The sequence below is a fragment of the Arachis hypogaea genome, chromosome 8, assembly GCF_003086295.3.
Source record: "Arachis hypogaea cultivar Tifrunner chromosome 8, arahy.Tifrunner.gnm2.J5K5, whole genome shotgun sequence".
Lineage (NCBI taxonomy): Eukaryota > Viridiplantae > Streptophyta > Magnoliopsida > Fabales > Fabaceae > Arachis > Arachis hypogaea.
The window spans coordinates 23,594,446-23,666,534 of record NC_092043.1 but is presented as its reverse complement, the minus strand read 5'-3'; the positions used below and the strand labels follow the sequence as shown (position 1 = coordinate 23,666,534).

Below are 72,089 nucleotides of genomic sequence, written 5' to 3'. Positions count from 1 at the left end.
ATAATAATCCGTATATAAAATTTCAAAATAATATAATTTGCAACGCAAGCACACAGAATGAAGGATAAGATGGTCTTTTGAGGTGAAAGAAGGTGGAATACAGTGGATCTGTGACGTAGAGCGGTGGTGGTAAGGAGGTGCGTTTTTAAGTTAACCGCCGTTGCGGAGGCTACTTTAGGGTCCCAACTCCCAACTACGAATCCTAAGTGAAGTCTACTGAACCCAACCACCGTTGGGTCAGCTCAGCTCAGCTCAGGTCTGCTTCTTCTTCTTCTTCTTCTTTTCTTCCAATATTCCATGCTTTCACACAAACACGCTCTCTTCATTCAACCAAGCTACATTGTCACTCCCCAAACCCTCGCCAATTCACCTAAGGTACGCTACGCAGCACATCACATTCACATTCACATTCAAGGCCTTGTTTGTTCCCCTTATAAATCGTAAACCGTTTTTCTTTTTTCCTTTTATTAGGGCTTTTAATTCTCGTCTTCTTCTACACCGCGACTCGAATTCCGTTAACACCCTAGCGGCACGATGCTCATGATTTAGTGCTTGAGTGGAGCTCAGGATTCCAGTCACCCATGGAGGATGGCCCCGAGCGGCTAGTTGAGAATTCTCATGAAAATTCAGAAATGGAGGTTGTTGACGATGACGATGCCGCTTTGCAGCGCCAGCACCATTCAGAAGAGGATCAGAATGTGGATTCCAACTCCCCTGCTCAGCTCCAACAGGATCATGTCATGTTCGATCGGCAAAGTGATGACAACAAGAATGCCAATTCTGCTCTTCTTTCTGTGCTAGAGACCAAGACGGATAGTAGTAACACGCGCCATGAGAATCGCTTTCAAGATCTTAAAGTCCATTCGCACCATGAATTGCTCACTCCGAAGCCTAAAGAGAGGAATGTTAGGGAAATGAAAAACGTGCTCCATGATACTGAGGTAATTTTAGCTAGAATACTTGGGTTGCTCATTCATTATAAGTTTCAAAGATTGTATTTGTCTTTGTTTTTACCTGCAGATGACTGATTATGATGAGTCTGGTTCGTACTCCGAACGAGAAGCATTTATGAGAGAGCTGGAGAGTTTCTATAGAGAGAGATCCTTGGAGTTCAAGCCTCCTAAGTTTTATGGAGAGCCACTAAATTGCCTCAAGTGCGTAACATATCTTTTCCAACTCATTGGAATAATCCATATCTTAATGGCATTGTAAAATCATGCTTGGCCTGCTCCTCCTATGTACATACTAGCTTTTGTTGTTTTTCTCACCATTCTGTTGGTTGATTTCTTACGTTATCATGGTTTGTAGGTTATGGAGAGCTGTCATCAAACTTGGTGGCTACGATGTGGTATGGATCCATCTCCTACATTAGTAGTCATACTTCGTCATTTTTTTGCTTGTTGTTGGTCATCCCCATCGTTCTCACATTCTAATGCTCTTTAATATTGCTGTCTATATAGTAAACTTCAAACCAAGGCTGCCTTTTACTACTATTCTTCCAGTGTCACAATCTTATCCATGCCTTTTCTACAACATATGATTATTGATGACATGTTTTGTGCCTTTCTTTTTTTAATTAATCATTCTAATGGGTGACAGAACTAATCTAACCTACTCTTTTTATGCAGGTAACTGGATCCAAGTTGTGGCGGCAAGTAGGAGAGTCTTTCCATCCACCCAAGTAAGTCTGTTGTTTTATAGTTTTGTGGCAGGATAGGGAATAGGGCATTGTGTTCCTTAAATTGACTAATTTCTTTTTGTCACTTGTGCATCATCTTCTATCAGCCAGAGCATCATATACTGAGTTTAGTTTTCACGGATTGTGTATGAAATACTTCAATCTTACATCATGGGTTGATTGATATGTATTTGGAAGGAAAGAAATGAAAATTTGCCTGATTATATATATGATTGTAATAAAAGAGTGTCGGAGCATGCTCACCTCTTGTGTCTTCAGTGTTCCCTGTATCTTACTATGCCTGCATAGCCCCACAGCTGGCTTTTGTGCTGTTTACTACAGTTATAAATACCATATGAGCAATATGTCGTTTGTTGCAGCTGCTTGTTAGCATTAGCATATTAGCATAAATAGTTTTAAGAGATAAATAGCCTTCAAGAATTCATCTCAACGCCATATCCTTTGCTCATTGGGACATTGAATACATTTCTCTCGCAGGACTTGCACTACAGTCTCATGGACGTTTAGAATCTTTTATGAGAAGGTAATGTTCATTTTTTCAAGGAATTTTGCATAATAAATAGCTGTCATCTCTAATTATTGGTAAGACTGCATGTTTAATATTTCAAGCATTCATGAATTTGATAGAATTTCTAGCTATTGTTGATACCAAAATAGACTACATTTTAACAAGACATCTGATGACACATATATCATTTTTTGTTTGAATTGTTGTCTACTTCATTGTCTCCCACTCTTTAAATGTAAAAGAAACTAATCTGTATCCTGTCTCTTGTTCACCTTACCATCACATTAGCTGTCGTTGTCACAGGACTTCTCCAATACAAATGAAACTAAACAGAGTTACCATTATGTATCCTTTACTGCCTTGTGCCATTCCCATGTCACTTCTGAGTTCTGATACCTTTTCTATGCAACTTGCATGATCTGTTGATCTACTTTATTCCTGATGTTTTTTCAATTATGTCAGGCACTTTTAGAGTATGAAAAGTATAAGAGAGAAATTGGGGAGCTACAGCTCCCTGTTGGATCATTTCATCAATCTTCAAGTGTGGAAAAAGAGGTTTGTATTTTATTTTATTTTATTTTATTTTTTGCTAGTTCTTAATTGCAAACTACCTTTTGTTTTCCTTTTGCCAAGCCATGGGCCTAATAAGTTATGAAACTGACTAAGCTTGTTCTTTTTCCTTAATTATATTGTATCTTACAAGAGACTCAAGTTGGCATGTGAAGCAATTGTGCTTCATATAAATGGGTTTGAACAAAATAGCTGCTTACCTGATAAGACATTGTTCATATATATAGCTATAATAATTTAATTTTGCAGACTGCTGTTTACCAGGCTCCAGGCTCTGGCTCTGGCAGGGCACGAAGGGATGCGGCAGCACGTGCAATGCAAGGTTGGCATGCCCAGCGCCTTCTTGGATATGGTGAGGTTGCTGAGCCAGTTATTAAGGTCTGTTGAGACCTATAAACTTTGCATTCTTATTTGTTGTGTATTTGTGTATATAGTTATATATATATGAATGTTTTATGGCAATTGTTTTATCATTAGAACTTGTGTAATTCTCTTGCATAGGATAAGAACTCCAATTCTACTCCGAAACGAGAAAAGAACCTCAAAAGTATTGGTATGCTCTCTATATGCATGATAAATCATTATTTGTTTATTTTCTTAACAACATACCCAATTGTTATTCAAATTGATTTTGAGCTCCTTCTACATGATTTGATGAATTAGGTATGCTAAATAAACACAGGACACCATCTGTTCTTGAGCATGCTGGGAAAGCTGCAAATATTGAAGGAGATAGACAGTTAAGTTTCTTGTCTTTTGAATTGATTGATATATAGTCTTTTCCATATATAGTCATTATTTTTGTGTCACTGTTCGGCCTTATCCATCCATGATCTTTGTTCATGTTAGTAGCAAGTGCCTAAAGTTCTCTCTTTAATAACTTCTAATATTGATATCTTTTTATAAAATATAAGATGTTGATTAAAAGTACTTTTGTTATTACAGAATAAACAGATACCATTTTTCTACTAGATTTCTTGGTTTACACCTTTACATAACAATAAAATAAAGAATTAACAATACAACACAATTCAGTGTGTCACAGTCAAACTACCCTGCCCATATCTTGAGACTTCTCCCTTCATGGTATTGTAAACCCCTCGTTCCCCAAGGTTTCTATATCTATGTCCTTCTTCATGGAAGGTTTTGTTAACTTGAAGCAACAGACTAGTAAAATTTTACCCTTTGGCATTTACTATTACTGCTGATTTCTTTATCAGTTTAACCATTTATAATTTGTAGTATCTACTTTGAAGCCAAAAAAGATATGTATGCATTTCATTCAAGTTTGTGACTAATGATTTTCATCTGGCAGATTGGTCACGGCAGTTGTAGATGTTGGACCCCCAGCAGACTGGGTGAAGGTCAATGTGCGAGAAACTGTAAGTCGGTTTCCTTTTTTATTCTTCGACTATCCCTGTCCTTTTGACAGTCACTTGCCTGATTTTCTCTCCCTTCTGAAGTAAATAGATAAATAAATGAACATGGAATGTTTGTTGTATCTATGTACAGAAGGATTGTTTTGAGGTTTATGCACTAGTTCCTGGACTCCTTCGCGAGGAGGTAATCGCTTTGGTTCTTTGTCTGTAAACGCTAAACAATAAATAGCAGTACCATGATATCATGTAAAATGAGTATTTCGTTTCCACTTATCGAAATTGTCTATTGCCTGTTTATTTGGTGTAAATTTTAACTGCTAACTAGATTTAAACCAATCCGCAGGTGCGAGTCCAATCTGATCCAGTTGGTCGTCTAGTTATAACTGGTCTCCCAGAACATGTTGACAATCCATGGGGAATCACCCCTTTCAAGAAGGTGAATCTTATGTATCCATAACAGAGTCTAGACATAATTCTATTTTCGGGCGAATACCTTAATGGTGACAGTAGTAGTAAAAGTTATAATGCTAGTACGGCAATATTTTAATTAACTTCTTCACTTTAAATATTTGTTTCTTGTTCCAGGTTGTGAACTTACCTGCAAGAATTGATCCGCTTCAGACATCTGCTGTAGTTAGTTTGCATGGCCGACTGTTTGTACGTGTTCCCTTTGAGCAGGGAGCTGTGTAACTTTTCTCCTTTCATTGGTTGGCTTCTTGAAGTTCATCACTCAGGACTTGAAATGTGCTCTACAACCAGGGCATCACTATGTATGGAATAGCGGAAACTGCCACCCAACTGTTATTATTGTTTTTTCATTTTTATTTTTATTTTTACTGTTAAATTACATTTTCACGGATGCAATATATATGCTTTGATTATCTTCATATCCTGTGCGCAAGTACAATTGCCTGTTCATACTTTATTTTGCGCTGCAGCATCATTAGTAGTGAGTGGTTAAAGAACTCCTGCAAAGACCAAAAGCGCGTTCTTAAGGAAGTTTTATAGGTTTTTAGGATTCGCAACTCTACATACTATAGAAGAGTTTAAAATTCCACAAAAAGAACAGATTATTTGTGTTTGATGTAAATATTTGTATGAAAACATTTTCATGCAAATATAATAGCTAAAAATTATTAAATGGTTTGTATATCTAACAAACTTATTTAACATATAATATATATTTATATTAGTTTTAATTTTTACATAAAGACATATTTCTATAAATATTTAGTTATGTTTAAAACATTAATAATCCTAAATAATTATACAATAGTGGGGCTTAACATATAATGAGCATTTTTTGGATTAAAATTGTAAATAAAAAATTTGGTCACTATAGAATATCTGGGTTTTTGTTTTGGTACTTAAAAATTTTCTTTAGTAAAATTTAGATTTTTTTTTTAATTTAATTGTTGGTGTTAGTTTGTGAAGATAATGGATGGCAAACTAAAATGTTGATATAGCAAGATGTGCTATATTAACATTTAACTTGTTATGTTAGCAATTAACAAAATGGGTATTTTATGGGGACCAAAATCTAGCGCTAGCAATTAAAACAAGAACGAATATTTTATAAGGACCAAAAACGTTTTAATTTTACTGGTATCAAACTCAAATGAAAAATTTTATAGGGATTAAAATATAAAACGGATATTTTATTATAGGAATACAAAACTTAATTAAACCTATTTATTTTCTAGTTTAAGATTCTAACATAATTTTAATAGTAGCGAGGGTTCAAACTTCAAAGTTCAAAATCTCACAAAATAAATATACTTTTTAGGGTTTCATTCAATTCTCTGAATTATTTATCTAGAGTTTAAAATTCTAAATAATTTTATGCTTTACAAAAGAAATTCTGTTTTAGGATTTAAAATCCCAAGTTATATATTTTTTAGTATGTGAAATATAAATAATTTTGTAGTAATGGGGTTTTCAAACCCCTACAAAAGGAGCAAAATCTTTTAGGATTTTAATATCATAAATTTATGTGTTTTTTCATGATTTGAAAGTCTAAATAATTTCATAACAACTAAATGTTCAAAATTTTAACAAAATTAATATAATCTTTTAAAGTTTAAAACATTAGTTTATATAATTTTTAAATTTGAAACTTCAAATTTCATAGTGGAGAGTCAAATTAAAACTCTCTAATATATAGAGAAATGATATTTACACTATTTTTTTTGTATATTCTGTTTTAGATTAAGCTCTTCTAAAGTAAAACAGTGAAAGCTTAAGCATACTTAAATAAAAATAGTAAACCTTTTTTTTTTTTTGTCTTCTTTCATTTCGTGTCAATCATTTAACATCAAAATTGAAAGGTGTGATATAGGAGAGGTGTACACAAACATAATGCTATAACATTCCTTTTATAATATATATAGACTTCAAAAATCTTGTTATGAACTTCAATATTAGTGCAGTAATTTAGTAGTAGGTATAATTAGTCATAATCAAAATTTCAACATGTATTACTATACAAATGAACTAATATCAGACCACGTAATAGCTTTGCTCCTTAACCAGGCAAAAGAAAAGACAAGCCCAAAATGATTTAGTATTTCCAAGAAAAGTAAAAAACAAATGCTAACCTACATAATACTGCCTATTCCCAAATTGTTGACAGTGAATATAGATGTCTATTGCATGCATCACTTTTTAGGTTCCTTTCTTTTTTCTTGCTACTCAATTAGTGGAAGTATATGAAGGCCAAAATTAAAGCATGCTATGCTGATTAAGGAGTACCTTGTGAATATAACATTTGTCTATGCCATGCGTATGTGTGTGTCTACACTCTGCACAACACATACATGGCAAATATAATTAACTAATATTCTTTGTAAAACTGAAATTCAGACAGCAATCTTGGGGACATGAATGAAATGAAAATCTAAAAAGCTCAACCTTTAACTAACCAGTTTCGATCAGGACATAATAAAATAAACCATTTAAAGAAATAAGATGAGATGCATATTCATTCCCAGTTCCAAGAATATATTTTTATACTCTACTCAAATTTCAATGTCACAGGCAGCTCCAATAATTCCTCGGTTTTCTTTTCCTCCAGAGGTTACAGTATGCAAATGAGTTAAGTGGTTGTTTCTCTCGGGAAAACAAACCCATCCACTATGCAAAATAGTTTTAATAAATGCGAAACGTTAAAATAAAATATAAAATAGACGTAAGGAAAACAATAGTATAATGAGATAATTCTGTGGTGTAGTATAAGTAGTAACTGACAGAAGAAAGTTCTTCAATGCAAATTAAGGGTGCAAGTCTTAGCCTTAAGACTTAATTTAGTCAAACTTTCAGTTGGAAGTTCTACTATACCTTGCTTCCCAAAGTAGAGAATATAACAGTATAGCAAGAACTAGGGTTACGTTTTTGGTGCAAAGAGGAACATGCTTTTCCGTTGGTGCTTTAGAGCATCAACGCAAAGCACATGGAATCAACAAATTAATAAATCTGCAATTTGAGGTTTCAGTGCTTCCTGATCTTATAACCTAACTGAACAAGTGCGATGATTAATTATTAGTTACACACTTACACTTAATTATACGACCTATCTAGTAGGGCATATAATAGAGTTATCAACAAATTAATATTATTATAGTATCATTAGAAATAAAATAATATTGTCCGTGCCTGTTTAGAGGCGTCTAAATTAAAATTAAACTGAAAACCATAATCAATTAAACAAAAACTAACAAAGATAGATGATGGAGAAGCCACTATATGATTGATTCTTCATCAGGAGACAAACCAGCGGCGCTGTGGGACTAAGTTCTCAATATTATAATAACAATCATAAGATGCACATAAAATAATACTCCTGTCTCAATACTTAAATATATATGATGATTATAAGATTCTTTTATTTAATTTTTAATAAATAAACTAGCAAGCTGAGATCAGAAATTAATTAAGGTCAAAGATATAAAATATTGGGAAGCATTTAAGTACCAGAAATTAAACTCAGAATTGAAAGGGGGAAACACAGTAACTCACACAGATTCATGATCAGGTTAAATTATTTAACCTACTTAATTTTACATGTGTTCCAAATCACATGTATATTGTTCCACCACAATACTATATATTAATAGAAATATATAGATATAGATATACATATACATATAAGTTATTAGCTAGAACGGTGGAGGCTTGATCGCCGCTGCTGCACTTGCACCTGCACCACCACCACCGCCCCATCCAAATAGATCGCCGCCGCTGGGAAGCGACAAGGGATAGCCGCTTCTGCCGTTCAAACCCCTTCCTCCACCACCAACACCTGCAGCCGAATTGAAGAAAGAAACAGCGCGACCACCACTGCTGGCGCCGTCGGCGATCTGGCCAGTTACGCCAGAGGATTGCGATGCTGCAGGTTGTCGTTGGTGATTGAAGTGGTCATCGTCCTCACGAGGATCATCATCGTCCAAATTCAAAGGCAATCTCTCAAACATTGCATTTGCAAACGAAGCAGCCATCAGAACCACAACAGCTGAAGCCACAAGAGGAGCCACCACGTTCCCCCCGACCACCTGCCCTTGCCCGCCGGACAGGTACACCGAAATCCCTCCGGATCCAGGTGGAGCAGGCGGCGGGAGAATTGTCCCGGTGATGGAGAGGATCTCGAAGGTTCCGTGAAGGGTTACGACTGTGCCTCCAGGCTGGCGAAGCGTAACGTTAGCGAGGGTGCCAGTGCCGCTGAGGACGCAAACGCCTCTCCCCCTCCGGCGAGCGTAGGTGGAGAGTGCGTCGAGGAGCTCCGCCCCGGCGGAGACCTCAAGCACGTGACAGCGGAGTGCATTGGGGCTGTCCCGCGTGACTACGATAGGCGGTTTGGGCTTGTTCTTGGATCCTGCTGGACGGCCCCTCGGACGGCGCCCAGTTGAGGGTTCAGCGGATACTCCTCCGCTTCTTGAACCACCAGCAGCATCACCGTCAGCTTCAGCAGGTGCAGGAGGAGGAGGAGAGTCGAATTGTTGTTGGTGGTGGTGGTGATGCGTTAAGGGGTTGTTGTTGTTGTTGTTGTTGTTAGGGGTTTGGAGGTGGAGATTGAAAAGATGTGGAACAAAGCGCCCTAAATTGAAGTGATCTCTTCCTTCGTTATTGTTATTGTTGGTGCTGAACCCTGCCATACCCTCATCACTGCTACTTCTCTCCCACCACTTGTTTGCCAGCTTGCAAGAAGACGATGCCCTAGCAATTTCCAGCCATCTCAACAATTCTCATTAATCGATGGAAGGATTTTCTATTTCTATATGTATTCTTATTCTTATTCTTATTTATTGGGTAACGAAAGCGTGTGCGTGTCCGAAGGGAAGTATGAAATGAAACTGCAGGGTTTTGAGGATGAAATGGTGGAAATGGGGAAAGAAGCAAACAAATTGGCATTACCAAAGGTTTTGTATTCCCTGGCCAGCACAATCACATTCACACTATGACCTCACCCTCACTACTCTTCACGCTCACTCCGCAGCGCGTTACATTTCTCATCACCACCATTACGATTAATCACGCTTAAGAATCCACTGTATTACTGTGATTAATTAATTGACTTCGATGGCAAATCATTTTTCATACATGTCCCCTCACGCCACTCCCGTTCTCTCTACATACTATGCTTTATTTTCCTCGCTCGCCCGCTTAGCTTTCCATCACATTATACTGGACTAACTTTTTTTTTTTATTTCGGGAATTTATTTATTTATTCAATAGCGTATGGTATTAGTTGATTAGAAAATTGTGTTAAGACCATTCAAGTTTATTGTTTTTGTCTATCGGTTAGTTATTAATATAATATGTGGGTAGATTACTAAACTAAAAAAGCTAATTTAAAAAAATTGAATTGATGACTAAATAATAACTAAAAATAATAAATTTTAATAATATTTTAATATTTTTTTATAAACACAAAAATATTATTAGTATATTAAATTAGTTGTATTTATGTATAAATATATTTATAATTTAATTTATTTTTATTATATATTTTATATTTTAATATATTTTATATTAATAATTAATTTTAATGCATATTTAATTAATATAGTTGAATAATTTATATAATTTTTATGGCTAGGAGGAAATAAAGTATGGACGATGATGACTTAGGGTTAAATTAAACTTGCCAATGAATCAAATGAGAGAAGGGAAGAGATAATTTATATAATTTAATATATTTTTAATATATATTTTATATCAACAATTATTTTGATAATTGATAGCATAGTTATTTCCTGTGATTATAATATAAAAAAGAATTATGATGTATATTAAATTTTTATAATATAAAAAATCAATTTTTATTTATTTTCTCCTTATTCATTATCTGTAATACAAAAATAGGAAAATTTATAAAAAAAATATACATAAAAGTAATATATATATATATATATATATATATATATATATATATATATATATATATATATATATATCCTAGTCATAAAGCAATCTGCCACAACACAACCATAATCCTATATGCCCTTTATGTGGCGTGGAGCTTCTTCCCTTTGTACTGACCCTCCATCTGCTTGCTCAAACTTTTTAGTTTTTAATACCATTTTTGCAAGGGTCTAATTCGAACCGAACAATATGCCAGAGTTCACACGTTTTCCCTTTAACTTAAACCCCAAAAGTTTAGATTTGGATCTTTTAAAGTTTGAATTTTACTTTAAAGAATAAAGTGTGATCTCTCACTATTGATTTTATAGGTAGGGCCAAAAATAAATATGAAAGAAAAATGATTCAAGAATAGAAGATTACACTTTACTCTCTAAAATAAAATTCAAACTTTAGAGAATTCAAATCCCAAAAATTTCTATTTTATGTTATTTGTCCATTTCGTCTCCATCTGTTATATGCAAGGAAATAATAAAGAAAAGTAGTAAGGTTGTAAAAACAAAGTGATTGAGGGATTGAATAATAAAAAAATGATTCAATAAAGTACCTTTTTATACATACATGATTTGCAATTTTAAAACATTGAGAATAAATTTTTCTTTGAATCCAAATCGTCCAACTTTTTTTGATATGCAAAGATGCATTTGTTTTTGTGAACACGACGGAATATAATAATGAGATGAGATATAGAATAAAGATATTAAAAATTATTTTTTGTGTATTATGTATATATATAATGTATAAAATATTAATGTAATATTTAATATTATGTTTGAATATATATAGATAAAATTAAAATATTATGTAAAATGACTAAAATTGATATATCTTTTTACTCTCTTCTCTATCTATTTTTCATTCTTTTGTTGTTGTCTAACCCTTTTCAAGTTGTTGAAAGACGGTAGAAGAATGCTACCTGCTAAATTCTGCTTCTGTCAATTCAGTCTTTCTCGTCCAACTCAACATTTAAAATTTTTGGGTACAATTCATTTTTGTATTTCTTTAAATTTTTTATTTTTTTGTTTCTAAATTTTTTATGGAGTAAATTAGGAGATTCAATATGTGCTGAATTTGGTCTTTTTACTCTAATTGAAAGAAGAAAAAGAACACAATGAGAGAAGAAGAACACAGAGATAGAAAAAGAGAAGATAGTACTTCTAAGTATACCTCTATGAGAACCTCTTTGAGAACGACGATGCAGAGAAAAAACTCAAATTAGGATTTCAAAAAAGGGGTAATAATTATCCATGGACAAAAAAGAAAAAATTTTTATTGAAAAATCTGTGTCTACCTTTCTAAATTTCGTGTTTATCATTGTCCTTCTGACGATCAAATTTTCTATCGGTAAAGAAATATAAAAATATAATCGCGTTGTAAGTATAGCTTCTAAACCAACAGAAAATTCTTTCGTACAAACGTTTGGTTGTCACAAGTAACAAAACCCAATAAATTTATAAACCGAAGTATTCAAACCTCGGGTCGTCTTCTCAAGGAATTGCAGGGAAGTGTGATTTATTATTGGTTATGGAAAACAGTATTTTTGGGTTTTGAAAAAGGTTTGAATGAGAAAAATAGATTGTAGGAATTAATAAATCAATAGAAAAGAAAAACTCATGGCAAGGTATGAAAACTGGAAGTCATATCCTACTTATCCTTATCAATGGTGATGAGAATTATATTTTTGCTACCACTAAGTCAACCTCTAACTCTGAAGGTAAGTTAAATGGACAAATCAATTTAACACCTAAAGTCCTAGTCAACTCCTGAGGAAAGACTAGAGTTATAGGAATCTAAATCAATCAGCAAATATATTAATTATCAATCACAATGAGTTTGACAACTCAAGTGTTACCAATTAATCAACTAGAGCCAAAAGGAAAAAATCTAAATTATTTATATAAATAGGAGAAAGCAATCATGAGTTTGAAATACCTCAAATTATATTAATTAAAAAAATGCTAACATGAAAAGTTCATAAACAAATAAAGGAGAAAATAAATAAAAAGAACATTAAACCTGTGATTTGAAGAAGATAAAAATATTTCTAAGTCCTTTAAGAGGAATCCTAATCCTAATTCCTAAGAGAGAGGAGAGAGCCTCTCTCACTAAAAACTACATCTAAATTATGAAAAGTGTGAGTTATGAATGAATGATGATGAATGGATGCATTCCTCCACTTTATAGCCTCTAATATGTGTTTTCTGGGCCGAAAACTAGGTCAAAAACAGCCCAGAATTCGCTGGTTACAAAATCTGCCACGTTGGTTTTTTGTCACTGCAACGCGTCCGCGTGGAGCACACGTTCGCGTTGCCTATCTATACGGTCACTATAACAAATTATATATCAAATCGAAGCCCTGAATGTTAGCTTTCTAACGCAACTAAAACCGCCTCATTTGGATCTCTATAGAGAAAGTTATGACCGTTTGAGTGCGAAGAGGTCAGGCTGACAGCTTTGGCATTTTCTTCAACTTCTTGTATTTCTTCCACTTTTACATGCTTCCTTTCCATCCTCTGAGCCATTCCTGCCCTGTAATATCTAAAAACACTTAAAACACATATCACGGCATCGAATGGTAATAAGAGAGGATTAAACATAGCAAATTTAAAGCCCAAAGAAGCATATTTTCAATCATAGCACAAAATCAGGAAGGAGAATGTAAAACCATGCAAATTATATGAATAAGTGGGCAAATGGCTGATAAAAACCACTCAATTGAGCACAAGATAAACCATAAAATAGTGGTTTATCAACCTCCTCACACTTAAACATTAGCATGTCCTCATGCTAAGCTCAAGAGAAGCTATAAAGAAGTGAAGAGGAATGATAGAGAGTATGCAATGCAATCTATCTATATGAATGCAATTACATGCAAAATGTTTCTACCTACTTGGTTAAAAGTAAATAAGTTCTCCAAGACAAATATGAACTAAATTCCACTATTTCAAATCGTACAATAAAAAGCAAGTAAACTTGTAAGAAGATAGCTCATGAAAGCAGGGAACATAGAATCAAGCATTGAACCCTCACTGGTAGTGTATATCACTCTAATTGCTCAAGTGTCTAGGGTCAATTACTCTACTCTTCCCTAGTCATGCTTTCTAAACCTTGTTCTTCATCTAACCAATCAACAAATATTTAGCATACTAATGCAAACATCACGAGGTCTTTTTAGGGTTGTAATGGGGCTGAGGTAAAAGTAAGGATACATATATAAGGCTAAGTGAGCTAACAAAATGAATCATTGATTAGTCTAAGATCTCACCTAACATATACATACTTTATATAATTTAAAATGCTTTACCTAACTACCCAAATTTTTTCCACTTTTGTATTACATGCTCATGTATCAAACTTATTTTTGAATTTTGTCCCATGTGCATTGATTCTTTTTATTTTGCATTTGGGGTAATATATTTTTTTTTGTATTCCCTTATTTAAATTTTTTTTATTTTTTTAATCAATGCACATGGTAATTTAATTATTTTGATTTCACATGAGCATGCTTTCCAGATTTTTAAATAACTTATTTAATTTAATTCCCTACTTTTTTTTTATCATCCCATGTTCCCATAAAATTTTTCATACTTAAATTATACACAATATCTATCTTAAGCTAACCTAGGATTCAACCTGGGATTTTTAATTTGTTTTTCTGCTTAAGGCTAGTAATGCGGTTATAAAATAGAAGGGGATTAAAAAGCTCAAAGTGGCTAACAAGGGTGACATAAAAGGGTAGGCTTATTTGGGATAAGTGAGCAAAAATACAAATAATGGCCTCAATCATATGCAAGCATGTAAATACACTAAATAATGGACATATAGAATGGAACAAAGCAAAGATTACAACTATAGAGAAGAAAACACACAAGAATAAAATATTTATGGTTAAATAATGTAACCATATAATTAGGCTCAAAATCTTACGGATTGTGTGTTCTTAGCTTTTTAAACTATGTTCCAAATACAACTTCAAACAAATTTAACAAAAATTTTTCAATTAAAATTAGTGAAATACTATAAAAATTTCTTGAAAAAGAAAATATTACTTTAACCAAGTAGTAACTAAATGCATAAAATTAAACAAACATGCAATGCAACATGCAAATGCAACAATGAACTAACAAAGAAAATAAAACAACGGTGTTTGAAAAGAAGAAAATAGCTAACCCATGGAGATTGGTATCAACCTCCCCACACTTAAAGATTGCACCGTCCTCGGTGCATGATGAGATGTGCAAGTGGACGGGTGGCTCCGCAGCTAGTTCTCTTTGTGTTCCTTTCCTTGCTGGTGGTTTGGGAGTAGCTTTCTCTTTACCTTTCTTGGTGGCCATCCTGAAAAGGGAAAAAGAAAGTAACATGTAAAGCTAGGGGTTCGAGCAAGGAAGAGGACGGGAAAGGTAGTAATCAATGCACAGTAAAGAAGAAAGATGTTAACACATGGTCATGACTACATGTGAAGAGTCATCAATGGAAATATAGCAAGTGCATGTGAAGACAGTTAAATGCAAGGTGTTTATTGGCATGTTGGCAAAGGCATGAGTATCATAGATCAAGCATTTAATGTCCAAGGTAGATTACCAAGTCTTCCAAACTAACAATATGCTTGTAATAACAATTATATAAAAATTAATAAAATAGAGAAAGGGTTTTATGAAAAGCAAGCATATAGAATAGTAGATTAAAAGAAATCCAAAAATAGTGCACAATGCCATATGGGCGTTTTCACAAACACATAGCATGCATGTTAAATAAGATATGGAAAATATTAACTTGAACATACAAGTAACCCTATAAAAATAATATTTAACTGTTAAACAAGTCCTAAACAATCCACAAGCAACATATAGAAAATAACGACCCAAATAAATTTCCAACACCAATGAAAATAATGCAATGAATGACAGTATGCAAATATATTAAATGAAATAGAATGGAAGTGAAGAGGGATGAGAAGTCAAAGAGATGAAGAAGAAGAAGAAAGTAAGAAAAGAAGGAAGAAAGAAGTAGAGAGGAGAGAAGAAAGGAGTAAGAATGTAGAAACGGGGCGCAATGCGCGCACGCAGGGCACGCGTGCACGTGAAAACCGCATTAACCATGTGACGCTTAAGCGTCGCCCACGCGTACGCGTAGGTGGTCAGAATTTAAAAATGGCGCGCACGCGTCAGTTACGCGTACGCGTGAGTAATTTTGTGCCTTGGGCACAGTGCCCGCACCCTGTATCTATATTTACTCTTTTTCTCTTTATCTCTTTACTTTACTCTTGTTACTCTGTTCTCTGTGTTTCTTTACTCTACTCTTATTTCTCTACTTAACGTATGTATTTAAAGCTTATGTAAATTTCGGTATGAATAGTTAGCCTGTCCCAAGTATAGGTTCATTAAGTCTATACTGAAACAGTTTTACTTTTCATATTATACCTAACCCTAGTCGCAACTCAAGGACTAACTATGTTGCCCTAGTTCGTTCACTAATCTCTGTTTGATTCTGTCATTAAAAATTTACAGACTTTTTCTTCGATTTTTATCTTTTCTTCAACTTTTTATCTTTCTTTTATCTTTGCCTCACTATCATGTTATTACCACTCCCTAGGGGTTTTATGAAGATAATTATGAGATTCTGCACTTAAAGTTGTCTTTCTAAAGCTTTTACAGAAAACTGCCTTTTCCGTATTATTTTATTATTTTTTATTAAAATATTATTTTTAATTAAATATTATTATTTAATATTTTATTATTATTTATTATTTTATTAATATATTTTCGAAAATTACCTTACCTTTACCTTTTTACCCTTAAAATTCACTTTTTACCCCGATAACTTTTAATATTTCTACTTTAACCACATTAACTTTCAGAAATTACAAAATAACCCCTCAAACACCAAAATATTTACTTCCTTGCCCTTTTTAAGATCTAAAAGGTGTTATTCAATGTTCTTCACCACACTCAAAGTGTTCTTCGTGTTTTTCGTAAATTCTTTAAATTCTTTCTCTATTTTTACCCATTTTTCAGTCTTTTCAGCAACCGATTTTTACCAAAATTCAAAATAAATTCCCAGCCACTAAAACCCCATCTTTTCTTCATGTTTTAAAAATAAATTAAACCTCAATTTAGGCCTAGCGTTTCGTTTTCCCAGCTGCTCCAAGAACATGAACTTAAAGCTTGAATTTCATCAAATTTCATCAAAATTTCACCAAGTTTTCACAAAGAATCAATCATATATGCAACCAATTTTTAGCACAGCCAAATTATACAACATTCACACAACTCAAACACAAATAATCAAGATTAATTTCGTGACACCCTACCTGGTTTTGCTGCCCCTAATTCAGTTAGACTTTCAGGTGGTCCTTTAGCACTTTTTCCTCCAAAATCACATCAAGAACAACTTTAAATCCAAAAACCCTCAACTAACCAAATCTCCCTCAGCACGTTAGGAGGTGATTTCTAACCTTAGACTTGCTGGAAAGTCACGTTTCTTGGCCCTCAAGTCAAGTTAAGCATGATTCCTAAGGAAGAACATCAAGAAAACACATATTTAAGCATGTTTCCTTGAAACTGAATCAAAAGAGAGATGGTGCAGCCAACTCACCTTGATTCCAGCCTTGATAAGTCATATGATCATGTAGAGAAATAATAGAGGATCATTTTGGTCGGATTAGAATTTTGATTTGAGTTTTAGTTAAGTAGAAATCAAGCTTTGAAGATTTGGAACTAAGAACTTTTCTCTCTTTTTCTCTCTACCTATTTTCGGCCACAAAGTGAAAATGAGCCAGCCTTGGGGGTTTTGGGGGTGTAGGGTGAGTTGTGATTGGTTGGCTTGGAGGTGGATTAAAATAATATTAAAATATCTCAGGTGTATAACTACTAAAACTAGATGTATCGGAACACTTGTAAAAACATCTCTAAAAATTATTTTTTGAGCTACTAGCATAAATGACACTAGTAACATATTTATTATGAGAGAAAAACATGTATAATGAGGCCTTAGCATTGCCAAAGTCATTAGAGAGTGCTGGTGCTAAGCTGCACCAGTAAACTGTGAACCCGGTGATAAACCACTATTTCATGGTTTATCTTGTGCTCAATTGAGTGGATTTTATCAACTCTTTACCCACTTATTCATACTATTTGCATGGTTTTACATTTGCCTTCCTAATTATGTGCTTTGATTGAAAACATGCTTCTTTGGCCTTAAGTTCCCTATATTTAATCCTCTCTTATTACCATTAGATGTCTTGATATGTGTGTTAAGTGATTTCAGAGACTACAGGGCAGGAATGGCTTAGAGGATAGAAAGGAAGCTTGCAAAAGTGGAAGGTATACAAGAAGTTAGAGAAATTGCTAAGCTGTCCAGCCTGACCTCTTCGCACTCAAACGGCTATAACTTTAGCTACAGAGGTCCAAACGACGCGGTTCCAGTTGCGTTGGAAAGCTAACGTCCGAGGCTCTGATTTGATTATAATTTGCCATAGCTGCCCCGACGCCAGGCGACGTGAACGCGTGACCTGGCAGGAACGTAACCCGCGTGGCCGCGTGAGCCATGCGGTCGCGTCACTTTTCCGCGACCTGTACGGACCAGAAAGCGCTGGAAGTGACTTCTAAGCTATTTTGGCCCAGTTTTTGACCCAGAGAACACAGATTAGAGGCTATAAAGTGGGGGAATGTATCCATTCATTATCATGCTATTCATAATTCACTTTTCATGTTTTAGATGTAGTTTTAGAGAGAGAGGTTTTCTCCTCTCTCTTAGGCTTAGGATTTAGGACTTCTTTTAGTTTTAGGAGTGACTCTAAATCCCAGGTTCAATGTTCCCTTAAAGTATTTTCTACTTTTATTTATTTTATTTTATTACTCCATTTCTTATTTACATCTCAATTGGCTTATGGCTTTCAGGTTATGATTTTCTTTGAATTAATATTATTTGAGGTATTTCAGTTATTATTGTATTCTTTTATTTACATGATTATTTCTTCCCATCTGAAGGCATTTTTATTCCAGTAGCTTCAATTTTCTTTCCTTTTGGTTTTGGTTAAGAAATCAGTAACTCAGGAAGTTATCCAACTCAACAGCATAATTGATAATTGTTATCTCCTCTAATTGAATTGAACTTCAATAATCCCAATCTTTTCTTAGGAATTAACTCAGATTTGAAGATCAAACTAATTAGTCACTTGACCTTCCTCTGCTTTAAGTAAGGGTTAACTAAGTGAAATTAAGATTCAATTTTTATTTTCATTAATAAGGATAATTCGGTCTGGACTTCCAATTTCTTATACCTTGCCAAGAGATTTTATTGATATTATTTTATTTTATTTTATTTGCCATTCAACATATTTCCTCCTTACCTCCTAAATCCCAATTTACAACTCATAACCAATAATAAGAACATACCTCCCTGCAATTCCTTGAGAAGACGACCCGAGGTTTAAATACTCGGTTAACAATTTTTAAGGGGTTTGTTACTTGTGACACCCAAAAAGTTTGTATGAAAGAACTTTTGAAGGTTTAGAAACTATACTTGCAACGAGGATTTATCCGCAAATTTCTAGACCACGCAAAAGTTCTCTCATCAAAATGGCGCCGTTGCCGGGGAATTGCAAACGTGTGCCTTATTATTGGTTACTATAAATATTTTATTTTTGCTTGTTTATTTGTTTTTATTTTTGTTTTTATTTTTGCTTTTTCGTAAATTAAGATGTTATTGGTTTTATTTTAAAATTTTTATCTTATTTCAAAAAATCAAATTTCAAAATTCAATATTTAAATTTTAATTTTCAAAATTTCAAAATTCAAAGTTTCAAAAAATTTTTAAAATTCAAAATTTCAAATTTCAGATTTCAAAATTTAATTTTCAAAATTTCAAAATTTAATTTTCAAATTTAAAAAAATTAAAATAACCTTTTAATTTCAATTTGTTTTTATTTTGTTTTTAATTTTTGTTTGCTACTATGAACTCTCACACCTTTGGCTATGAGTTTGGTTACAATTATGTTTCAGGAAGAAGAAATTACAATGAGAACAGGCATCAAAGTTGGAACAATCAAAGATGGGAGGAGCCACAAGGATTTGATCAACCCTCATGGCAACAACCACCTCCAATGAACTATCAACAACCACCACCATATGCCTATAAACCCTCTCCTCAACACAACTTTGAACCACCACACTCACAAGCCAACTACCACCATTCACCTCCATATGACCCTAACCCTCAACTACCATACCAACCACCTTATGAGCCATATGAACCATATATAGAACCACCCCAATTCCAACCCAATTACTTACAAAAACCACCACTTCAATATTCACCATCTCCATATCCATCAATCCAAGAGCACTATGATCCTATTTATGAAAGTCGAGTGCATCAAGAGACAAAGGATCGTTTCAAGGAAACAGTGGATCGATTTCAGGCAACCATTCATCAATTGAGGCAAGCAATAATGAGTCAATTAGCTTCCCGACATTTTGACATTCAAGGAACCCCCATGGCTTCATGTGGACAATCTAATGAAGAACATAGTATGAAGGAGATACTAGAAACTCCAGTGAATAGTACGAAGCATGACTTTGTACTGGAACAAGTAGAGGAAGCCAGAATTATTGAAGAAAAAGAATTGGTTGAAGACTTAGGAGATGCTGAACATCCATAGAAAAGTCAAAACATAGAGCCTCCTTCCAAGACGGTTGCAATTGATGTTGAGGAGGGTGTACAACCTCCAAGGCATATCACAGTTGAAGACTTGGAAGAGGTTGATCAATAGATGGAGATTCAAGAAGAAGAAGCACAACCTCCCATGCCCTTGGAAAGCAATGAAGAAAAGATTGAATTGGAAGAAAGCTACCAAGAGGAAGAGGTTGAAATTAATGAAGCTTGCTGGTATGCGAAATTGTGATCAATTCTTTTCACAACTCAAATAATCCCTAGTAATGGCCCCAAAAACTTGGTGCTCAATACCATGGCATAAACACAACTTCGCACAACTAACCAGCAAGTGTACTGGGTCGTCCAAGTAATAAACCTTACGCGAGTAAGGGTCGATCCCACAGAGATTGTTGGTATGAAGCAAGCTATGGTCACCTTGTAAATCTCAGTCAGGCAAACTCAAATGGGTATGGTGATATACGAATAAAACTATGAAGATAAAGATAGAGATACTTATGTAATTCATTGGTAGGAATTTCAGATAAGTGTATGAAGATTCCTTCCCTTCCGTCTCTCTGCTTTCCTACTGTCTTCATCCAATCCTTCTTACTCCTTTCCATGGCAAGCTTAAGCAAGGGTTTCACCGTTGTCAGTGGCTACCTCCCATCCTCTCAGTGGAAATGTTCAACGCACCCTGTCACGGCACGGCTATCCATCTGTCGGTTCTCGATCAGGCCAGAATAGAATCCAGTGATTCTTTTGCGTCTGTCACTAACGCCCCGCCCTCAGGAGTTTGAAGCACGTCACAGTCATTCAATCATTGAATCCTACTCAGAATACCACAGACAAGGTTAGACCTTCCGGATTCTCTTGAATGCCGCCATCAGTTCTAGCCTATACCACGAAGACTCTGATCTCACGGAATGGCTGGCTCGTTTGTCAGGCGAGCACTCGGTTGTCAGGCGATAACCATGCATCGTGTATCAGGAATCCAAGAGATATCCACCCAATCGAAGGTAGAACGGAGGTGGTTGTCAGTCACACGTTCATAGGTGAGAATGATGATGAGTGTCACGGATCATCACATTCATCAAGTTGAAGAACAAGTGGTATCTTAGACAAAGAACAAGCAGAATTGAATAGAAGAACAATAGTAATTGCATTAATACTCGAGGTACAGCAGAGCTCCACACCTTAATCTATGGTGTGTAGAAACTCCACCGTTGAAAATACATAAGAACAAGAGTGATCACTGGCTTCGGTCCCAGAGAGGGAACCAGAAGAACCAAGATTTTAAAATACAATAGTATAATGTCCTACTTATAGAAAACTAGTAGCCTAGGGTGTACAAAGATGAGTAAATGACATAAAAATCCACTTCCGGGCCCACTTGGTGTGTGCTTGGGCTGCGCATTGAAGCATTTTCGTGTAGAGACTCTTCTTGGAGTTAAACGCCAGCTTTTATGCCAGTTTGGGCGTTTAACTCCCATTTTGGTGCCAGTTCCGGCGTTTAACGCTGGAATTCCTGAGGGTGACTTTGAACGCCAGTTTGGGCCATCAAATCTTGGGCAAAGTATGGACTATCATATATTGTTGGAAAGCCCAGGATGTATACTTTCCAACGCCGTTGAGAGCGCGCCAATTGGGCTTCTGTAGCTCCAGAAAATCCACTTCGAATACAGGGAGGTCAGAATCCAACAGCATCTGCAGTCCTTTTTAGTCTCTGAATCAGATTTTTGCTCAGGTCCCTCAATTTCAGCCAGAAAATACCTGAAATCACAGAAAAACACACAAACTCATAGTAAAGTCCAGAAAGGTGAATTTTAACTAAAAACTAATAAAAATATACTAAAAACCAACTAGATCATACTAAAAACAATGCCAAAAAGCGTACAAATTATCCGCTCATCACAACACCAAACTTAAATTGTTGCTTGTCCTCAAGCAACTGAAAATCAAATAAGATAAAAAGAAGAGAATATGCAATGAATTCCAAAAATATCTATGAAGATCAGTATTAATTAGATGAGCGGGGCTTTTAGCTTTTTGCCTCTGAATAGTTTTGGCATCTCACTCTATCCTTTGAAATTCAGAATGATTGGCTTCCTTAGGAACTCAGAATCCAGATAGTGTTATTGATTCTCCTAGTTAAGTATGATGATTCTTGAACATAGCTACTTATTGAGTCTTGGCTGTGGCCCAAAGCACTCTGTCTTCCAGTATTACCACCGGATACATACATGCCACAGACACATAATTGGGTGAACCTTTTCAGATTGTGACTCAGCTTTGCTAGAGTCCCCAATTAGAGGTGTCCAGGGTTCTTAAGCACACTCTCTTTGCCTTGGATCACAACTTTATTTCTTTTCTTTTCTCTATTTTTTTTTGTTTTCTCTTTTTCTCTTTTTTTTCAATTTTTTTTCACTGCTTTTTCTTGCTTCAAGAATCATTTTTATGATTTTTCAGATCCTCAGTAACATGTCTCCTTTTTCATCATTCTTTCAAGAGCCAACATTCATGAACCACAAATTGAAAAGACATATGCACTGTTTAAGCATACATTCAGAAGACAAAAATATTGCCACCACATCAAAATAATTAAACTGTTATAAAATTCAAAATTCATGCAATTCTCTTTTTTTTTTCAATTAAGCACGTTTTTTTTTATTCAAGAAAGGTGATGGATTCATAGGACATTCATAACTTTTAGGCATAGACACTAAGACACTAATGATCACAAGACACAAACATAGATAAACATAAGCACTAATATTCGAAAAACAGAAAATAAAGAACAAGGAGATTAAAGAACGGGTCCACCTTAGTGATGGCGGCTCTTTCTTCCTCTTGAAGATCCTATGGAGTGCTTGAGCTCCTCGATGTCTCTTCCTTGTCTTTGTTGCTCCTCTCTCATGATTCTTTGATCTTCTCTAATTTCATGGAGGATGATGGAGTGTTCTTGGTGCTCCACCCTTAGTTGTCCCATGTTGGAACTCAATTCTCCTAGGGAGGTGTTTAGTTGCTCCCAATAGGTTTGTGGAGGAAAGTGCATCCCTTGAGGAATCTCAGGGATCTCATGATGAGTGGGGTCTCTTGTGTGCTCCATCCTCTTCTTAGTGATGGGCTTGTCCTCATCAATAGGGATGTCTCCCTCTATGTCAACTCCAACTGAATAACAGAGGTGACAAATGAGATGAGGAAAGGCTAACCTTGCCAAGGTGGAGGACTTGTCCGCCACCTTATAGAGTTCTTGAGCTATAACCTCATGAACTTCTATTTCTTCTCCAATCATGATGCTATGAATCATGATAGCCCGGTCTATAGTAACTTCGGACCGGGTGCTAGTGGGAATGATTGAGCGTTGGATGAACTCCAACCATCCTCTAGCCACGGGCTTGAGGTCATGCCTTCTCAATTGAACCGGCTTCCCTCCTGAATCTCTCTTCCATTGGGCGCCCTCTTCACATATGACTGTGAGGACTTGGTCTAACCTTTGATCAAAGTTGACCCTTCTAGTGTAAGGGTGTTCATCTCCTTGCATCATGGGCAAGTTGAATGCCAACCTTACACTTTCCGGACTAAAATCCAAGTATTTCCCCCGAACCATAGTAAGATAATTCTTTGGATCCGGGTTCACACTTTGATCATGATTCTTGGTGATCCATGCATTGGCATAGAACTCTTGAACCATTAAGATTCCGACTTGTTGAATGGGGTTGGTAAGAACTTCCCAACCTCTTCTTCGGATCTCAAGTCGGATCTCCGGATATTCACTCTTTTTGAGTGAAAAAGGGACCTCGGGGATCACCTTCTTCAAGGCCACAACTTCATAGAAGTGGTCTTGATGCACCCTTGAGATGAATCTTTCCATCTCCCATGACTCGGAGGTGGAAGCTTTTGCCTTCCCTTTCCTCTTTCTAGAGGTTTCTCCGGCCTTGGATGCCATAAATGGTTATGGAAAAACAAAAAGCAATGCTTTTACCACACCAAACTTAAAATAGTTGCTCGTCCTCGAGCAAAAGAAGAAAGAAGAGAGTAGAAGAAGAAGAAATGAAGGGAAAGGGAATGGCTTTGTGGTTCGGCCAAAAGGGGAAGAAGTGGTGTTTAGGTTGTGTGAAAATGAAGTAGTGAAGATGGGTTTATATAGGAGAGGGGAAGGGTGATGTTCGGCCAAGTGAGGGTGGGTTTGGGTGGGAAAGTGGTTTGAATTTGAATGGTGAGGTAGGTGGGGTTTTATGAAGGATGGATGTGAGTGGTGAAGAGAAAGATGGGATTTGATAGGTGAAGGGTTTTTGGGGAAGAGGTGGTGAGGTGATTGGTGAATGGGTGAAGAAGAGAGAGAGTGGTAGGGTAGGTGGAGATCCTGTGGGGTCCACAGATCCTGAGGTGTCAAGGAAAAGTCATCCCTGCACCAAATGGCAAGCAAAATTGCGTTTTTAGCCATTTCTGGCGTTAAACGCCGGGCTGGTGCCCATTTCTGGCGTTTAACGCTAGCTTCTTGCCCTTTTCTGGCGTTTAACGCCAGTCTGGTGCCCCTTTCTGGTGTTAAACGCCCAGAATGGTGCCAGACTGGGTGTTAAACGCCCATCTGCTAACCTTACTGGCGTTTAAATGCCAGTAGGTGTGTCCTCCAGGGTGTGCTGTTTTTCTTCCTGTTTTTTTTTCATTCTGTTTTTGCTCTTTTCATTGATTTTGTGACCTCTCATGATCATCAACCTACAAAAAACATAAAATAACAAAAGAAAATAGTTAATTATAAAACATTGGGTTGCCTCCCAACAAGCGCTTCTTTAATGTCATTAGCTTGACAGAGGACTCTCATGGAGCCTCAGAAATGCTCAGAGCTATGTTGGAACCTCCCAACACCAAACTTAGAGTTTGAATGTGGGGGTTCAACACCAAACTTAGAGTTTGGTTGTGGCCTCCCAACACCAAACTTAGAGTTTGACTGTGGGGGCTCTGTTTGGCTCTATTTTGAGGGAAGCTCTTTATGCTTCCTCTCCATGATGACAGAGGGATATCCTTGAGCCTTAAACACCAAGGATTCTTCATTCACTTGAATGATCAACTCTCCTCTATCAACATCAATCACAGCCTTTGCTGTGGCTAGGAAGGGTCTGCCAAGGATGATGGATTCATCCATGGACTTCCCAGTCTCTAGGATTATGAAATCAGTAGGGATGTAATGGTCTTCAACTCTTACCAAAACATCCTCTACAAGTCCATAGGCTTGTTTTCTTGAGTTGTCTGCCATCTCTAGTGAGATTTTTGCAGCTTGCACCTCAAAGATCCCTAGCTTCTCCATTACAGAGAGAGGCATGAGGTTTACACTTGACCCTAAGTCACACAAGGCCTTCTTGAAGGTCATGGTGCCTATGGTACAAGGTATTGAAAACTTCCCAGGATCCTGTCTCTTTTGAGGCAGTTTCTGCCTAGACAAGTCATCCAGTTCTTTGGTGAGCAAAGGGGGTTCATCCTCCCCAGTCTCATTTCCAAATAACTTGTCATTCAGCTTCATGATTGCTCCAAGGTATTTAGCAACTTGCTCTTCAGTGACATACTCATCCTCTTCAGAGGAAGAATACTCATCAGAGCTCATGAATGGCAGAAGTAAGTTCAATGGAATCTCTATGGTCTCATTTTGAGCCTCAGATTCCCATGGTTCCTCATTGGGGAACTCATTGGAGGCCAGTGGACGTCCATTGAGGTCTTCCTCAGTGGCGTTCACTGCCTCTCCTTCCTCCCAAAATTTGGCCATGTTGATGGCTTTGCACTCTCCTTTTGGATTTTCTTCTGTATTGCTTGGAAGAGTACTAGGAGGGAGTTCAGTAATTTTCTTGCTCAGCTGTCCCACTTGTGCCTCCAAATTTCTAATGGAGGACCTTGTTTCAGTCATGAAACTTTGAGTGGTTTTGATTAGATCAGAGACCATGGTTGCTAAGTCAGAGGTATTCTGCTTAGAACTCTCTGTCTGTTGCTGAGAAGATGATGGAAAAGGCTTGCTATTGCTAAACCTGTTTCTTCTACCATTATTATTATTGAAACCTTGTTGAGGTCTCTGTTGATCCTTCCATGAGAAATTTGGATGATTTCTCCATGAAGGATTATAGGTGTTTCCATAGGGTTCTCCCATGTAATTCACCTCTTCCATTGAAGGGTTCTCAAGATCATAAGCTTCTTCTTCAGATGAAGCTTCCTTAGTACTGCTTGGTGCATTTTGCATTCCAGACAGACTTTGAGAAATCATATTGACTTGTTGAGTCAATATTTTGTTCTGAGCCAATATGGCATTCAGAGTGTCAATCTCAAGAACTCCTTTCTTCTGACTAGTCCCATTGTTCACAGGATTTCTTTCAGAAGTGTACATGAATTGGTTATTTGCAACCATTTCAATCAGCTCTTGAGCTTCTGTAGGCGTCTTCTTCAGATGAAGAGAGCCTCCAGCAGAGCTATCCAAAGACATTTTGGATAGTTCAGAGAGACCATCATAGAAAATACCTATGATGCTCCATTCAGAAAGCATATCAGAGGGACACTTTCTGATTAATTGTTTGTATCTTTCCCAAGCTTCATAGAGGGATTCTCCTTCCTTCTGTCTGAAGGTTTGGACTTCCACTCTAAGCTTACTCAATTTTTGAGGTGGAAAGAACTTTGCCAAGAAGGCATTGACTAGCTTTTCCCAAGAGTCCAGGCTTTCTTTAGGTTGTGAGTCCAACCATGTCCTAGCTCTGTCTCTTACAGCAAAAGGGAATAGCATAAGTCTGTAGACCTCAGGGTCAACCCCATTAGTCTTGACAGTGTCACAGATTTGCAAGAACTCAGCTAAAAACTGATGAGGATCTTCCAATGGAAGTCCATGGAACTTGCAATTTTGTTGCATTAGAGAAACTAATTGAGGCTTAAGCTCAAAGTTGTTTGCTCCAATGGCAGGGATAGAGATGCTTCTCCCATAGAAGTCGAGAGTAGGTGCAGTAAAGTCACCCAGCACCTTCCTTGCATTGTTGGCATTGTTGTTGTTTTCGGCTGCCATGAGTTCTTCTTCCTTGAAGAATTCGGTTAGGTCCTCTACAGAGAGTTGTGCCTTAGCTTCTCTTAGCTTTCGCTTCAAGGTCATTTCAGGTTCAGGATCAGCCTCAACAAGAATGCCTTTGTCTCTGCTCCTGCTCATATGAAAGAGAAGAGAACAAGAAAATATGGAATCCTCTATGTCACAGTATAGAGATTCCTTGAGGTGTCAGAGGTAAAGAAAAATGAAAGGCAAAAGTAGAAAATTCGAACTTATCAAAGAAGATGGAGTTCGAATTTTGCATTAAGGGATAGTGTTAGTCCATAAATAGAAGGATGTGAGAAGAATGGAAGTGATTTTCGAAAATTAAGTAAGAAATTTTGAAAACATTTTGAAAAACACTAATTAATTTTCGAAAACCAAGAGTGATTTTTGAAAAAGATTTTGAAATTAGAACTCAAAAAGATTTTATTGAAAACTATTTTGAAAAAGATGTGGTTAAGAAGATATGATTGATTTTAAAAAGATGTGATTGAGAAGATATGATTTGAAAAACATTTTAAAAGATTTGATTTTGAAAATTAATGACTTGGCTATCAAGAAAAGATATGATTCAAACATTAAACCTTTTTCAACAGAAAAGGCAATATACTTGAAATGTTGAATCAAATCATTAATTGAGAGCAAGTATCCTTAAAAATGGAAAGAAATCAATTTTGAAAACATATGATTGAAAAGATATGATTTGAAAAAGATTTGATTTTGAAAAACTTTGAAAACTTGAAAAAAATTTTCATTGAAAACAAAATCTTCCCTCTTGTGCCTTCCTGGCGTTAAACGCCCAGAATGGTGCACATTCTGGCGTTTAACGCCCAAAACTATACCCTTTTGGGCGTTAAACGCCCAACCAGGTACCCTGGCTGGCGTTTAAACGCCAGTCTGTCCTTCTTCACTGGGCGTTTTGAACGCCCAGCTTTTTCTGTGTAATTCCTCTGCAGTATGTTCTGAATCTTCAATTCTCTGTATTATTGACTTGAAAAGACACAAATTAAAAATATTTTTGGATTTTTAATAATGAGGAATAATCAAAATGCAACTAAAATCAAATAACAATGCATGCAAGACACCAAACTTAGCAGTTTGTATACTACTGACACTAATGAGAATGCATATGAGACACATAAACACTCAAGTCAAGAGAATTCAAAGATTAGAGTAAGAAACCATCAAGAATTATTTGAAGATCCTTAAGACACATGAATGAATGCATGCAATTGACACCAAACTTAAAATGAAACATTAGACTCAAACAAGAAATTTTTTTTTTGGGTTTTATGATTTTGTAATTTTTTTGTGCTTTTTCGAAAATCTAGTGGAAAAAGGTATCAAAATTCTTAATGAGAATTCCAGGAATCATGCAATGTTAGTCTAAAGCTTCAGTCTAAAGGAATTAGACATGGTCAGCCAAGCTTCAGCAGAACATTGCATTCAAGAGCTAAATTGATGAAGATCAATCAGCTTTGGTGATGATAAGAACATCACCTTGAAACACTAGAATTCATTCTTAAGAACTCTGAAAAAAAAATACCTAATCTAAGCAACAAGATGAACCGTTAGATGTCCAAACTCAACAATCCCCGGCAACGGCGCCAAAAACTTGGTATGCGAAATTGTGATCAATTCTTTTCACAACTCAAATAATCCCTAGTAATGGCCCCAAAAACTTGGTGCTCAATACCATGGCGTAAACACAACTTCGCACAACTAACCAGCAAGTGTACTGGGTTGTCCAAGTAATAAACCTTACGCGAGTAAGGGTCGATCCCACAGAGATTGTTGGTATGAAGCAAGCTATGGTCACCTTGTAAATCTCAGTCAGGCAAACTCAAATGGGTATGGTGATAAACGCATAAAATATAAAGATAAAGATAGAGATACTTATGTAATTCATTGGTAGGAATTTCAGATAAGCGTATGAAGATGCCTTCCCTTCCGTCTCTCTGCTTTCCTACTGTCTTCATCCAATCCTTCTTACTCCTTTCCATGGCAAGCTTAAGCAAGGGTTTCACTGTTGTCAGTGGCTACCTCCCATCCTCTCAGTGGAAATGTTCAACGCACCCTGTCACGGCACGGCTATCCGTCTGTCGGTTCTCGATCAGGCTGGAATAGAATCCAGTGATTCTTTTGCGTCTGTCACTAACGCCCCGCCCTTAGGAGTTTGAAGCACGTCACAGTCATTCAATCATTGAATCCTACTCAGAATACCACAGACAAGGTTAGACCTTCCGGATTCTCTTGAATGCCGCCATCAGTTCTAGCCTATACCACGAAGACTCTGATCTCACGGAATGGCTGGCTCGGTTATCAGGCGAGCACTCGTTTGTCAGGCGATCAACCATGCATTGTGTATCAGGAATCCAAGAGATATCCACCCAATCGAAGGTAAAACGGAGGTGGTTGTCAGTCACACATTCATAGGTGAGAATGATGATGAGTGTCACGGATCATCACATTAATCAAGTTGAAGAACAAGTGGTATCTTAGACAAAGAACAAGCGGAATTGAATAGAAGAACAATAGTAATTGCATTAATACTCGAGGTACAGCAGAGCTCCACACCTTAATCTATGGTGTGTAGAAACTCCACCATTGAAAATACATAAGAACAAGAGTGATCATTGGCTTCGGTCCCAGAGAGGGAACCAGAAGAACCCAGATTCTAAAATACAATAGTATAATGTCCTACTTATAGAAAACTAGTAGCCTAGGGTGTACAGAGATGAGTAAATGACATAAAAATCCACTTCCGGGCCCACTTGGTGTGTGCTTGGGCTGAGCATTGAAGCATTTTTGTGTAGAGACTCTTCTTGGAGTTAAACGCCAGCTTTTATGCCAGTTTGGGCGTTTAACTCCCATTTTGGTGCCAGTTCCGGCGTTTAACGCTGGAATTCCTGAGGGTGACTTTGAACGCCGGTTTGGGCCATCAAATCATGGGCAAAGTATGGACTATCATATATTGCTGGAAAGCCCAGGATGTCTACTTTTCAACGCCGTTGAGAGCGCGCCAATTGGGCTTCTGTAGCTCCAGAAAATCCACTTCGAGTGCAAGGAGGTCAGAATCCAACAGCATCTGCAGTCCTTTTTAGTCTCTGAATCAGATTTTTGCTCAGAAAAACACACAAACTCATAGTAACGTCCAGAAAGGTGAATTTTAACTAAAAACTAATAAAAATATACTAAAAACCAACTAGATCATACTAAAAACATACTAAAAACAATGCCAAAAAGCGTATAAATTATCCGCTCATCAAAGGGGCACTCCACTTGGCCAAGGAAATTGGCACCAAAATGCAACCTCCAAGGCTCGAACCAAGCACCTGATGGAACCAAGGGAGGCGCTACACTAAGGCAAGGAGTCTCAGTTAAAACATTTTCACTGAGTGCCAGTATGAAGGAGGCCACACCAAGACACGCCAAGGACACAAGCATGGGTGCTCAGTTAGAAAATTCTAACTGAGTGCTGCCTTGGAGCCAGCACCATGGGCCAATTTCACTCAAAAACCAATTGGTAGCCAATTCTTCACCAATTTGAAAAGGCCAAATCCAAATCAATCCACTCTTCTTCAAATCCAAAGCAAGCAAAGCCCATTATCATCACTCAAAGGCACAAGAAATAGTTAGATTATGATTTCATTTAATTTTAATTTGTTTTCAATTTCATTTTCATTTTCACTTTGTAAATCCTATATAAGGCATCATTTTCAACTTTGTGAGAGGCTGGCTCCATTAGGGAGCATTAGGAGTAGAATAAAGAGCTCTTTGTTTACATTTTCCTTTTTGAACTTGAGAACTAAAAATCAGATCTGAGTTTTCTTTCCTTCCTGTTTCAATTTTCCTTATTCTGCAAGTTTCCCTTTTTGCAAAATTCACAGTTTCATTTTCATTGAACTTGATTTGCTCTTCTACACTTCTACTTCTTCTGCAACTTTACTTTTCTGCAATTATACACGTCAATTTACATTGAGCTTGAATTCAACTCTTCTGTTACATTGCTTCCAATTTACTTTCCTGCAATTTCCTTTTCTGTCAATAGTTCTTAATTCTACTTCATTGCTCTCTTTAATTTCCAACACCCCAGCCCCCTTTACATTTGATGCAATTTATATTTCTTGTCATTTAAGATTCTATTAATTTACATTTCTTGCTCTTTAAGTTTTCTTCCTATTTACATTCTGTCATTTACAATTCTTGTCAAATTACTTTCTGTTGGCTACATTTCATCCAATTTCACTTTAATGTTAGCTTGACTAAACTAATCACCCACTAAAGTTGCTTGATACATCAATCCTTGTGGGATCGACCTCACTCTAAGTGAGTTATTACTACTTGATGCGACCCGGTACACTTGCAGGTTAGATTTGTGTGTTGGGAATTCGTTTGTCCACAAAACACCATCAAATATCAATGAAACTTAGTCCCAATTAGATGAGCGGGGCTAGTAGCTTTTTGCTTCTAAACAGTTTTGGCATCTCACTTCATCCTTTGAAATTTAGAATGATTGGCATCTATAGAAACTCAGAATTTTAGATAGTGTTATTGATTCTCCTAGTTAAGTATGTTGATTCTTGAACACAGCTACTTTATGAGTCTTGGCCGTGGCCCTAAGCACTTTGTTTTCCAGTATTACCACCGGATACATAAATGCCACAGACACATAACTGGGTGAACCTTTTCAGATTGTGACTCAGCTTTGCTAAAGTCCCCAGTTAGAGGTGTCCAGAGCTCTTAAGCACACTCTTTTGCTATGGATCACGACTTTAACCACTCAGTCTCAAGCTTTTCACTTGGACCTTCATGACACAAGCATATGGTTAGGGACAGCTTGATTTAGCCACTTAGGCCTGGATTTTATTTCTTTGGGCCTTCCTATCTATTAATGCTCAAAGCCTTGGATCCTTTTTACCCTTGCCTTTTGGTTTAAAGGGCTATTGGCTTTTTCTGCTTGCTTTTTCTTTTTCTTTCTCTTTTTTTTTTTGCCATATAGTTTTTTTCACTGCTTTTTCTTGCTTCCAGAATCTATTTCATGATTTTTCAGATTATCAATAACATTTCTCTTTGTTCATCATTCTTTCAAGAGCCAACAATTTTAACATTCATAAACAACAAGATCAAAAATATGCACTGTTCAAGCATTCATTTTGTAATTAAGCACATTTTTTATTTAAGAGAGGTGAAGTATTCATGGAATTATTCATAGCTTTAAGACATAGACACTTGACACTAATGATCATGTAATAAAGACACAAAACATAGCTGACACAATCAGCATAAAAACCGAAAACAAAAAAATACATAGACAAGGAGATTAAGGAATGAGTCCACCTTAGTAAGGGTGGTGTCTTCCTCTTGAAGAACCAATGGAGCTCCTAAGCTCCTCTATGTCTCTTCCTTGCCTTTGTTGTTCCTCCCTCTTAGCTCTTTGATCTTCTCTAATCTCATGGAGAATGATGGAGTGCTTGATGAGCGGATAATTTATACGCTTTTTGGCATTGTTTTTAGGTAGTTTTTAGTAAGTTCAAGCTACTTTTAGGGATGTTTTCATTAGTTTTTATGTTAAATTCACATTTCTGGACTTTACTATGAGTTTGTGTGTTTATCTGTGATTTCAGGTAATTTCTGGCTGAAATTGAGGGACTTGAGCAAAACTCTGCAAAAGGCTGACAAAAGGACTGCTGATGCTGTTGGAATCTGACCTCCCTGCACCCGAAATAGATTTTCTGGAGCTACAGAACTCCAAATGGCGCGCTCTCAACGGCGTTGGAAATTAGACATCCAGAGCTTTCCAGCAATATATAATAGCCCATACTTTATTCCGAAATTGACGACGTAACTTGGCGTTGAACGCCAAGTACATGCTGCTGTCTGGAGTTAAACGCCAGAAACATGTCATGATCCGGAGTTGAACGCCCAAAACACGTTATAACTTGGTGTTTGGTGCACGAAATTGCAATCGCACTTTTGCAACTCCACACAACTAACCAGCAAGTGCACTGGGTCGTCCAAGTAATACCTTACGTGAGTAAGGGTCGATCCCACGAAGATTGTCGGCTTGAAGCAAGCTATGGTTATCTTGTAAATCTTAGTCAGGATATCAGAAATTATCAGGATTGATTGTGAAAAGTAAGAGAACATGAAATAAGTACTTGTTTTGCAGTAATGGAGAATAGGTTGAGGTTTTGGAGATGCTCCATCTTCTGAATCTCTGCTTTCCTACTGTCTTCTTCTTCAAGCACGCAAGGCTCCTTCCATGGCAAGCTGTATGCAAGGGTTTCACCGTTGTCAGTGGCTACCTCCCATCCTCTCAGTGGAAATGTTCAACGCACCCTGTCACGGCACGGCTATCCATCTGTCGGTTCTCAATCAGGCCGGAATAGAATCCAGTGATTCTTTTGCGTCTGTCACTAACGCCCCGCCTTCAGGAGTTTGAAGCTCGTCACAGTCATTCAATCATTGAATCCTACTCAGAATACCACAGACAAGGTTTAGACCTTCCGGATTCTCTTGAATGCCGCCATCAGTTCTAGCTTATACCACGAAGATTCCTGTTAAAGAATCCAAGAGATATCTACTTAATCTAAGGTAGAACGGAGGTGGTTGTCAGGCACACGTTCATAATTGAGAATGATGATGAGTGTCACGGATCATCACATTCATCCGATTTAATAAGAACAAGTAATATCTTGGAATGGTAGCAAGCATGATTGAATGAGAAACAGTAGTAATTGCATTAATCCATCAAGACACAGCAGAGCTCCTCACCCCCAACCATGTGGTTTAGAGACTCATGCCGTGAAAAGTACACAAAGAAACGTGTAAAGTGTCATGAGGTACAGATACAATGTCAAAAGATCCTATTAATAGTAAACTAGTAACCTAGGCTATACAGAAATGAGTAAATGACGTAAAAATCCACTTCTGGGTCCACTTAGTGTGTGCTTGGGCTGAGCAATGAAGCATTTTCGTGTAGAGACCTTTTCTGGAGTTAAACGCCAGCTTTTATGCCAGTTTGGGCGTTTAACTCCAAGTTTTATGCCAGTTCCAGCGTTAAACGCTGGAAATTCTGAGGCTGATTTGCCACGCCGGTTTGGGCCATCAAATCTTAGGCAAAGTATGGACTATCATATATTGCTGGAAAGCCCAGGATGTCTACTTTCCAACGCCGTTGAGAGCGCGCCAATTGGGCTTCTGTAGCTCCAGAAAATCCACTTCGAGTGCAGGGAGGTCAGAATCCAACAGCATCTGCAGTCCTTTTCAGTCTCTGAATCAGATTTTTGCTCAGGACCCTCAATTTCAGCCAGAAAATACCTGAAATCACAGAAAAACACACAAACTCATAGTAAAGTCCAGAAAAGTGAATTTTAGCTAAAAACTAATAAAAATATACTAAAAACTAACTAAATCATACTAAAAACATACTAAAAACAATGCCAAAAAGCGTATAAATTATCCGCTCATCACAACACCAAACTTAAATTGTTGCTTGTCCCCAAGCAACTGAAAATCAAAATAGGATAAAAAGAAGAGAATATACTATAGACTCCAAAATATCAATGAAACTTAGCTCCAATTAGATGAGCGGGACTAGTAGCTTTTTGCCTCCGAACAGTTTTGGCATCTCACTCTATCCTTTGAAGTTCAGAATGATTGGCATCTATAAGAACTCAGAACTCAGATAGTGTTATTGATTCTTCTAGTTAAGTATAATGATTCTTGAACATAGCTAGTGTATGAGTCTTGGCTGTGGCCCAAAGCACTCTGTCTTCCAGTATTACCACCGGATACATACATGCCACAGACACATAATTGGGTGAACCTTTTCAGATTGTGACTCAGCTTTGCTAGAGTCCCCAATTAGAGGTGTCCAGGGTTCTTAAGCACACTCTTTTTGCCTTGGGTCACAACTTTATTTCTTTCTTCTTCTTTTTCTTTCTCTCTTTTTTTTTCGAATTTTTTTTTGTATTCACTGCTTTTTCTTGCTTCAAGAATCAATCTAATGATTTTTTTAGATCCTCAATAACAGTTCTCTTTTTCCTCATTCTTTCAAGAGCCAACAATTTTTAACATTCTCAAAACGACAAATTCAAAAGACATATGCGCTGTTCAAGCATTCATTCGGAAAACAAAAATTATTGTCACCACATCAAACTAATTCAACTAGTTTCAAGGATAAATTTTGAAATCCTGTACTTCTTGTTCTTTTGTGATTAAAGCATTTTTCATTTAAGAGAGGTGATGGATTCATAGGACATTCATAGCTTTAAGACATGAATTTTAAATTTTATTAATTATGAATTAAAAACAAGACTCAGAAATAAATATAAGATGAAACTAGAAAATAAAAATAGAAAACAAAAATTTAAATAGGCTCCTAATGATAGAGGTTTTCACAGAGTTAGGACTCAACAACCTTGATTTTGAGAAGTGGATGCTCCCTCAACTTGAGATGAGAGCTTTTGGTGTTTCAACTCTTGGAGTTCACGCCCCTGCTTCTCTTGTTCCTTCAGCAATTTGCAGAGCATGCAGTTTTGATTCTGCTGTTCTTCCTTAAGTTGCTCCATAGTTTCTTGCAGCTTGGTGATAGATGCTTCTAGGCTGGCCCAGTAGCCAATTTCAGGGAATTCAAGGAGGAACTCATGCACCCTCCTTTTGATAGAGTTGTCTTGTATTTGTCCTTCCATTGACTTCTTGGTGATTGGATGTTCAATGGGTATGAACTCATCTACTCCCATCTTTACCCCAGCCTCTTTACAGAGCAAGGAGATCAAGCTTGGGTAAGCCAGTTTGGCTTCAGTGGAATTCTTGTTTGCAATTGTGTATATCTCACAAGCAATCACATGATGAACCTCTACTTCTTTTCCAAGCATAATGCAATGAATCATCACTGCTCTCTTGATAGTGACCTCAGAACGGTTGCTAGTGGGTAGTATGGAACGCCCAATAAAGTCTAGCCAACCTCTTGCAATTGGTTTGAGGTCTCCCCTCTTGAGTTGGTTTGGGACACCCTTAGAATTGGTTATCCACTTAGTTCCAGGGAGGCATATGTCCTCTAGAACTTGATCCAACCCTTTATCTGCTCTCACCATTCTCCTATTAAAGGATTCAGGATCATCTTGCAGTTGAGGTAATTTGAAGATTTCTCTTATTTTGTCCAGATGGAAGTACATAACTTTCCCTCTGACCATGGTTCTGTAGGTATGGTAAGCAGTTCCAGTCATTCTCTGCTTATCTATTAGCCACAGATTTGAGTAGAATTCCTGAACCATATTCCTTCCAACCTTTATTTCAGGATTGGTTAGAACTTCCCATCCTCTGTTTCGAATTTGCTCTTGGATCCCCGGATACTCATCTTCTTTCAGATCAAATTTTACTTCCGGGATCACTGACCTTAGACCCATTATTTTGTGATAATGGTCTTCATGTTCTTTGGTTAAGAACCTCTCTTGATTCCAAAGATTCTTTGGATTATTCTCTTTCTTTCCTCTTAAATTGGTTTGTTTTCCCTTAGGAGCCATGATCTTGATGAATCTTGGCTTAGTGATCACGGAAAAGCACACCAAACTTAGAGGTTTGCTTGTCCTCAAGCAAAAGAAAGGAAAGAAGAGAGAGAGAGGAAGAGCAAATTCGAATGGTGTGGGGAATGAGGGGTGCCAAACGTGTATTTATAAAGTCGGGAGGAGAGATTTCGAAAAAAAGAAAAATTTGAAAGGAGATTTGAGAAGATATGGAAAGAAATTGAGAGAAGGGTGAGTTTTTGAACAAAATTTGGGAATGATTTGAGAGATTTGAAGAATGATTTTAGATTTTTGAAAATTTGAAAGTGAATGATGAGAGATTGAAATGTGTTTTTGTAAAAAAGTATGGGTAAGAAAAGGAAAGTTTGAAAAAATTTGATTTGAAAACAAAATTTTACTCCCCCCACCTTTCTGGCGTTAAACGCCCAGAATGGCACCCATTCTGGCGTTTAACGCCCATTTGTTGCCCCTTTTGGGCGTTTAACGCCCAGCTAGGTGCCCTGGCTGGCGTTAAACGCCAGAATTCCTTTATCACTGGGCGTTTTTCTAAACGCCCAGGATGCTGCACACCTGGCGTTAAACGCCCAGAATGGTGCCCATTCTGGCGTTTAACGCCCAAAATGGCACCATTCCTGGCGTTAAACGCCCAGAATGGTACCCATTCTGGCGTTTAACGCCCAAAATGCCCCTTACTGGCGTTTTTTCGCCAGTAAGCTCTTTTTCTCTGCTTTTTGAGCTGAATCCTTCTGTAACTCTGTGAATTCCTTCATTTTTGATACTTGCCTCTGTAAGAACAAATCATATAACCTCCTAATGACTGGGTTACCTCCCAGCAAGCGCTTCTTTACTGTCTTTAGCTGGACCTTTACTGAGAATCACTCAAGTCTCAGTTTTGAGCATTCCTGCTCAAAATTGCCTTCAAGATAATGCTTGATTCTCTGTCCATTAACAATGAACTTTTTGTCAGAATCAATATCCTGAAGCTCAACATATCCATATGGTGACACTCCTGTAATCACATACGGACCCCTCCACCGGGATTTAAGTTTTTCTGGAAACAGTCTGAGCCTAGAGTTGAAGAGCAGAACTTTTTGTCCTGGCTCAAAGACTCTGGTTGACAACTTCTTGTCATGCCATTTCTTTGCCTTTTCCTTATAAATTTTTGCATTTTCAAAGGCATTGAGTCTGAACTCCTCTAGCTCATTTAGCTGGAGTAATCTTTTTTCACCAGCTAACTGAGCATCCATGTTTAGGAATCTGGTTGCCCAGTAGGCTTTATGTTCCAGTTCCACGGGCAGATGACAGGCCTTCCCATACACCAGTTGGTATGGAGAGGTTCCTATAGGGGTCTTGAATGCTGTTCTGTATGCCCACAGAGCATCATCCAAGCTCTTTGCCCAATCCTTTCTTCGGGCTATCACAGTCCGTTCCAGGATTCTTTTTAGCTCTCTGTTAGAGACCTCAGCTTGCCCATTTGTCTGTGGATGATACGGAGTTGCCATTTTGTGGCTAATTCCATATCTAACCATAGCAGAGTATAGCTGTCTATTACAGAAATGAGTCCCCCCGTCACTGATTAGTACTCTGGGAACACCAAATCTGCTGAAGATGTGTTTCTGGAGGAATTTCAGCACGGTCTTGGTATCATTAGTGGGTGTAGCAATTGCTTCTACCCATTTGGATACATAGTCCACTGCCACCAGAATGTAAGTGTTTGAGTATGATGGTGGGAATGGCCCCATGAAGTCAATGCCCCATACATCAAACAATTCTATCTCTAATATCCCTTGTTGAGGCATGGCATATCCGTGAGGCAAGTTACCAGCTCTTTGGCAACTGTCACAGTTACGCACAAACTCTCGGGAATTTTTATAGAGAGTAAGCCAGTAGAAGCCACATTGGAGGACTTTAGTGGCTGTTCGCTCACTTCCAAAATGTCCTCCATACTGTGATCCATGGCAGTGCCATAGGATCCTTTGTGCTTCTTCTCTGGGTACACATCTGCGGATCATTCCGTCTGCACATCTCTTAAAGAGATATGGTTCATCCCAGAGGTAGTACTTGGCATCTGAAATTAATTTCTTTCTTTGCACTCTGCTGTACTCCTGGGGTATGAACCTCACAGCTTTATAATTTGCAATATCTGCAAACCATGGAGCTTCCTGAATGGCAAAGAGTTGCTCATCTGGGAAGGTCTCAGAGATCTCAGTAGAAGGGAGGGACGCCCCAGCTACTGGTTCTATTCGGGACAGATGATCAGCTACTTGGTTCTCTGTCCCTTTTCTGTCTCTTATTTCTATATCAAACTCTTGCAGAATCAACACCCATCTTATAAGTCTGGGTTTTAAATCCTGCTTTGTGAGTAAGTATTTAAGAGTAGCATGGTCAGTGTACACAATCACTTTGGATCCCACTAGATAGGATCTAAACTTGTCAATGGCATAGACTACTGCAAGTAACTCTTTTTCTGTGGTTGTGTAATTCTTCTGTGCGTCATTTAGAACACGGCTGGCATAATAAATGACGTGCAGAAGCTTGTTATGCCTCTGTCCCAACACTGCACCAATGGCATGGTCACTGGCATCACACATTAGTTCAAATGGCAATGTCCAATCTGGTGCAGAGATGACTGGTGCTGTGACCAGCTTAGCTTTCAGGGTCTCAAATGCCTGCAGACACTGTGTGTCAAACACAAATGGTGTGTCAGCAGCTAGCAGGTTACTCAAAGGTTTTGCAATTTTCGAAAAATCCTTTATGAACCTTCTGTAGAATCCTGCATGCCCTAGAAAGCTTCTGATTGCCTTAACATTGGCAGGTGGTGGTAATTTTTCAATTACCTCTACCTTTGCCTTATCCACCTCTATTCCCCTGCTTGAAATTTTGTGCCCAAGGACAATTCCTTCAGTCACCATAAAGTGACATTTCTCCCAGTTTAAAACCAGGTTAGTCTCTTGGCATCTTTTCAGGACAAGTGCTAGGTGATTAAGACAGGAGCTGAATGAGTCTCCGTATACTGAGAAGTCATCCATGAAGACTTCCAGAAATTTCTCTACCATATCTGAGAAGATAGAGAGCATGCACCTTTGAAAGGTTGCAGGTGCATTGCACAGACCAAAAGGCATCCTTCTGTAGGCAAACACGCCAGAAGGGCAAGTAAATGCTATTTTCTCTTGGTCCTGAGGGTCTACTGCAATTTGGTTGTAGCCTGAATAGCCATCCAAAAAGCAGTAATAATCATGACCAGCTAGTCTTTCTAGCATTTGGTCTATGAATGGTAAAGGAAAATGATCCTTTCTGGTGGCTGTATTAAGCCTTCTATAGTCAATACACATATGCCACCCTGTGACTGTTCTTGTAGGAACCAGTTCATTTTTTTCATTATGAACCACTGTCATGCCTCCCTTTTTGGGGACAACTTGGACAGGGCTCACCCAGGGGCTATCAGAAATAGGATAAATAATCCCAGCCTCTAGTAATTTAGTGACCTCTTTCTGCACCACCTCCTTCATGGCTGGATTTAGCCTCCTTTGTGGTTGGACCACTGATGAGCGGATATTTTATACGCTTTTTGGGGGTAATTTCATGTAGATTTTAGCATGTTTTAATTGGTTTTTAGTAGAATAATATTAGTTTTTAGGCAAAAATCATATTTCTGGACTTTACTATGAGTTTGTGTGTTTTTCTGTGATTTCAGGTATTTTCTGGCTGAAATTGAGGGAGCTGAGCAAAAATCTGAGTTAGGCTGAAAAAGGACTGCTGATGCTGTTGGATCCTGACCTCCCTGCACTCGAAATGGATTTTCTGGAGCTACAGGAGTCCAATTGGCGCGCTCTCAACGGCGTTGGAAAGTAGACATCCAGGGCTTTCCAGCAATATATAATAGTCCATACTTTGCGCGAAGATAGACGACGTAACTTGGCGTTGAACGCCAAGTACATGCTGCTGTCTGGAGTTAAACGCCAGAAAAACGTCATGATCCGGAGTTGAACGCCCAAAACACGTTATAACTTGGAGTTCAACTCCAAGAAAGGCCTCAACTCGTGGATAGCTCTAGTCCCAGCCCCAGCACACACCAAGTGGGCCCCAGAAGTGGATTTCTGCACCAATTATCGTAGTTTACTCATTTTCTGTAAACCTAGGTTACTAGTTTACTATTTAAACAGCTTTTAGAGACTTATCTTGTACCTCATGACATTTTCAGATCTGAATTACATACTTTTTGACGGCATGAGTCTCTAAACTCCATTGTTGGGGGTGAGGAGCTCTGCAGCGTCTCGATGAATTAATGCAATTGTTTCTATTTCACTCAAACGTGTGTATGGTCCGATCTAAGATGTTTATTCGCGCTTAATTGTGAAAGAGGTGATGATCCGTGACACTCATCACCTCCCTCAATCTATGAACGTGTGCCTGACAAACACCTCCGTTCTACATCAGACTGAATGAACTTCTCTTAGATTCCTTAATCAGAATCTCCGCGGTATAAACTAGAATTGATGGCGGCCACTCTTGAGGATCTGGAAGGTCTAAACCTTGTCTGTGGTATTCCGAGTAAGATTCAAGGATTGAATGGCTGTGACGCGCTTCAAACTCGCGATTGTTGGGCGTGATGACAAACGCAAAAGGATCAATGGATCCTATTCCAACATGATCGAGAACCGACAGCTGATTAGCCGTGCTGTGACAGAGCATCTGGAACGTTTTCACTGAGAGGATGGGAAGTAGCCACTGACAATGGTGACACCCTACATATAGCTTGCCGTAGACGTGCTTTACAAACAATTGAGTTGAATATTACATTGCAGAAATTCAGAGGACAAAGCATCTCCAAAACTCCAACATATTTCCCATTACTGCACAACAAGTAACGATTTTATTCTCTTTTATTTTTCCAATCTAATAATTCCAACTGATAATTTTAATTAATATCCTGACTAAGAATAATAAAATAAACATAGATTGCTTCAAACCAATAATCTCCGTGGGATCGACCCTTACTCACGTAAGGTATTACTTGGACGACCCAGTGCACTTGCTGGTTAGTTGTACGGATTACAAATTCGTGCACCAAGTTTTTGGCGCCGTTGCCGGGGATTGTTGAGTTTGAACAACTAAAGGTTTATTTTATTTCTTAGATTAGGAAGATTTTGGTAATTGGGTCAGAGTCTTTTATTTTCTTTTCAAAAATATTATTTTTCTCTATTAATTTTTAATTTCTCTTTGAGTCTAGTGTCTTATCTTAAGTTTGGTGTCAATTTCATATTTTATATTTTTATTTAAAATTTTCGTTTTAGTGTCTGTGTTCTTCATTGATCTTCAAGTTGTTCTTGTTTATTTTGCTTGTTTGATCTTTAGTTTTTCTTGTTTTGTGTCTTTTCTTGTTTCTCTTGTGCTTTTTCAAACAGTAACTTTCAAAAATTTTTACTTATATCCATTTTTAAAATTAACTCTGAAGTTGCTGCCCATTTTGCTGGAGCTTTAGTAGTTGTTCTTCATAATTGGGTATCCTCTTTGGAATCTTTTTTAAAAATAATTTTTCTTTTATTGAATCTTGTGCCAAACTTTAAGTTTGGTGTTTTCTTGCTAAGTTTTCTTTAATTTTCGAAAATTTGTCTTGGTTTTCTAAAAATTTTAAGTTTGGTGTTCTTCCTTTTGTTCTTGGTGTTCTTGTGAATTTTCAAAGTGTTCTTGAGTCTTTCTTGTGCTTTGATCTTAAAATTTTTAAGTTTGGTGTTCCTTGGTGTTTTCCCTCCAAAATTTTCGAAAATAAGGAACATTGGATCTAAAAATTTTAAATCTTGTGTCTTTTGCATATTTTTCTCTTTCATCATAAAATTCAAAATTCAAAAAAATATATTCTTCCTAACTAATTTTAAACTATTTTTTTTCGAAAATTTTATAAAAAAAAAAATTCAGATTTCAATTTCAAAATATTTTTCAATTTCTTTTATTTGTTTCGTTTTTATTTTATTTTATAAAAATTAATTTTTTTTATAAAATAAACAATAGCAACATACATATCATCTCTTTTATTCCATTATGGAATTAAGTGGGAATGATCAGTCCAGGAGGACTCTGGGGTCATATGCTAACCCCACTACTGCTTCATATGGGGGTAGTATCTGTATACCCTCCATTGGAGTTAGTAGCTTTGAGTTGAATCCTTAGCTCATTATCATGGTGCAGCAAAACTGCCAGTATTCTGGTCTTCCACATGAAGAACCTATAGAGTTTCTGGCACAATTTTTACAATTTGCTGACACAGTACATGATAAAGAAGTGGATCAGGATGTCTACAGATTATTACTGTTTCCATTTGCTGTAAAAGATCAAGCTAAGAGGTGGTTAAATAACCAGCCTAAGAACAGCATAAAAACATGGAAACAGCTGTCAGAAAAATTCCTGAATCACTATTTCCCTCCAAAACGGATGACACAGCTAAGGCTAAGCATCCAAGGCTTCAAACAAGGAGATAATGAATCCCTTTATGATTCCTGGGAGAGATACAGAGAGATGCTAAGAAAATGCCCCTCTGAAATGTTTTCAGAGTGGGTGCAATTAGACATCTTCTACTATGGGCTTACAGGAAAAGCTCAGATTTCTCTAGACCACTCAGCTGGTGGATCTATACATATGAGAAAAACAATTGAAGAAGCTCAAGAGCTCATTGATACAGTTGCCAGAAATCAGCATCTGTACCTAAGCAGTGAATCTTCCATGAAAGAAGAAGCTAAAACAGTAACTGCTGAACTCAGTCCTGTAGATCAGGCTAATGAATTCAATCAGCAATTAGACTTTCTAACTCAGCAGCTAGCCGAATTCAAGGAAATACTACAGGAAACAAGAATGGCTAACAGGAATATGGAAGTACAGTTAAGGCAAACAGAAAAGCAACTGTCAAAACAAATAGCAGAAGAATGCCAAGTAGTTCAACTAAGAAGTGGGAAAACATTAAATACCTCACTTCAAAGCAGCAGGAAGCCAAGAAATGAACAAATGGCTACTCAAAATCCCTCTGAGGATAATCAGAGCCCAGAGAGGAATAATGCTGGCGCTGAACGCCCAGCCTATGCTCATTCCTGGCGTTCAACGCCAGAAACAAGCATGGATCCAGCGTTGAACGCCCAAAGGGAGCATGGTTCTGGCGTTCAGACACCAGTAACAAATGGGGAAATGGCGTCTAACGCCACTCCAGCTTCCACCCCTGGCATCCAAATGCCAGTAGGGGATCAGTCACATACAAGTGCTGATGACAACCCTTCTAAAAAGGCTTCCCAACCCACTTCTGTAGGTAATAAACCTGTAGCAACTAAGGTTGAGGAATACAAAGCCAAAATGCCTTATCCTCAAAAACTCCGCCAAGCGGAACAGGATAAGCAATTTGCCCGCTTTGCAGACTATCTCAGGACACTTGAAATAAAGATTCCGTTTGCAGAAGCACTTGAGCAAATACCCTCTTATGCTAAGTTCATGAAAGAGATCTTAAGTCATAAGAAGGATTGGAGGGAAACTGAAAAAGTTTACCTCACTGAAGAATGCAGTGCAGTCATTCTGAAAAGCTTACCTGAGAAGCTTAAAGATCCTGGGAGCTTTATGATACCATGCACATTAGAGGGTACTTGTGCCAAGCAAGCTTTATGTGATCTTGGGGCAAGTATCAACCTAATACCTGCATCTACTATCAGAAAGCTTGGTTTGACTGAAGAAATCAAACCAACCGGGATATGTCTTCAACTTGCTGATGGCTCCATTAAATACCCATCAGGCGTGATTGAAGACATGATTGTCAAGGTTGGGCCATTTGTCTTTCCTACTGACTTTGTGGTGCTGGAAATGGAGGAGCACAAGAGTGCAACTCTCATTCTAGGAAGACCTTTCCTAGCAACTGGCCGAACCCTCATTGACGTCCAAAAAGGGGAAGTAACCTTGAGAGTCAATGAGGAGGAGTTCAAGTTGAATGTTGTCAAAGCCATGCAACATCCAGACACCCCAAATGACTGCATGAGTGTTGATATTATTGACTCTCTGGTAAGAGAGGTCAATATGGCTGAGAGTCTCGAATCAGAGTTAGAGGACATCTTTAAAGATGTTCAGCCTGACCTGGAGGAATCAGAGAGAATAGTAGAACCTCTGAAAATCCCTCAGGAAGAGGAGAAACCTCCTAAACCCGAGCTCAAACCATTACCACCATCCCTAAAATATGCATTCCTGGGAGAAGGTGATACCTTTCCTGTAATCATAAGCTCTACCTTAGAGCCACAGGAAGAGGAAGCACTAATTCAAGTGCTAAGGACACACAAGACAGCTCTTGGGTGGTCCATCAGTGATCTCAAGGGCATTAGCCCAGCCAGATGCATGCACAAGATCCTATTGGAAGGTGACGCCAAGCCAGTGGTTCAACCACAAAGGCGGCTGAACCCAGCCATGAAGGAAGTTGTGCAGAAGGAGGTCACTAAATTACTAGAGGCTGGGATTATTTATCCTATTTCTGACAGCCCCTGGGTAAGCCCTGTCCAAGTCGTCCCTAAGAAGGGAGGCATGACAGTGGTTCATAATGAAAAAAATGAACTGGTTCCTACAAGAACAGTTACAGGGTGGCGTATGTGTATTGATTATAGAAGGCTCAATACAGCCACCAGAAAGGATCATTTTCCTTTACCATTCATAGACCAAATGCTAGAAAGACTAGCAGGTCATGAATACTACTGCTTCCTGGATGGATATTCAGGTTATAATCAAATTGCAGTAGACCCCCAAGATCAAGAGAAAACGGCATTCACATGTCCATCTGGAGTATTTGCATACAGAAGGATGCCATTTGGCCTGTGCAATGCACCTGCAACCTTTCAGAGGTGCATGCTCTCAATTTTCTCTGATATGGTGGAAAAATTCTTGGAAGTCTTCATGGATGACTTTTCAGTATTTGGAGACTCATTCAGCTCCTGCCTTAACCATTTAGCACTTGTTCTGAAAAGATGCCAAGAGACTAACCTGGTTTTAAACTGGGAAAAATGTCACTTTATGGTGACTGAAGGAATTGTCCTTGGGCACAAAATTTCGAACAAGGGAATAGAGGTGGATCAAGCTAAGGTAGAAGTAATTGAAAAATTACTACCACCTGCCAATGTTAAGGCAATCAGAAGCTTTCTGGGGCATGCAGGATTCTATAGGAGGTTTATAAAGGATTTTTCAAAAATTGCCAAACCTCTGAGCAACCTGCTAGCTGCTGACACGCCATTTATCTTTGATAAAGAGTGTCTGCAGGCATTTGAGACTCTGAAAGCTAAATTGGTTACAGCACCAATCATCTCTGCACCAGACTGGACATTACCATTTGAATTGATGTGTGATGCCAGTGACCATGCCATTGGTGCAGTGTTGGGACAAAGGCATGACAAGCTCCTGCACGTCATTTACTATGCCAGCCGTGTTTTAAATGACGCACAGAAGAATTACACAACCACAGAAAAAGAGCTACTTGCAGTGGTTTATGCCATTGACAAATTCAGATCCTATTTAGTAGGATCAAAAGTGATTGTGTATACTGATCATGCTGCTCTTAAATATCTACTCACAAAGCAGGATTCAAAGCCCAGACTTATAAGATGGGTGTTGCTTCTGCAAGAGTTTGATATAGAAATAAGAGACAGAAAAGGGACAGAGAATCAAGTAGCAGACCACCTGTCCCGAATAGAACCAGTAGAAGGGGCGTCCCTCCCTCTCACTGAGATCTCTGAAACCTTTCCGGATGAGCAACTCTTTGCCATCCAGGAAGTGCCGTGGTTTGCAGACATTGCAAACTACAAGGCAGTGAGATTCATACCCAAAGAGTACAGTAGGCTGCAATCAAAGAAATTGATCACCAGATGCAAAGTACTATCTTTGGGATGAACCATATCTCTTCAAGAGATGTGCAGACGGAGTAATCCGTAAATGTGTGCCTAAGGAAGAAGCGCAAAAGATTCTGTGGCACTGCCATGGATCACAGTATGGAGGACATTTTGGAAGTGAACGAACAGCCACAAGAGTCCTCCAATGTGGCTTCTACTGGCCTACTCTCTATAAAGATTCCCGAGCGTTTGTACTTAATTGTGACAGTTGCCAAAGATCTGGCAATCTGCCTCACAGTTATGCCATGCCTCAACAAGGGATCTTGGAGATTGAGTTGTTTGATGTATGGGGCATTGACTTCATGGGACCTTTCCCACCATCATACTCAAACACTTATATTCTGGTGGCAGTGGATTATGTATCCAAATGGGTGGAGGCTATTGCAACACCCACTAATGACACTAAAACAGTGTTAAAATTCCTCCAGAAACACATCATCAGCAGATTTGGTACCCCTAGAGTATTAATCAGCGATGGGGGCACTCATTTCTGCAATAAACAACTTTACTCTGCTTTGGTTCGTTATGGAGTTAGCCACAGGGTGGCCACTCCATATCATCCACAAACTAATGGGCAAGCTGAAGTCTCAAATAGAGAACTCAAAAGAATCCTGGAACGGACTGTAATTAACCGTAGAAGGGATTGGGCAAGGAGCTTGGATGATGCTCTGTGGGCATACAGAACAGCATTCAAGACCCCTATAGGGACCTCTCCATACCAGCTTGTGTATGGAAAGGCATGTCACTTGCCAGTGGAACTAGAACACAAGGCCTACTGGGCAACCAGATTCCTAAACCTTGATGCCAAGTTAGCTGGAGAAAAACGATTGCTCCAATTAAATGAGCTAGAGGAATTTAGACTCAATGTTTTCGAGAATGCAAAAATATACAAAGAGAAAGCGAAAAGATGGCATGATAAGAAATTGTCATCCAGAGTCTTTGAGCCGGGGCAGAAAGTTCTGCTATTTAATTCTAGGCTCAAATTATTCCCTGGGAAATTAAAATCCCGGTGGAGAGGTCCATATGTAATTACAAGTGTATCACCATATGGATACGTAGAGCTTCAGGATAATGACTCTAACAAAAAGTTCATTGTTAATGGACAGAGAATTAAACATTATCTTGAAAGTAACTTCGAGCAAGAATGCTCAAAACTGAGACTTGATTAGAGCTCAGTGGTAGTCTAGCTAAAGACAATAAAGAAGCGCTTGCTGGGAGGCAACCCAGCCATTTACAAAGTTTATTTACTAATTAAATAAATTTCCTTTTTTTACAGGTATGAGTCCAAGTATCTTCAAAGGGTAAAAATAGCAATTGATTGAATTCACAGAGTTACAGGGAAATTTGGAAGCTCACTGGCGTGAAAAAGCCAGTAAGAAACATTTTGGGCGTTGAACGCCCAAAAGAAGCACCCACTGGGTGTTCAACGCCAGTAAGGGTAGCCATCTGGGCGTTAAACGCCAGAAAGGAGCATCTTCTGGGCGTTGAACGCCAGAAAGAAGCACCTTCTGGGCGTTTAACGCCAGATTGACAGCGTCCTGGGCGTTCAGAAAAACGCCCAGTGACAAAGGACTTCCTGGCGTTCAACGCCAGAAAGAAGCATCAGCTGGGCGTTGAACGCCCAGGAGAAGCAACAATTGGGCGTTAAACGCCCAAAACATGCACCAGTTGGGCGTTTAACGCCAGGATGGTGGGGAGGAGGTAAAATTTGTTTTTCTTCACAAATTTTCTAATTTTTATGTTTCAATTCATGATTTCTTGCATAAACATGTTTCAAAATATCATCCTTCAAATTCCAAAAATTTTAATCCTAATTTCTAAAAACCCTAATTTCTAAAATCCCTTTTTCAAAAATATCAAATGTATCTTAATTCATAAACACAAATCTTTTTCCAATCCAATTCTTTTTCAAATCTTTTTAATTTCTTCTCATATCTTTCTCAACTCATCTTATCTTTTTTTTTCTCGAAACTGCCTCTCCTTCTATTCCTCTCCTTTCCTTTCTTTTGCTTGAGGACAAGCAAACCTCTAAGTTTGGTGTGATTTGCCATGATCACTGAGCTAAAACTCATTAAGATCATGGCACCTAAGGGAACAGGAAGAGCAAGGATGTGAACTTAAGGGAGTTGAAGCGTCAGAAATTAATTCTTGAAGGCACCCCACAGACTAGAGGAACATCCACTTCCCAAAATACAGGTCGTTGAGTTCTAATCTTTGCCTTAACTCTGTGATAACTGTTCTTATTAGAAATTTACCTTAGAAGTTATATATTAGTAGTAGTAATTAGTATCTCTACTTTGATTTTAATTCCAATTAAGTTATAATTTATTTTTCTCATCATCATCAAACATGAATAAAATAGTAGATTTTTGGAATAAAGAGGCAATATTTTTTTTCGAGTTCTTAATAAGAAAAATTCTAATTAATTATATGTGGTGGCAATACTTTTTGTCTTCTGAATGAATGCTTGAACAGTGCATATTTTTTATATTGAATTTTATGAATGTTAAAATTGTTGGCTCCTGAAAGAATGATGAACAAGAGAAAAGTTATTGATGATCTGAAAAATCATGAAAGTGATTCTTGAAGCAAGAAAAAGCAGTGAAAAAGCAAAAGCTTGTGCGAAAAAAAAAGGAATAAAATAGAAAGAAAAAGAAAAAGCAAGCAGAAAAAGCCAATAGCCCTTAAAACCAAAAGGCAGGGGTAAAAAGGATCCAAGGCTTTGAGCATCAATGGATAGGAGGGCCCATGGAAATAAATCCAGGCCTAAGCGGCTAAATCAAGCTGTCCCTAACCATGTGCTTGTGGCATGCAGGTCCAAGTGAAAAGCTTGAGACTGAGTGGTTAAAGTCGTGATCCAAAGCAAAAAGAGTGTGCTTAAGAACTCTGGACACCTCTAATTGGGGACTTTAGCAAAGCTGAGTCACAATCTGAAAAGGTTCACCCAATTATGTGTCTGTGGCATTTATGTATCCGGTGGTAATACTGGAAAACAAAGTGCTTAGGGCCACGGCCAAGACTCATAAAGTAGCTGTGTTCAAGAATCAACATACTAAACTAGGAGAATCAATAATACTATCTGAATTCTGAGTTCTTATGGATGCCAACCATTCTAAATTTCAAAGGATAAAGTGAGATGCCAAAACTGTTCAGAAGCAAAAAGCTACTAGTCCCGCTCATCTAATTAGAATCTGAGCTTCACTTGAAACTCGGAGATATTATTGTTTCTTAATTTCTTTTCATCCTATTTTATTTATCTAGTTGCTTGAGGACAAGCAACAGTTTAAGTTTGGTGTTGTGATGAGCGGATATTTTATACGCTTTTTGGGGGTAATTTCATGTAGATTTTAGCATGTTTTAATTGGTTTTTAGTAGAATAATATTAGTTTTTAGGCAAAAATCATATTTCTGGACTTTACTATGAGTTTGTGTGTTTTTCTGTGATTTCAGGTATTTTCTGGCTGAAATTGAGGGAGCTGAGCAAAAATCTGAGTTAGGCTGAAAAAGGACTGCTGATGCTGTTGGATCCTGACCTCCCTGCACTCGAAATGGATTTTCTGGAGCTACAGGAGTCCAATTGGCGCGCTCTCAACGGCGTTGGAAAGTAGATATCCAGGGCTTTCCAGAAATATATAATAGTTTATACTTTGCGCGAAGATAGACGACGTAACTTGGCGTTGAACGCCAAGTACATGCTGCTGTCTGGAGTTAAACGCCAGAAAAACGTCATGATCCGGAGTTGAACGCCCAAAACACGTTATAACTTGGAGTTCAACTCCAAGAAAGGCCTCAACTCGTGGATAGCTCTAGTCCCAGCCCCAGCACACACCAAGTGGGCCCCAGAAGTGGATTTCTGCACCAATTATCTTAGTTTACTCATTTTCTGTAAACCTAGGTTACTAGTTTATTATTTAAACAGCTTTTAGAGACTTATCTTGTACCTCATGACATTTTCAGATCTGAATTACATACTTTTTGACGGCATGAGTCTCTAAACTCCATTGTTGGGGGTGAGGAGCTCTGCAGCGTCTCGATGAATTAAAGCAATTGTTTCTATTTCACTCAAACGTGTGTATGGTCCGATCTAAGATGTTTATTCGTGCTTAATTGTGAAAGAGGTGATGATCCGTGACACTCATCACCTCCCTCAATCTATGAACGTGTGCCTGACAAACACCTCTGTTCTACATCAGACTGAATGAACTTCTCTTAGATTCCTTAATCAGAATCTCCGCGGTATAAGCTAGAATTGATGGCGGCCACTCTTGAGGATCTGGAAGGTCTAAACCTTGTCTGTGGTATTCCGAGTAAGATTCAAGGATTGAATGGCTGTGACGCGCTTCAAACTCGCGATTGCTGGGCGTGATGACAAACGCAAAAGGATCAATGGATCCTATTCCATCATGATCGAGAACCGACAGCTGATTAGTCGTGCTGTGACAGAGCATCTGGAACGTTTTCACTGAGAGGATGGGAAGTAGCCACTGACAATGGTGACACCCTACATACAGCTTGCCGTAGACGTGCTTTACAAACAATTGAGTTGAATATTACATTGCAGAAATTCAGAGGACAAAGCATCTCCAAAACTCCAACATATTTCCCATTACTGCACAACAAGTAATGATTTTATTCTCTTTTATTTTTCCAATCTAATAATTCCAACTGATAATTTTAATTAATATCCTGACTAAGAATAATAAAATAAACATAGATTGCTTCAAACCAATAATCTCCGTGGGATCGACCCTTACTCACGTAAGGTATTACTTGGACGACCCAGTGCACTTGCTGGTTAGTTGTACGGATTACAAATTCGTGCACCAACCACTGGTTTGGCATTATCCTCCAACAGGATCTTGTGCATGCATCTAGCTGGGCTAATGCCCTTAAGATCACTTATGGACCACCCAAGAGCTGTCTTGTGTGTCCTTAGCACTTGAATCAGTGCTTCCTCTTCCTGTGGATTTAAAGCAGAGCTTATAATCACTGGAAAAGTGTCACCCTCTCTCAGAAATGCATACTTCAGGGATGGTGGTAGTGGTTTGAGTTCAGGTTTGGGAGGCTTATCCTCCTCCTGAGGAATTTTTGAAAATTCCTTTGTTTCCACTGATTCTTCTTGATCAGGTTGAGTATCCTTGAAGATGTCCTTAAGCTCTGATTCTAGGATTTCGGTCATATTGATCTCTTCTACCAGAGTGTCAATAATGTCAGCGCCCATGCAGTCACTTGGTGTGTCTGGATGCTGCATGGCTTTTACAGCATTCAACCTGAACTCATCCTCATTGACTCTCAAGGTTACTTCCCCTTTTTGTACATCAATGAGAGTTCGTCCAGTTGCTAGGAAAGGTCTTCCTAGAATGAGAGTTGCACTCTTGTGCTCCTCCATTTCCAGCACCACAAAATCAGTTGGAAAGGCAAATGGCCCAACCTTGACAATCATGTCCTCTATTATGCCTGATGGATATTTAATGGAGCCATCAGCAAGTTAGAGGCATATCCGGGTTGGTTTGACTTCTCCAGTCAACCCAATCTTTCTGATAGTGGATGCAGGAATTAGATTGATGCTTGCTCCAAGATCACATAGGGCTGTCTTGGTGCAGGCACCTTCTAATGTGCATGGTATCATAAAGCTTCCTGGATCTTGAAGCTTTTCTGGTAAGCTTTTCAGAATGACTGCACTGCATTCTTCAGTGAGAAACACTTTTTCAGTTTCTCTCCAGTCCTTCTTATGACTTAAGATTTCTTTCATGAACTTAGCATAAGAAGGTATTTGCTCAAGTGCCTCTGCAAACGGAATCTTTATTTCAAGAGTCCTTAGATAGTTGCAAAGCGGGCAAATTGCTTATCCTGTTCCGCTTGGCGGAGTTTTTGAGGATAAGGCATCTTGGCTTTATAGTCTTCAACCTTAGATGCTGCAGGTTTATTCCTTACAGAAGTGGTTGAAGAAGCCTTGTTAGAGGGATTACTGTCAGCACTCTCAGGTGTCTGATCTTCCCTTGGCGTCTGAACGCCAGGATTGGGTGGAAAATGGGCGTTTAACGCCAACTTTTCCCCCTTTTCTGGCGTTTGAACGCCAGAACTGGGCAAGGAATGGGCGTTTAACGCCAACTTTCCTTCCCTCTCTGGCGTTTGAACGCCAAAAGTATTCCTCTCTGGGCTCTTACTGTCCTCAGAGGGATTTTGAACAGTGGGTTGGTTATCCTCTGTCAATTGTTCCTTATTTGGCCTTTTGCTCTTTTGAGCAGTGTTATTCAGTGTCTTCCCACTCTTCCGTTGAACTGCTTGACATTCCTCTGTTATCTGTTTAGATATTTGCTGTTTTGCTTGATTCAACTGCAGTTCTATGTTCTTGTTAGCAACTTTAGTTTCATGGAGCATCTCTTTAAATTCTGCTAACTGTTATGTCATCAGGAGCAATTGTTGATTAAGCTCAATCATCTATTCTTGAGAATTAGGATCAGTGACTACTGTCATGACTTCCTCTTTTGGAGAGAACTCATTGCTAGAGTACAAATATTGGTTTCTAGCAACAGTGTCTATAAGCTCTTGAGCCTCTTCAATTGTCTTCCTCATGTGTATAGATCCACCAGCTGAGTGGTCTAAAGACATCTGAGCTTTTTCTGTGAGCCCATAGTAGAAGATGTCTAATTGTACCCACTCTGAAAACATTTCAGAGGGGCATTTTCTTAGCATACCTCTATACCTCTCCCAGGCATTATAAAGGGATTCATTATCCTCTTGTTTAAAGCCTTGGATGTCCAGCCTTAGCTGTGTCATCCTTTTTGGAGGGTAAAAGTGATTCAGGAATTTGTCTGATAACTGTTTCCATGTCTTTATGCTTGTTGTAGGTTGGTTATTTAACCACCTCTTAGCTTGATCTTTTACAGCAAATGGAAACAGTAATAGTCTGTAGACATCCTGATCCACCTCTTTATCATGTACTGTGTCAGCAATTTGTAAGAATTGTGCCAGAAACTCAGTAGGCTCTTCCTGTGGAAGACCGGAATACTGGCAATTTTGCTGCACTATGATAATGAGTTGAGGATTTAGCTCAAAGCTGCTTGCTTTGATGGGAGGTGTACAGATGCTACTCCCATATGCAGCTGTAATGGGGTTAGCATATGACCCCAGAGTCCTTCTGGACTGATCAATCCCACTTAGGTCCATAATGGATAAAGGGAAATGATATGAATTGCAAATAAATAAATTTTGTTTTTTTTTTGAATTAAACGAAAAAAAATAAAATAAAATAAAAGGAAATTAAGATAAAAATTCGAAAATCAAAAAGAAAATAAGATCAAAGCAAATTGAGAACTAAATCAATTAGTTAATTAAAAAGATTTTGAGATTAGCAATTAGAAAGATATGATTGAAAAATTTTTATGAAAAAGATTTGATTTTTGAAAAGAGGAAAGAGAAAAACAACAAAATGACACCAAACTTAAAATTTTTAGAAAATCAAACACTAATTTTCGAAAATTTTTAAGGGAAAAACACAAAGAGGACACCAAACTTAGAATTTTTAAAGATCAAAAAGAGACTAAGGACATGAAAATTCGAAAAACTAAAAGAAAAACAAAAGCATGCAATTGACACCAAACTTAACATATGAAACTAGACTCAACTAAAAGACTCTAAACCAACAAAAATAAAACAGTCCTAATCTAAGCAACAAGATAAGCCGTCAGTTGTCCAAACTCGAACAATCCCCGGCAACGGCGCCAAAAACTTGGTGCACGAAATTGCAATCACACTTTTGCAACTCCGCACAACTAACCAGCAAGTGCACTGGGTCGTCCAAGTAATACCTTACGTGAGTAAGGGTCGATCCCACGGAGATTGTCGGCTTGAAGCAAGCTATGGTTATCTTGTAAATCTTAGTCAGGATATCAGAAATTATCAGGATTGATTGTGAAAAGTAAGAGAACATGAAATAAGTACTTGTTTTGCAGTAATGGAGAATAGGTTGAGGTTTTGGAGATGCTCCATCTTCTGAATCTCTGCTTTCCTACTGTCTTCTTCTTCAAGCACGCAAGACTCCTTCCATGGCAAGCTGTATGCAAGGGTTTCACCGTTGTCAGTGGCTACCTCCCATTCTCTCAGTGGAAATGTTCAACGCACCCTGTCACGGCACGGCTATCCATCTGTCGGTTCTCAATCAGGCCGGAATAGAATCCAGTGATTCTTTTGCGTCTGTCACTAACGCCCCGCCTTCAAGAGTTTGAAGCTTGTCACAGTCATTCAATCATTGAATCCTACTCAGAATACCACAGACAAGGTTTAGACCTTCCGGATTCTCTTGAATGCCGCCATCAGTTCTAGCTTATACCATGAAGATTCCTGTTAAAGAATCCAAGAGATATCTACTTAATCTAAGGTAGAACGGAGGTGGTTGTCAGGCACACGTTCATAATTGAGAATGATGATGAGTGTCACGGATCATCACATTCATCCGATTTAATAAGAACAAGAAATATCTTGGAATGGAAGCAAGCATGATTGAATGAGAAACAGTAGTAATTGCATTAATCCATCAAGACACAGTAGAGCTCCTCACCCCCAACCATGGGGTTTAGAGACTCATGCCGTGGAAAGTACACAAAGAAACGTGTAAAGTGTCATGAGGTACAGATACAATGTCAAAAGATCCTATTAATAGTAAACTAGTAACCCAGGCTATACAAAAATGAGTAAATGATGTAAAAATCCACTTCTGGGTCCACTTAGTGTGTGCTTGGGCTGAGCAATGAAGCATTTTCGTGTAGAGAACTTTTCTGGAGTTAAACGCCAGCTTTTATGCCAGTTTGGGCGTTTAACTCCAAGTTTTATGCCAGTTCCAGCGTTAAACGCTGGAAATTCTGAGGCTGATTTGCCACGCCAGTTTGGGCCATCAAATCTTGGGCAAAGTATAGACTATTATATATTGCTGGAAAGCCCAGGATGTCTACTTTCCAACGCCGTTGAGAGCGCGCCAATTGGGCTTTTGTAGCTCCAGAAAATCCACTTCGCGTGCAGGGAGGTCAGAATCCAACAGCATCTGCAGTCCTTTTCAGTCTCTGAATCAGATTTTTGCTCAGGACCCTCAATTTCAGCCAGAAAATACCTGAAATCACAGAAAAACACACAAACTCATAGTAAAGTCCAGAAAAGTGAATTTTAGCTAAAAACTAATAAAAATATACTAAAAACTAACTAAATCATACTAAAAACATACTAAAAACAATGCCAAAAAGCGTATAAATTATCCGCTCATCAGCGTTCAACTCCAAGAAAAGCCTCAGCTCATGGATAGATCAAGCTCAGCCCAAACATACACCAAGTGGGCCCCAGAATTGGATTTATGCATCAATTACTTACTCATGTAAACCCTAGTAGCTAGTTTAGTATAAATAAGACTTTTTACTAATGTATTAGTCGTCTTTTGACCACGTTTCATCTTTGGTCTCAGTTTTGTTTTATTCTTCATCTTAGGAGGCTATTGATCACGTTTCAGGGGGCTGGCCATTCGGCCATGCCTGAACCTTTCACTTATGTATTTTCAACGGTGGAGTATCTACACACCATAGATTAAGGGTGTGGAGCTCTGCTGTACCTCAAGTTTCAATACAATTACTATTATTTTCTATTCAATTCTCTTTTATTCTTATTCCAAGATATACGTTGCACTTCAACTTGATGAATGTGATGATTCGTGACACTCATCATCATTCTCACCTATGAACGCGCGTGATTGACAACCACTTCCGTTCTACTCTAGGCCGGGCACATATCTCTTAGATTCCCCAACAGAATCTTCGTGGTATAAGCTAGATAGATGGCGGCATTCATGGGGATCCGGAAAGTCTAACCTTGTCTGTGGTATTCCGAGTAGGATCCCGGGAATCCGGAAAGTCTAACCTTGTCTGTGGTATTCCGAGTAGGATTCCGGTATTGAATGACTGTGATGAGCTTCAAACTCCTGAAGGCTGGGCGTGATGACAAACACAAAAGAATCAATGGATTCTACTCCAACCTGATTGAGAACCGACAGATGATTAGCCGTGCTGTGACAGAGCATTTGGACCATTTTCACTGAGAGGATGGGAACCATTTAATCTGCCTAACTGAGATTTACATGGTGACCATAGCTTGCTTCATACCAATAATCTCTGTGGGATCGACCCTTACTCACGTAAGGTATTACTTGGATGACCCAGTACACTTGCTGGTTAAGTTGAATGAAGTTATGATCATAAATTCCAATAGAGCCAATTTTTAAATCTCATGCAAATACAAAAAGGATCACAATTTCGTCCACCAAATTTTTGGCGCCGTTGCCGGAGATTGTTGAGTTTGGACAACTGATAGTTCATCTTGTTGCTCAGATTAGGTAATTTTCTTTTCAAAAAATCTTTTTCAAAATTTTTCTTTTCTTTTTTGTTTTTCTAATAATGTTTTTCAAAAAAAATTAAAGAAAATACAAAAAAAAAAAATTCATAAAATCATAAAAACCAAAAATGTTTCGTATTTCTTGTTTGAGTCTTGAGTCAATTTTTAAGTTTGGTGTCAATTGCATGCTTTAAAAATTTTTCTTGCATTTTTCGAAAATCTCATGCATTCATAGTGTTCTTCATGATCTTCAAGTTGTTCTTGACAAGTCTTCTTGTTTGATCTTGATGATTTCTTGTTTTGTGTTGTTTGTTGTTTTTCATGTGCAATTTTCGTTTGTTAGAGTCCATGCATTAAAGATTTCTAAGTTTGGTGTCTTGCATGTTTTCTTTGCATAAAAAATTTTTCAAAAATATGTTCTTGATGTTCATCATGATCTTCAAAGTGTTCTTGGTGTTCATCTTGACATTCATAGTGTTCTTGCATGCATCATGTGTTTTGATCCAAAATTTTCATGTTTTGGGTCATGTTTGTGTTTTTCTCTCTCATAATTAAAATATTCAAAAATAAAAAAAATATCTTTTCCTTATTTTTCTCCAAATTTTCGAAAATTTGAGTTGACTTAGTCAAAAATTTTCAAAATTAGTTGTTTCTTACAAGTCAAGTCAAATTTTCAATTTTAAAAATCTTATCTTTTCAAAATCTTTTTCAAAAATTATATCTTTTTCATTTTTTTATTTTTTTTACTATTTTTTCGAAAATTTCAAAAATTCTTTTTTAAATTATTTTCAAAATCTTTTCCTTATCTTTATATCACATTTTCGAAAACTCACAAACAATTAATGTGATTGATTCAAAAATTTGAAGTTTGTTACTTTCTTGTTAAGAAAGGTTCAATCTTTAAGTTCTAGAATCTTATCTTGTAGTTTCTTGTTAGTGAAGTAAGTAATTTCAAATTTTTGAATTAAATCTTTTTATCTTTTTATCTTATCTTTTTTAAAAATTTTATCTTTTTAAAATTTGATTTTAATTTTTTTTTCAACTAACTCTTTGACTTTTTATTTGTTTCTTATCTTTTTCAAAACCACCTAACTACTTTTCCCTCTCTAATTTTCGAAAATATCTCACCTCTTTTTCAAAAATTCTTTTTGTTCTAAATTGTAATTTTAATCTTATCTTATCTTTAATTTTCGAAAATTACTAATCCCTTTTTCAAAATTATTTTCAAAATTTCTCCTCTCTTTTCTTATTCTATTTAATTATTTATTTACTAACACTTCTCTTCACCTCTCTCCATCTAAATATCCAAACCCATTCTTCTTTACTCTTCTCCCCTTTCTTTTTCTACTAACAAAAAGGAATCTCTATACTGTGACATAGAGGATTCCTCTTTCTTTTCCTGTTTTCTTCTCTTTCATATGAGCAGGAACAGGGAAAAAGGCACTCTTGTTGAAATTGATCCTGAACCTGAAAGGACTCTGAAAAGGAAACTAAGAGAAACTAAATTACAACAATCCAGAAATAACCTTTCAGAAATTTTCGAACAAGAGAAGGAGATGGCAGCCGAAAATAATAACAATGCAAGGAGAATGCTTGGTGACTTCACAAAGCCAACATCCAAATTTGATGGAAGAAGCATCTCCATTCCTGCCATTGGAGCCAACAACTTTGAGCTAAAACCTCAGCTAGTTGCCTTAATGCAACAAAACTGCAAGTTTTATGGACTTCCATCTAAAGATCCTTATCAGTTTTTAACTGAGTTCTTGCAGATCTGTGAGACTGTAAAGACGAATGGAGTTGATCCTAAAGTCTACAGACTCATGCTTTTCCCTTTTGCTGTAAGAGACAGAGCTAGAATATGGTTGGATTCACAACCTAAGGATAGCCTGGACTCCTGGGATAAGCTGGTCACAGCCTTCTTGGATAAATTCTTTCCTCCTCAAAAGCTGAGCAAGCTGAGAGTGGATGTTCAAACCTTCAAACAAAAAGATGGTGAATCCCTCTATGAAGCTTGGGAAAGATACAAGTAGCTGACGAAAAGGTGCCCATCTGACATGTTTTTAGAATGGACCATATTAGATATATTCTATTATGGTCTATCTGAATTTTCGAAAATGTCATTGGACCATGCTGCAGGTGGATCTATTCACCTAAAGAAAATGCCTGAAGAGGCTCAAGAACTCATTGACATGGTTGCAAACAACCAATTCATGTACACTTCTGAGAGGAATTTCGTGAATAATGGGATACCTCAGAAGAAAAGAGTTCTTGAAATTGATGCTCTGAATGCCATATTGGCTCAGAACAAAGTGTTGACTCAACAGTTCAACATGATCTCTCAAAATCTGAATGGATGGCAACATGCATCCAACAGTACTAAAGAGGCAGCTTCTGAAGAAGCTTATGATCCTGAGAACCCTGCCATGGCAGAGGTTAATTATATGGGTGAACCTTATGGAAACACCTATAATTCATCATGGAGAAATCATCCAAATTTCTCATGGAAGGATCAACAAAAGCCTCAACAAGGCTTTAACAATGGTGGACGCAATAGGCTGAGCAATAGCAAGCCTTTTCCATCATCTTCTCAGCAACAGACAGAGAATTCTGAACAAAACACTTCTAATTTAGCCAATCTAGTCTCTGATCTGTCAAAGGCCACTTTCAGTTTCATGAGTGAAACAAGATCCTCCATCAGAAATCTGGAGGCACAAGTGGGCCAGCTGAGTAAGAAAGTCATTGAAACTCCTCCCAGTATTCTCCCAAGCAATATAGAAGAGAATCCAAAAGGAGAGTGTAAGGCCATTGATATAATCAATATGGCCGAATGCACAAGGGAGGAGGAGGACGAAAATCCTAGTGAGGAAGACCTCCTGGGACGTCTCTCAAGCAAGAAGGAGTTTCCTATTAAGGATCCAAAGGAATCTGAGGCTCATATAGAGACCATAGAGATTCCATTAAATCTCCTTCTGCCATTCATGAGCTCTGAAGACTATTCTTCCTCTGATGAGGATGAAGATGTGACTGGAGAGCAAGTTGCTCAATATTTAGGAGCTATCATGAAGCTGAATGCCAAGTTGTTTGGTAATGAGACTTGGGAAAGTGAACCTCCCTTGCTCATTAATGAACTAGACACCTGGATTCAGCAAACTCTACCTCAAAAGAGACAAGATCCTGGCAAGTTCTTAATACCTTGTACCATAGGCACCATGACCTTTGCAAAAGCTCTGTGTGACCTGGGGTCAGGGATAAATCTTATGCCACTCTCTGTAATGGAGAAGCTGGGGATCATTGAGGTACAACCTGCCTTGTTCTCATTACAATTGGCAGACAAGTCATTAAGACAAGCTTATGGAATAGTAGAGGACGTGTTAGTAAAGGTTGAAGGCCTTTACATCCCTGCTGATTTCATAATCTTAGAAACTAGGAAGGAAGAGGATGAATGCATTATCCTTGGAAGACCTTTCCTAGCCACAGCAGGAGTTGTGATAGATGTCAACAGAGGTGAATTAGTCCTTCAATTGAATGGGGACTACCTTGTGTTTAAGGCACATGGCCATCCCTCTGTGACAAAAGATATTAAGCATGAAGAGCTTCTCTCAGTTCAGAGTCAAGAAGAGCCCCCACAGTCAAACTCTAAGTTTGGTGTTGGGAGGCCACAACCAAACTCTAAGTTTGGTGTTAAGATCCCATATCCAAACTCTAAGTTTGGTGTTGGGACTATACAACATTGACCTGATCACCTTTGTGGCTCCATGAGAGCCACTGTCAAGCTATTGACATTAAAGAAGCGCTTGTTGGGAGGCAACCCAATTTTATTTATCTAATTTTTATTTTATTGTTATTTTGTGTTTTATTAGGTACATGATCATGTGGAGTCATGAAAAAAATATAAAAATTAAAAACAGAATCAAAAACAGCAGAAGAAAAATCACACCCTGGAGGAAGCACAGGCTGGCATTCAACGCCATAACAGAGCATGAATCTGGCGCTGAACGCCAGAAACAAGCAACATTCTGGCGCTGAACGCCAGGAATGTGCCTAGAGGAAAAGCTGGTGCTGAACGCCAGTAACAAGCATGAAACTGGTGTTCAACGCCCAGAACATGCCTCACATGGGCGTTGAACGCCCAGAATGTGCATCACTTCGGCGTTTAAACGCCAGAATGGTGTGCAATGGCATTTTACATGCCTATTTGGTGCAGGGATGGAATTCCTTGACACCTCAGGATCTGTGGACCCCACAGGATCACCTCAGGATCTGTGGACCCCACAGGATCCCCACCTAACATATTCCCACCTTACCTCCTAATCCCATTCCACTCTTCCCCAAAACACACTTCCCAACAACTTCAATCCCTTCTGTTTCTCATTCACCACCTACATCTATCCACTCTTCCCCATACACCCCACCTACCTTTAAAATTCAAATTCTCTTTACCACCCAATCCCACCCATATAGCCGAGTACACACATCCCTCAATCTCCTCCATATCTTCTTCTTATTCTTCATCTTTTCTTTCTTCTCTTGCTCGAGGGCGAGCAATTTTCTAAGTTTGGTGTGGTAAAAGCATAGCTTTTTGTTTTTTCCATAACCATTAATGGCACCTAAGGCCAGAGAAATCTCAAAAAAAAAGAAGAAGAAGAGAAAAAAAAGGGAAGACAAAAGCTTCCACCTCTGAGTCATGGGAGATGGAAAGACTCATGTAAAGGGTTTATAGCTCAGTGGTAGAAAATTTGACTGCAAATCAAGAGATCCCTGAGATACCTCAGGGGATAAATTGTCCTCCACACAATTATTGGGAGCAACTAAGGATAGGAACACCAAAATTACTAGGGATCATGCAACAAAAGCAAGGAAGAGACATAAAGGAGCTCAAAAAGCACCATTGGACCTTCAAGAGGGCGCCACCCTCACTCAGGTGGATTCATTCCTTGTTCTTATTTCTTTCTGCTTTTCGGTTTTTATGTTGTATGTTTATCTATGTTTTGTGTCTCTACTTCATGATCATTAGTAGTTAGTAACTATGTCTTAAAGTTATGAATAATCACATTAATCCCTCACCTCTCTTAAATGAAAAATGTTTTAAATTCAAAAGAACAAGAAGTACATGAATTTCAAATTTATCCTTGAATTTAGTTTAATTATATTGATGTGGTGACAATACTTTTTGTTTTCTGAATGAATGATTTAATAGTGCATATTTTTTGATCTTGTTGCTTATGAATGTTAAAACTGTTGGCTCTTGAAAGAATGATGAACAAAGAGAAATGTTATTGACAATCTAAAAAATCAGGAAATTGATTCTTGAAGCAAGAAAAAGCAGTGAAAGAACAAGGCTTGCAAAAAAAAAAGAGAAAAATGGCGAAAAAAATAGAAAGAAAAAGAAAAAGTAAGCAGAAAAAGCCAATAGCCCTTAAAACCAAAAGGCAAGGGTAAAAAGGATCCAAGGCTTTGAGCATCAATGGATAGGAGGGCCCAAGGAAATAAAATTCAGGCCTAAGCGGCTAAATCAAGCTATCCCTAACCATGTGCTTGTGTCATGAAGGTCCAAGTGAAAAGCTTGAGACTGAGTTGTTAAAGTCGTGATCCAAAGCAAAAGAGTGTGCTTAAGAGCTCTGGACACCACTAACTGGGGACTCTAGCAAAGTTGAGTCACAATCTGAAAAGGTTCACCCAGTTATGTGTCTGTGGCATTTATGTATCCGGTGGTAATACTAGAAAACAAAGTGCTTAGGGCCACGACCAAGACTCATAAGTAGCTGTGTTCAAGAATCAACATGCTTAACTAGGAAAGTCAATAACACTATCCAAAATTCTAAGTTCCTAGAGAAGCCAATCATTCTAAACTTCAAAGGAAAAAGTGAGATGCCAAAACTGTTCAGAAGCAAAAAGCTACAAGTCCCGCTCATCTAATTAGAATTAATATTCATTGATATTTTGGAATTTATAGTATATTCTCTTCTTTTTATCCTATTTGATTTTCAGTTGCTTGGGGACAAGCAACAATTTAAGTTTGGTGTTGTGATGAGCGGATAATTTATACGCTTTTTGGCATTGTTTTTAGGTAGTTTTTAGTAAGTTCAAGCTACTTTTAGGGATGTTTTCATTAGTTTTTATGTTAAATTCACATTTCTGGACTTTACTATGAGTTTGTGTATTTTTCTGTGATTTCAGATAATTTCTGGCTGAAATTGAGGGACTTGAGCAAAACTCTGCAAAAGGCTGACAAAAGGACTGCTGATGTTGTTGGAATCTGACCTCCCTGCACCAAAATGGATTCTCTGGAGCTACAGAACTCCAAATGGCACGCTCTCAACGGAGTTGGAAAGTAGACATCCAGAGCTTTCCAGCAATATATAATAGTCCATACTTTATTCCGAAATTGACGACGAAACTTGGCGTTGAACGCCAAGTACATGATGCTGTCTGGAGTTAAACGCCAGAAACACGTCATGATCCGGAGTTGAACGCCCAAAACACGTTATAACTTGGCGTTCAACTCCAAGAAAAGCCTCAGCTCGTGGATAGATCAAGCTCAGCCCAAACATACACCAAGTGGGCCCCGGAAGTGGATTTATGCATCAATTACTTACTCATGTAAACCCTAGTAGCTAGTTTAGTATAAATAAGACTTTTTACTAATGTATTAGTCGTCTTTTGACCACGTTTCATCTTTGGTCTCAGTTTTGTTTTATTCTTCATCTTAGGAGGCTATTGATCACGTTTCAGGGGGCTGGCCATTCGGCCATGCCTGAACCTTTCACTTATGTATTTTCAACGGTGGAGTTTCTACACACCATAGATTAAGGGTGTGGAGCTCTGCTGTACCTCAAGTTTCAATACAATTACTATTATTTTCTATTCAATTCCCTTTTATTCTTATTCCAAGATATATGTTTCACTTCAACTTGATGAATGTGATGATCCGTGACACTCATCATCATTCTCACCTATGAACGCGCGTGATTGACAACCACTTCCGTTCTACTCTAGGCCGGGCACATATCTCTTAGATTCCCCAACAGAATCTTCATGGTATAAGCTAGATAGATGGCGGCATTCATGGGGATCCGGAAAGTCTAACCTTGTCTGTGATATTCCGAGTAGGATCTCGGGAATCCGGAAAGTCTAACCTTGTCTGTGGTATTCCGAGTAGGATTCTGGTATTGAATGACTGTGACAAGCTTCAAACTCTTGAAGGCTGGGCGTGATGACAAACACAAAAGAATCAATGGATTCTACTCCAACCTGATTGAGAACCGACAGATGATTAGCCGTGCTGTGACAGAGCATTTGGACCATTTTCACTGAGAGGATGGGATGTAGCTATCAACAAGGGTGATGCCTCCAGATGATTAGCCGTGCAGTGACAGCGCATAGGACCATTTTTCCGAGAGGATTAAAAGTAGCCATTGATGATGTTGATGCCCTACATACAGCTTGCCATGGAAAGGAGTAAGAAGGATTGGATGATAGCAATAAGAAAGTAGAGATTCGAAAGGATTCTAGCATCTCCAAACGCCTATCTGAAATTCCCACTATTGATTTACATAAGTATTTCTATCCCTTTTTATTTTCTATTTATTATTAATTTTCGAAACCCATAACCATTTAATCTGCCTAACTGAGATTTACAAGGTGACCATAGCTTGCTTCATACCAACAATCTCTGTGGGATCGACCCTTACTCACGTAAGGTATTACTTGGATGACCCAGTACACTTGCTGGTTAATTTGAATGAAGTTGTGTTCATAAATTCCAATAGAGCCAATTTTTAAATCTCATGCCAATACAAAGAGGATCACAATTTCGTCCACCAGTGCTCTTGGTGCTCCACCCTTAGTTGGTCCATGTTGTAACTCAAGCCTTCCAAGGTGTTGAGTTGTTCCCAATAGTTGTGTGGAGGAAATTGCATCCCTTGAGGCATCTTAGGGATTTCTTGATGAGGATCTTCCTCATGCTCTTGTTGAGATCCATGAATGGGCTCTCTTGTTTGCTCCATCCTTTTCTTAGTAATAGGCTTGTCCTCTTCAATGAGGATGTCTCCTTCTATGTCAACCCCAGCTAAATTGCATAGATGACAAATGAGATGAGGAAAGGCTAACCTTGCCAAGGTGGATGACTTGTCAGCCACCTTGTAGATTTCTAGAGGTATGATCTCATGAACTTCCACTTCCTCCCCAATCATGATACTATGGATCATGATGTCCCGATCCACAGTCACTTCAGATCGGTTGCTAGTAGGAATGATGGAGCGTTGGATGAACTCCAACCATCCTCTAGCCATAGGCTTAAGGTCTGGTCTTCTCAATTGAACCTGATTGCCTCTTGAGTCTCTTTTCCATTGAGCTCCTTCCACACATATGTTCATGAGGACTTGGTCCAACCTTTGATCAAAGTTGACCCTTCTAGTGTAAGGATGTGAATTTTCTTGCATCATTGGCAAATGGAATGCCAACATTACATTTTTCGGACTGAAATCTAAGTATTTTCCCCAAACCATTGTAAGCCAATTCTTTGGATTCGGGTTCATACTTTGATCATGGTTCCTAGTGATCCATGCATTGGCATAACCATTAAGATTCTGACTTGTTGAATGGGGTTGGTAAGAACTTCCCAACCTCTTCTTCGGATTTCATGTCGGATCTCCAGATACTCATTTTTCTTGAGCATGAAAGGGACCTCAGGAATCACCTTCTTCTTGGCCACAACATCATAGAAGTGGTCTTGATGGACCTTTGAGATAAATTTTTCCATCTCCCATGACTCGGAGGTGGAAGCTTTTGCCTCCCCTTTCCTCTTTCTAGAGGTTTCTCTGGCCTTAGGTGTCATAAATGGTTATGGAAAAATAAAAAGGAAAGCTTTTACCACACTAAACTTAAAAGGTTTGCTCGTCCTCGAGCAAAAGAAGAAAAAAAGAAGGGGAAGTAGAAGAAAATGGAGGAGATGAAGGGAGATATGTGATTCAGCCAAGAGGGGGGATAGGTGTTTGTGTTGTGTGAATATGAAGGAGTAGTGAGGGATTTATATAAGGGTGAGGGTAGGCTTGAGTTTCGGTCATTAGGGTTGGGTTTGGGAGGGAAAAGTGTTTGAAATTTTAAAGTGAGATAGGTGGGGTTTTTTTAGGGAAGAGATATGGAGGTGATTGGTGAAGAGAATATAGGGAAGAGGATATGATTTGATTGGTGAGTAAGAGAGAGAGAGGGGTGGGGTAGGTGGGAATCTTGTGGGGTCCACAGATCCTGAGGGGTCAAGGATGTATCACCCTGCTCTTATTAGGCGTACAAAATGCCCTTGCTGTGCAATCCTAGCGTTTAAACGCCAGCTTTTATTCCTTTCCTGGCGTTAAACGCCAGGTTACAACCTGTTTTTGGCGTTTAACGCCAGATTGTAGCCTGTTTCTAGTATTTAACGAAAGTCTGGTGCTTCTTTCTGGCGTTTAACACCCAGAATGGTGCCAGACTGGGCGTTAAACGCCAGTAAGTTTCTCCTCCAGGGTGTGCTATTTTTAATGCTATTTTTTATTTTTCTTTAATTTTTGCAGTTATTTTTGTGACTCCACATGATCATCAACCTAAGAAAAAGAAAATAACATAGATAAATAAAATTGGGTTACCTCCCAATAAGCACTTATTTAATGTCAATAGCTTGACAGTGAGCTCTCATGGAGCCTCACAGATATTCAGAGCATTATTGGGACCTCCCAACACCAAACTTAGAGTTTGAATGTGGGGGTTCAACACCAAACTTAGTGTTTGGTTGTAGCCTCCCAATACCAAACTTAGAGTTTGGCTGTGGGGGCTTTGTTTCACTCTGTATTGAGAGAAGCTTTTCATGCTTCCTCTCCATGGTTACAGAGGGAGATCCTTAAGTTTTAAACACAAGGTAGTCCTCATTCAATTGAAGGACTAACTCTCCTCTGTCCACATCAATCACAGCCTTTGCTGTGGCTAGGAAGGGTCTTCCAAGGATAATGGAATCATCCTCATCCTTCCTAGTGTCTAGGATTATGAAATCGGCAAGGATGTAAAGGCCTTTGACCTTTACTAGCACGTCCTCTACATGCCCATAAGCCTTTTTCATAGAAATGTCTGCCATCTCTAATGAGAATTTGGCAGCCTGTACCTCAAAGATTCCCAATTTCTCTATTTCAGTGAGTGGCATTAAATTTATGCCTGACCCCAGGTCACACAGAGCCTTCTCAAAGGTCATGGTGCCTATGGTACATGGAATTAGAAATTTACCAGGATCCTGCTTCTTTTGAGATAAAGTGTGCTGAACCTAGGTATTCAGTTCATTAATGAGCAATGGAGACTCATCCTCCCAAGTCTTATTACCAAATAGCTTGGCATTCAGCTTCATGATTGCTCCTAAATACTAGGCAACTTTCCTTTCAACAATGTCTTCATCTTCTTCAGAAGATGAATAGTCATCAGATCTCATGAATGGTAAAAAGAGGCTCAATGGAATCTCTATGGTCTCTAGGTAAGCCTTAGATTCCTTAGATTCCTCAATTAGAAACTCATTTTTGTCCAGAGGACGTCCCAAGAGGTCTTCCTCACTGGGATTCACGTCCTCCTCCTCCTCTGTGCATTCGGCCACACCAAGTAAGGTTATGGCCTTGGACTCTCTATTGGGGTTCTCTTCTATATTGCTTGGGAGAGTACTAGGAGGAGTTTCAGTGATTGTTTTACTCAGCTGGCCCACTTGTGCCTCCAAATTTCTAATGGAGGACCTTGTTTCATTAATGAAACTTAGAGTGGCCTTAGATAGATCAGAGACTATGTTTGCTAAGCTAGAGAGACTCTGCTCAGAATTCTTTGTCTGTTGCTGAGAAGATAATGGACAAGGCTTGTTGTTGCTAAACCTGTTTCTTCCACTATTATTAAAGCCTTGTTGAGGCTTTTGTTGATCCTTCCAAGAGAAATTTGGATGATTTCTCCATAAGGGATTATAGGTGTTTCCATAGGCTTCACCCATGTAATTCACCTCTGCTATTGTAGGGTTCTCAAGATCATAGGCTTCTTCTTCAGAAGATGCCTCTTTAGTACTGTTGGATGCATTTTGCAATCCATTCAGACTTTGAGAAATCATGTTGACTTGCTGAGTCAACCTTTTATTCTGAGCCAATATGGCATTCAGAGCATCCATTTCAAGAACTCACTTCCTCTAAGGCATCCCAGTACTCACAGGATTCCTTTCAGAAGTGTACATGAACTAGTTATTTGCAACCATTTTAATGAGTTCTTGAGCTTCTGCAGGCATTTTCTTCAGGTGAATAGATCCACCCGCAGAATGGTCCAATAACATCTTGGACAATTCAGACAGACCATCATATAATATATCCAGGATGGTCCATTCTGAAAGCATGTCAGAAGGACACTTTTTGGTCAGTTGCTTGTATCTCTCCCAAGATTCATAGAGGGATTCACCTTCTTTCTATCTGAAAGTTTGAACATCCACTCTAAGCTTACTCAGCTTTTGAGGAGGAAAGAACTTGGCTAAGAAAGCCGTGACCAGCTTATCCCAAGAGTTCATGCTATCTTTAGGTTGAGAGTCCAACCATACTCTAGCTCTGTCTCTTATAGCAAAAGGGAAAAGCATAAGCCTGTAGACCTCAGGATCAACCCCATTGGTCTTAACAGTATCACAGATCTGCAAGAATTCAGTTAAGAACTGAAAAGGATCTTCTGATTGAAGTCCCATAAAACTTGCAATTCTGTTGCATCAGAGAAACTAATTGAGGCATTAGCTCAAAATTGTTTGCTCCAATGGCAGGGATTGAGATGCTTCTTCCATGTAAGTTGGAATTTGGTGCAGTAAAGTCACCAAGCATCTTCCTTGCATTATTGTTGGGTTCGGCCATGTCTCTTTCTTTTTTGAGATTCTGTGTAAGGTTTTCTTTGGATTGTTGTGCTTTAGCTTCTCTTAGCTTCTTCTTCAGAGTCCTTTCAGTTTCAGGATCTGCTTCAACAAGAATGTCCTTGTTCTTGTTCCTACTCATATGAAAAAGAAGAGAACAAAAAAGAAGAGGAATCCTCTATGTCACAGTATAGAGATTCCTTTATGCGAGTAGAAGAAGATAAGAATAGGAGAAGGAGAAGAGAAAAATTCAAACACAGAGAGAGAAGAGAAGAGGGTTCGAATTATGAGTAGAAGAAAATTGTTAGTAGATAAATAAATAAATAGAAGGAGATGAGAGGGAGAGAATTTCGAAAATTGTTTTTGAAAAAAGGTTAGTGATTTTCGAAAATTAAGAGAAGAAATAAAATTAAAATTAAAATTTGAAACAATTAGTTAAATAAAAAGATTTTTGGAAAGAGGAAGGTGATCTTCGAAAATTAGAGAGAGAAAAGTAGTTAGGTGGTTTTGAAAAAGATAAGAATTTTAAAATCAAACAAAAAGTTAAGTAGTTAATTGAAAAAGATTTGAAAATCAATTTTGGAAAGATAAGAAGTTAGAAAAGATTTTGAAATTGATTTTGAAAAAAGATATGATTTGAAAAAAAAAATATGTTTGAAAAGATATGATTGAAATTTATTTTGAAAAAGATTTGAAAAGGAAATTAAAAAGATTTGATTTTTAAAATTATAATTGATTACATGACTAACAAGAAACTAAAAGATATGATTCTAGAATTTAAAGATTGAGCCTTTCTTAACAAGAAAGTAACAAACTTCAAATTTTTTAATCAAGCACATTAATTGTTAGTAAAGTTTTCGAAAATTATGAAATAAAGATAAGAAAAAGATTTTGAAAATCAATTTTAAAAATTTTCGAAAAAAATGAAAAAGATTTGCTTTTTGAAAAAGATTTTGAAAAGATAAGTTTTTAAAATTGAAATCTTGACTTGACTAATAAGAGACAACTTATTTTAAAAATTTTTGACTAAGTCAACCCAAAGATTTCGAAATTTATGAGAGAAATAAGGAGAAGATATTTTTTTATTTTTAAATTTTTAATGATGAGAGAGAAAAACAACTGATGAGCGGATAATTTATATGCTTTTTGGCATTATTTTTAGGTAGTTTTTAGTAGGATATAGCTACTTTTAGGGATGTTTTCATTTGTTTTTATGCTAAATTCACATTTCTGGACTTTACTATGAGTTTGTGTGTTTTTCTGTGATTTCAGGTATTTTCCGGCTGAAATTGAGGGACCTGAGCAAAAGTCTGATAGGAGGCTGACAAAGGACTGCTGATGCTGTTGGATTCTAACCTCCCTGCACTCGAAATGGATTTTCTGGAGCTACAGAACACCAAATGGCGCGCTCTTAATGGCGTTGGAAAGTAGACATCCAGGGCTTTCCAGAAATATATATGGTCCATACTTTGTTCAAGATTAGACGAACGCCAGTTTTATGCTGCATTCTGGAGTCAAACACCAGAAACACGTCACAAACTAGAGTTAAATGCCAAAAAACATGTTACAACTTGTTGTTTAACTCCAAAAGAAGCCTCTGTAAGTGTAAAGCTCAAGCTCAACCCAAGCACACACCAAGTAGGCCTCGGAAGTGGATTTTTGCACTTAGACTTATTCATGTAAACCCTAGTAGCTAGTTTAGTATAAATAGAACTTTTTACTATTGTACTAGTGTCTAGTTTTTTTGGACTGATCTTCAATCAAGGTATGCAATTTTAGACCTTCATGGGGGACTGGCCACTCGACCATGCCTGAACCATCACTTATGTATTTTCAACGGTGGAGTTTCTACACACCATAGATTAAGGTGTGGAGCTCTGCTATACCTCGAGTTTTAATGCAAACTACTACTATTTTCTATTCAATTCATGCTTATTCTTATTTTAAGATATTTGCTGCCCTTCAACCTAATGGATGTGATGATCTGTGACACTCATCATCATCATTATCTCTTGGGTTCCTTTATCAGAATCTTCGTGGTATAAGCTAGAATTATTGGCGGCCATTCTTAAGAATCCGGAAGATCTAAACCTTGTCTGTGGTATTCTGAGTAGGATTCAGGGATTGAATGACTGTGACGAGCTTCAAACTCATGATTGTTGGGTGTGGTAACTGATGCAAAAGAATCAATGGATTCTATTCCGACATGATCGAGAACTGACAAATGATTAGCCGTGCTGTGATAGAGCATTTGGACCATTTTCATTGAGAGGATGGGAAGTAGCCATTGACAACGGTGATGCCCTAGATACAGCTTGCCATGGAAAGGAGTAAGAAGAATTGGATGAAAGCAGTAGGAAAGCAAAGATTCAAAAGGAACATAGCATCTCCATACGTTTATTTGAAATTTCCACCAATGAATTACATAAGTATCTCTTTCATCTATTTTATGCTTTGTTTATTATTATTTTTAAAAAACATTATAATCATTATAATCTTCCTGACTGAGATTTACAAGATGACCATAGCTTTCTTCATACCAACAATCTCCGTGGGATCGACCTTTACTCACGTAAGGTATTACTTGGATGACCCAGTGCACTTGGTGGTTAGTTGTGCGAAGTTGTGACAAAGTGTGATTCACGTTTGAGAGCGTGATGAACGAAATTTAGCATGCCGATTTAGAATTCAATAATGGATATGATCGTGAGTATAGTCTAATTGACATTGAAAACTTCGCATCAAACAATCCTACACTCTATAACCGAGAGTACTAGTCTCCCGAGTCGTCCTCCCTTGGAATTGCTAGAGAATGCATATTATTGATTAGGAAGCTTTGTTATAGTTCTTTTAGATGTTTAGCGAGAATAGGTGGTAAACTATCAATGTTAGAAGACTTGGCCTAGGGTTGGCATTAGAAATTCTATCATTATAGTTTCTTCAATGATGATAACAATTAGGCTTTGCTTCATTTAGTTAACCCCTAGGTATAGAGGAAAACAACCACCATGAAATTAATGTTAACTCATGAGGTTTAAGCTAAATTTAATTGATTTTTAATTGATTTATAAGCCTTGTGAATTTAGTGATACTTGGAGTGGTTGTTTTGGTTTATTGTAGGTGAAGAAAAGAAGAAAAGAGGAAAGCGTGGCTTAAAGAA

General features: G+C 38.0%; 2 protein-coding genes and 1 non-coding gene across 8 annotated transcripts; 2 read left to right on the top strand and 1 right to left on the bottom strand.

Moving 5' to 3' along the window:
- The first annotated feature begins 29 nt into the window (after positions 1-29).
- LOC112706489 (AT-rich interactive domain-containing protein 6) lies at positions 30-5,043 on the top strand. Of its 6 annotated transcripts, none has more exons than XM_025757805.3 (14): positions 30-375; positions 472-941; positions 1,021-1,154; positions 1,309-1,348; positions 1,629-1,681; positions 2,177-2,222; positions 2,670-2,762; positions 3,027-3,155; positions 3,279-3,330; positions 3,441-3,516; positions 4,093-4,159; positions 4,290-4,340; positions 4,500-4,592; positions 4,742-5,043. In XM_025757805.3, exons 2-14 carry the CDS (start codon positions 582-584, stop codon positions 4,844-4,846), a joined length of 1,299 nt encoding a protein of 432 aa, XP_025613590.1. In that variant the 5' UTR covers positions 30-375; positions 472-581; the 3' UTR covers positions 4,847-5,043. The 6 variants fall into 6 exon arrangements, with proteins under 6 accessions (XP_025613590.1, XP_025613592.1, XP_072056956.1 ...); XM_072200855.1 differs by having other exon boundaries at positions 42-256; XM_025757806.3 differs by having other exon boundaries at positions 42-375; positions 3,042-3,155.
- Positions 5,044-8,122: 3,079 nt separating this feature from the next.
- Positions 8,123-9,795, bottom strand: LOC112706488 (AT-hook motif nuclear-localized protein 25). The gene has a single exon (XM_025757803.3). It carries the CDS (start codon positions 9,301-9,303, stop codon positions 8,311-8,313), a length of 993 nt encoding a protein of 330 aa, XP_025613588.1. The 5' UTR covers positions 9,304-9,795; the 3' UTR covers positions 8,123-8,310.
- Positions 9,796-26,741: 16,946 nt separating this feature from the next.
- LOC112708560 (small nucleolar RNA R71) lies at positions 26,742-26,849 on the top strand. The gene has a single exon (XR_003156414.1). It is a non-coding gene; the product is annotated as a small nucleolar RNA R71 (small nucleolar RNA).
- Positions 26,850-72,089: the final 45,240 nt, after the last annotated feature.

What these genes read in the sequence shown, in the direction of transcription:
- LOC112706489 (XM_025757805.3), top strand. Translation starts at nt 582, where the DNA reads ATGGAGGATGGCCCCGAGCGGCTAGTTGAGAATTCTCATGAAAATTCA. An exon ending in GAGTCTTTCCATCCACCCAA is followed by an intron (nt 1,682 to 2,176) that starts GTAAGTCTGTTG and finishes TTTCTCTCGCAG; the next exon opens with GACTTGCACTACAGTCTCAT. An exon ending in TTGCTGAGCCAGTTATTAAG is followed by an intron (nt 3,156 to 3,278) that starts GTCTGTTGAGAC and finishes TCTCTTGCATAG; the next exon opens with GATAAGAACTCCAATTCTAC.
- LOC112706488 (XM_025757803.3), bottom strand. Translation starts at nt 9,303, where the DNA reads ATGGCAGGGTTCAGCACCAACAATAACAATAACGAAGGAAGAGATCAC.